Source organism: Scleropages formosus, chromosome 4, assembly GCF_900964775.1.
Source record: "Scleropages formosus chromosome 4, fSclFor1.1, whole genome shotgun sequence".
Taxonomy (NCBI): Eukaryota; Metazoa; Chordata; class Actinopteri; order Osteoglossiformes; family Osteoglossidae; genus Scleropages; species Scleropages formosus.
The window spans coordinates 27,651,138-27,714,585 of record NC_041809.1 but is presented as its reverse complement, the minus strand read 5'-3'; the positions used below and the strand labels follow the sequence as shown (position 1 = coordinate 27,714,585).

Here is a 63,448-nt window from a genome sequence, read left to right as displayed (position 1 = left end):
GTCAATAAAGCACGAAAGAAACTGCTAAATTTCTCCACCGAAGGACAAAAACGAGATTCACCTGAAATATATTTTTCATGCGCTCCTACTGCTATTCCAAACGACAAAAAAATTAATTTAATATTTTAATGAAAACATTAAAAACGAAAACATTGTGAATACTGACATTGTGAAAGCGGACAGTTTTTTCAGCCTGGATAATGGATCAGAAACCGAGAAGGTCTGAACTAAGCGCGCATTTCTGCTTCGTCCGAATTGCTGAGCTGTGCAGAAATGCACAAAGTTGAGGAGGCCAAGAATAAGAGGGGAGATCCGCTTGTCCCTTAGAGGAATGTGTTTGTTCTCCTTGCAGTCCTGCCAATTCCACACTTGCGCTACAACACTCTGCCACCAGGTGTCGCATAAGATCCTCACTCGCTCACTCTCATTAACCGCTTGCCCTTTTCGGGGTCATGGTGGTCCGGAGCCTATCCGGGAATGACTGGGCATAAGGTTTCAGGGGATGCCAATCCATCGCAGGGCAATCGCACATAATTCCAGGTTTCAGTTTACAGTCACATTTATTGATTTGTTTGTTTAAGCAATTTATTACGATTATTTGGATGAATCTTTATGCAGCTACGCATGTGATGTACATTGTTTCATATGATGGAAAGTAACAAATTAACTGTGCTTTAGAATCACGCATCTGCATCTAAGCTGGCAGATGGGTGATTCTAAAACACAGTTCTGGGGGTGGCATGGTGGCACAGCAAGTAGTGCTACTGTCTCACGGTGCCTGGGTGGTGCAAGAGGACATGGGTTCAATCTCCACTCAGTAGGTGTGGAGTTTGCATGTTCTCCCTGTGTCTGGGTGCTCCTGTTTCCTCCCACAGTCCAAAGGCATGCTGTTCAGGTTTGCCTATAGTGTGTGAGTGACAGAGAGGGTGTGTTTCACTGATATATGGATGAGTGACCCAGTGTAAGTAGTGTTTCTAGTAGTGTAAGTCACCATAGTGAATAACGTGTGTGGGCTGATAACGCTACATAGAATTTGTTGGAAGTAATTTGGGAGAAAAGCATCTGCTAAATGTATAACTGTAAATGTAGTGGGTTGACCCACAGTCCTGTTCTCCGGTGGGTCTGGGGTTCGAGTCCCGCTTGGGGTGCCTTGCGACGGACTGGCGTCCCGTCCTGGGTGTGTCCCCTCCCCCTCCGGCCTTACGCCCTGTGTTGCCGGGTAGGCTCCGGTTCCCCGTGACCCCGTATGGGACAAGCGGTTCTGAAAATGTGTGTGTGTGTGTGTGTGTGTGTGTGTGTATTTAACAGATCCTTTTCTCCAAAGCGACATAAATCTCAGAGAACAATACAAAAGAGCATTAGGCCAACAGAAGGAGAGGTATGGATAGAGACACAAATTATTATTCTCAGGTCCAGTAAGTTTGTCACAAAGCACCATATTTATGGCAGTCTTGATTATCTGGCCTAAACAGGAATGAGTGTCAGATAACAAAAAAATCTGGATGATATGGAACCATATGCAATACAACCACAGATGTTTAGACAAACTCAGTAATGAAATAAAAACTTTCAAAAAATATACTTTATTAATTTTAAACACTATCATTTCATCCACCCATCCATCCACCCATTTTCATGAACTGCTGGTCCTGCTCGGCATTGTGGGGAAGGCTGATGGAGGGTACACCCTGGATGTGACAGGAATCATTATTTCAGTGCATTTGAAATAAAAGCTAAAGCTGAACAAAATTAAATCAGTGCAGTCACAACTAAGCATGCAAATAACAAAGGTAAAAAACGAAAAGTCACTGAAGAAATCTGAGTTCAATAAGAAGTTAGAGGGAGGAGACCATCACTACCTGATGCTTGCACACATTTCAAAAGTGGACAGGTTTTCAGTGAATATTTTTGCAAAATTCCCAGCAATAAAAAACACAAATAACGCAGGTAGTCAGATAACAGGGAAACCGATAAAATTGAAACTCTTTATTTTCAGTTCTGCTTTTCTCCAAAGGGACTTACAAGGTCAAGAGTAAATTTTACTGGCTCAACGGAGGGTTGCTCAGGGGTTCCACAGCAGGGGGTGGCTTTAAAACCTTTCCAAAGGTTTGTGTTTATACTACTGACACATTAGTAAATAAAATGCAATGCATTTGGATGTCTGTAAAGCAAAAGTCAATAGTTGTCATATTTCTGTTTCAAAATAAATACTACAAACAGAATAGCACAGACTCATTTTATTATATATATATATTTAATATCATTTGTTTTCAAACACACACATACATTTTTATTCTCTAACTTGGAACAAGAAACACAGGTCATCATTTCAAATATATATACATATATATACTCTATATATATATATATATATATATATGATGTTTATCAGCATAGTAAGACATAGTAAGACAGATTTTCTCTACAATTTGTATGTACTTATGGTTCATCAAATATTTTATTCAGTTACATGTTGATTCATTCTTTTTTTTTTATCTCTCAAAGGAATCGCAAAAGAAATTAAAATAAGCAATAAATAAAAATAAAATGCAGACTACATTACTGCAGATCCACTTGCCTAGTCCCTCCTAAAAGGCAAGAGACTGAGAGTAAGGTGTCTACTTTATTTTCTCTCTATACCCAGGCCTTTTCAAAAAAAAAAAAAAAAAAATTACAGTTAAATGAATAATCACCATGGAAATACACTTTTCAGTACGGCAATCTGGCTCCCTATTTAAACCTTTGGAACTTCCAGAACATTGCTCTGAAGGCCAAGAAATTAACAAAAAATTCAAGAAACTCCAAGCTGCAGTATCACGACACATCATGAGTTTCATTTGCCCTTGTACATTTAGAACAAAATGATCCAATAACCACATTCTAGCCTGTTGTTGTATCCCCCCCCCCCCCCCCCCCCCCATCCTTTTAAGAAATAGGAACAGTGCGGGGAGATAAAGTGAACTGGCATTTCATTTTCTCAGTCACATACACTTGACATTGGTGTACAGCCCAACACTTTTCATATAGGTACAACTATTTTCACTCTCTGTAAGAGCAAAGACACACAGAGCCAGGCAGCTTTACCCAAAAAGGTAAACATATCTAGAACTCTGAAGCACATTAACAGGTGAAAATAAATGCAATTTGCTTGTGTGGGGTGGAGGAGGGCAGATATAGTGGCCTCCACTCTGTCACGGTTCAGTGTCTTCATAGGTTCCCTCCTGTACCGAAGACAAAGGACTGTTTTCACAGGGTGGAGGTTAAACCTGACTGCCTCGTCCAGCCACACACCCACACGTCGACCCCCCTACCTCCCTCCCAACACAACAAAAAAAAGTCACAAGTACATGAAAGGAGAAAGCAAAGTGCTTCCACGATGAAAAAAAATAAATAAAATAATAAATAGACATGCAGCAACGGTTACTTATCGGGTTTGTCAAGCGCTACTGCGACAAGGGAAGCTCCTCGGAAGCGAGCCCACAGGTCCGTAAGCTCCGTTCGGACGTGTGGTCTCGTCACTTGAACCCCCCTGATATGACAAGGACCCTGTTTGAAGCATCATTCCCTTGACCTTTTTTCAAATCCTTCTATTCTAATTGCGAAACAATGCTTGGAAATAATCCATTTTATTTGGGAATATTTCTGTTTCATAGTTTCAAATCTACTGAAAAATAGGAACCCCCGTCCCCCAAAGCACCCCACACAACATCACACATTTTTTGGTTTTTTTAAAACAGCTATACACTTGAAGCTGAATTAAATTTTTTATTATTGTTTTTATCAATCCGATGTAAGCATCACAAAGACACACACACACAGTTCCAAGGAAGAGTTGTGCTATTACAAGTAATCAGAAGCATGTCTTCAGTATCTTGCCATGCATTTAGAGGTGGACTCTGTTGATACTATGGTGATCGCTGCGGATCTTTTCTGAATTTCGGCTGTTCGAGTGAATCTATCAGATTACACCAGCCATCTCTGACAGGGGACGGTGACCTCTATAGCCATTCAACGGCAGATTAAACATCTCAAAAGTTTCAATATGATTTGAGAATTTTCCGCTTCTCTGTTGAATAATTTATGGATTCTGAACAAAAAAAATCCACAGCTTTGATTTTCAGTTTTTTATGTTTGGCCTGGGAGGGTCTTCTAAACATTATTAAAAAATATAGCCAGAAGAGCTCGAGGAAAAATCACAAAGAAACGGTGAAGGCCCACAGACGGAGTACAGCCCCCATCGCTGTGAATTAGGCAAAAGTAAAGCGTGGTTCTTTCGACTCATCTTGGACAGCAACTGGCAGCATAAGGAAAATCAGTGGATCTTTGGTCATTTCAGGATAAAGTAAATTTGAGGGTAGTGGGCAGGGACAGTATGGTCAAAACAGTAAATTGATTTCCTAAGGCATTTCCTAGACATCGAGGCGGGCACTGAGAGTAATGACACTAATAAACAAACAGGTGGGTGTGGCAGTAAAGTATACATATGGTCCCTTAGTCACATTGCCTCTCTAGCAGGAATATTTCAGCCAACCAGTTTGGCAACAAATCCCCTGCTACTTTCAAAAGGAAGCTGGTGATGTTGGGGCTCCGCCTCTGACTCTCTGATCGTTGTCATGGAAACGGTTTGCCCCGCCCTCCTCACTTTAAGCTAGCTAATCTGTTTGGGATAAACTGGAGATATGCCACTTGGAGGTTAAGCCTCACCAACTCTCACAAATGCACACGTACACTTGTAGGGGTTGGGGGTGGGGTAGCCGAGAGAGATTAAAAGAGCTCCGAAGAGCCCAAGGAGGCTCAGAGCACACTCTCAGACACAGCGAGCTGCAGCCACAGGCAGCACACTATGAACAGGTGAAGAAGGGCATTGTGGGACCAAGCGTCAGTGGGCGTGCCTGGAAACCCATACAGGGGAAAGAGAACCACGTGTGTTTTGTCTATGCGATGGTGAACACCTACTGTATGAGCCACACATTACTAAGATGGGCTTAAAGAACGGTGCTTACCCTTGTGCAACACACATTGGAAATCTGATCCTGAATGATGGGCTACAGGCTGAGGGTGCTGGGGGTGGTCACAGAGAAGGAGTTACTAAGAGCAATAATGAAAAGCACCTCTCTCCAGCTGCTTGGCAGTGTAAACTATAGAGCAAGACACACACACGGCCACACACGTAACGGACGGTTGAGCTCAGTACTCACTATCAATGGCAGTAAATTAAGTTGTCACTGAGCTAGCTTCCCCCGATTCTCACAGACAAAAATATAAATATAGTCTATTTCTACACATCAAAAAAGAAAAAAGGCAGCAACTGGAGAGAATAACAGAAAAACAGAAGGAAAAAATAGAGAATCGGCAACACAAGCGTAATGCTTGTTATGTCACGTAAGGGTGCAAAGGAATTTTGGGATTAAAAAAAACAGACATTCCAGTATCGAGTGTGATCTTTGATTGCGAAGGTTAGATGTCAACAAATACTGACCTTCATGCCTCCTGGGCCAGGGAGCTTTGGGAGCACAGCACGGCGTACATCTCTTAGGAAATCGCCATTAAATTTGGAGCTGTTTGGGTTATTAAATCATCCCTTTTCATATGATGATGTGTTCGACTAGTTGCTTAAACGTCCCATATTTCGAAAGAAGCAATGAATGCAGTCCTGAGGGATTGTGATGAAGACCCCCCAAACATATCAGACTTCATCCGCAACAATATGAGCTTTTTCAACCATAGCGTTGGTCATATCTGTGCATCCATAACCAATAATTTCAGGTGTTGTTGCTTCTCCTGCCCCGCTTGTGGCTTCCATCAAAGATGAGCATCATGCGCAAATATCCTCATTTAAAAACCCTTGAGCCCACCAGCCCCTCAAAAACGAAAACACAAAGCTGTGGATAGGAATGTTTTGGTCCCCAATGGACTTGGAAATTTTTCAGCTGGGCCAGTTTTTATTCATTTTCTTCCTAAATACAAGAAGACCACAGCTGTATTCGTTATGCAGCCGCCAAGGTTAAAACGTTTCACCCCCCCCGACCTCAGTGAATTTTTCTTGCATTTGTAAATAACATATAATGTTCCCACCTCATTGAAAGACTGTAGCTACATTACCACATCAATATTTTCAGCATTACTGGGGTTCTGAACACTTATTCAGCTGGAGAAATTTTTCAGAAAAAAAATCTGTTCATCTTTCTTCAAAGGGGACTGTATTTTAGCTATTAAAATAATAAAATATCCTTTTTTTCCCATTTTAAACATACTTACGCAGATATACATTACATGGACAGCATAACACATACACTGCTGTCCGGGAATGTTAAAGAGATAAGACACTAAAGAAATAAGAAAATAAAAAACATCTACATATATTGGTCCATTTCTACTGTGGCAGTTTACAGAAGAGAGCGAGATAGAAAAGGAGCAGAGCGTCTCCCACGGCTTGACACAGTAAGACTGACAGCAATACACACCGCTATATCCGAGAGAGGAGAGTACCGCTCAGGAACCAGGAGTCAGGAGTCAGGAGTCAGGAGCAGGGCAGTGCCTCGCTCAGCTACATCCTCCATACAAGGGAAAGAGAGAACACCAAAACTCCCCCAGAGAGCAGCTGGGAGACCTTCTAATTAACAGGCAGTAGTTAACCTCTGAAGCGAAAAATAAATTAATATAAAATTAAAAAAATACAAATGCACACGCACAAACAACCTACAAAAACATCTCAGATAAAACTCTACAAAGATGTATATATATATGAATCTGATAAATATATATGAATATATTTATCATATGTGGTATATAACAATAGTCTCCTGGCTGTGTCTACATTGTAGTTTGGAAGTAAGAACAATGGGAGAGTGTTACCAATAATTACGGGAGTTATTCACAATGAAGCGCTGGCAGGAACTCACAAGACAAAGGGGTCCGAAGCCGATGGGGTGGTGTGGAGGGTGGGGGGTTCAGGAAGCAGAATTAGGCTCTAGCAGGGGCATTTAATTTGTGAGTCTGGAGGAGGTCTTTTTTTTTCTTGTCTTTTTCTGTGGAGTTGTTGTTGCTGGGAGTTGGGCGGTTGTGAGTGCAAGGAGCTGTCGAACGGCCATTTTAGGTGCTGAAGTACACTGCAAAAGGAAAAGAGGGCGAGAGGACAAAGAGAGAGTGAAAGGGAGACCCAGAGGAAGGGAATCGCACCTGAACCCCATGCGAGATCACAGCGACAGGGAGCAAAAATCACTGCGATGTCTCTCATCGTACGAGACAACATAACTGCAAATAAATGACTCGCATCCAACAGCTGTAGTAAAAAAATCACCGCTCTCTTACCAATGATAACAATGAGGACGATCACGCATATCACCCCCAGGATGATCATCATCTGTGAGAGAGAGAGAGAGAGAGAGAGAGAGAGATGGGGGGAGATGATCACAGTGAGGGAAGGGAAAGGGGGAAAAGAGATAAATAAGTTTCCCAGTGTCTTCACAAAACAGCACAGACTTTTCCCTCTTCACCTTTCCTAAGTTAGGGTCCTAAAGGACAGCAAATTAACTCATTCATATCTATTGACTTCATTCCATTACCTGTCATTCTTTGTTCTTGTCCATCCCATTGAAATAAACAGACAGTTTTGTAGTTTTTCAATCTAGAACAAAGTCCATTTTTAAAAACCAAGTCGCTAGACAAAGAGCAGAAGGGATATGTGTTGCTAACACACACTGACTGAAACTGCTTGTCCCAAGTGAGGTTGCGGCAAACTGGAGCCTAACCCGGCAACACAGGGCACAAGGCTGGAGGAGGAGGGGACACACCCAGGACAGGACACCAGTCCATCACAAGGCACCCCAAGCAGGACTTGAACCCCAGACCCGCTAGAGAGCAGGACCCGGTCACACCCGCTGCACCACCACACCCCTCTTTGTGTTGCTAGCAACAATACTAAAAACCTCCACGTTAGTGATCTGCGAGCACAAAAATGCTCTTAGCTATTTGCTGTGTTGCTAGAACAAAGATGCAGCTGTAACACCAAATAAGCTGCTCTGGGTCTGATTCTCCCTTGTCTTTGTCTGGGACCAGGGCTGCAACCCCAAACCCCTGTGAATCACTACAGCCCTTTGCGCACACACACAGACACACAGACACACACACGTACCTTGGCGTTCTTCCACCAGTACTTGTTCTTAAGCTTGGCAGCGCTGGTCTCAAACTGGGAAGCCCCAGCCTGCAGGGCATCAGCGCGGTCATCCAGCTCTGAAAGCTTCTGGTCCCTCTCCAGAACCTTGTCCACATTCACACGCATGATGTCTACCACCTGTAGAGGAGGAAGGAGCCTGTCATGAGACACGCTGCATCACACAGCATCTCACCTTCAGTTATCAGTTTGTGCACAGGCTTACGTGTGGTGTGTGTGGCGGCGCCTGTTGTAACACTGCTATGATTAGCCTCTGCCAGCATCACTCACCTCATCCACCTGCGCCTGTGTCTGCTGCAGGCGGCGGTTACTGGTGAGGTTGGGAGGGGGCTGGTTTTCTCCAGGGGCAGGAGCAGCGGCAGGGGCCGGGGCAGACCTGTCGGTCAAATACATGGCGACATTTCAATCAACTTACATTCGGTCAACGCTGTCAACAAAGTCCACAAGACACATGAACAATGTTAACATCCTAGGCAGCTGTCAATCACCCACTCCACAAAGAACAGAAGTTCGAGCTCATCCGCTTGCGATGAAAACCCTAAACTGCCATCTCAACGGCTAATGGAGAACATAAGCTCAAGCCTGGACCACACAAGGAGATGGTAAAATGGAATCACAATGAAGAGTAATGTGGGGTAAGTGCCATGACCAGGTTCTTAATCTCATGGCTAAATTCAAAGAGAAAGACACCACTTTTTTGCCAGTGTACAGATCTAAGGTGGATCTCTCAGACTCGGAGTAACTGCTGGAAAATTCCGTCAGGGAGTTAAAAATTAGGCAATATTTTTGCTTAAACGCCATCCTTAAGAAAATGAAGGTCAGCTGTTGATTCTATTGCTGCCTTCTACAGATCTTACTGAAAGTGGCAGTAACAAAGGTAGGTACTGTGAGTTTCAGGCTGCAGGAACCCATGGACAGTCACATGTTACACACCTCTGCGTATCAGCCTGTCTTACACTGGTTGGGTCCAGTTTTGTCAACTCATTTCTTAAGGAGAACATTTCATTGGCGATGGTTTTCCTGGTTTTAGCATCTTCTCTTGTGTCCTGTCACAACCTTTCCCATAGTACCTGACTCACTCGCTTGCTACTGACAAATGCTTGTCCAATGAAGGGTCATGGGGGTCCGGAGCCTATCCCAGAGACAATGGGTGAGAGGGAGGGTTACACCCTCGAGAGGACACCAGTCCATCATAGGGTAACCACACACATACACAACTGGAAATTCACCAGTTTGAGTCACCAATTCAGCAGAAGCACGTGTCCTGAGCACCCAAAGGAAACCATGCCAACAAAAGGAGGACAAACTCCATACAGAGGGAAACAAATGTAGTGTTGTCTCACTGTCTAATATTTCACCTATGTCTGAACACACAGTCCAAGGGCTCTGAGACAGCAGTGCTACCCGCTGTGCCACCTACAGCATCTCATTGTATTTTTTTCAGAAAGACAACTTTGCCTCTCAGCTGCTGCTCTTGCCTTGTAGCACTTTCTTTTGTTACACGATTTTCTGTTGTCTAATCCTAGGCTGATCTTGCGTTAGATACAGCACAACATTTCACCCTCGCCTGTCATCAGCCGACTGTTATCTCGTAACCTCGCTAACGCTTCTGGTTTGAACAAACCTGACACTTCAAGCTGCCTTCCGCACAGCCGTCGGCTACCAGGCTAAATACAAAAATGTCATAGCAGTGTTCAGTGACAGCTCTTTTACATTCATCAATCAACCAAGTCTCACCAGCCCTTGGGAATGGTTTAAAATATTCCCACTCACTGTGCGTCTTTCTTTCTATATGTCTGCTTACTGCGGTGGCACATTAAGAGAAAATTAATTACTGTGGTATCTTTTTTTTGCTGTTGACATGTTAAGGCAACAGGGCAACACTACAACCGGGCTCTGCCTGTTTGCCTCTGTGTTTGGTCCTCCGGCTGGCTGTGACCTCCTCTGGACAAGCAGCAATTTCACTGATCCCTGTTGTGTGGCAACATCAGCCTGCCAGCTGCTTGCACCAAAATCTGTGTCTCTCCTCTCTCTGTGTTGTGTTATTTGACCCACAGGGCATGACATGACTTTGAAGAGAAGCAGAGTGGGGCAAAAACTTCCTTACAACTAATCCTAAGATCCTGTATCTCAAAGAGGGAAGGAACTCTATCTACTTGTGGACAAAGGCGGCTTTATTAGTAGATGGTCCCAGTCCCAGTACCCATGGGAGACAGTTAGATACAGCATCAGGCTGGTGCTTGTGGCAGCGCGGGGGGGGGCATCATCCAATCCCACCTCCCTAACTCTCTCATGGGCCATAAATTCTTGACAACAGATTAGACTTGAAAATTACAAAACTATAGGACAGGGGACTGATAATCTTCACAGCAACGCGATCCCTATGCAGGAATCTGAATATTGAAACATAAAGGCAGACAAAGGCAAAATCCATAAACACCCACCAATATCAATACTCCTATTAAAGACAATTTCATAGTTCACATGAATCAGCCGTAGAGAAATTCTAAATGTTGCCAACTTGGATTCATGTTTATTCGCGCAGGCGAAGACTTTGCTGTAATGACCAACTCTCACCACCAGGGGCCAACAGAACCCCGCAAAAGGTCACCTCTGCTAAATTCCACAATAATCCTTTTGTAGTAGTACAAACCTTTAATATGTTCACATTCATTTCGTAGCCTGCTCTGTTTTACGTGCGTCATGAATGTATACATCTCTGCAAAGCAACAAGACCAATATTTTTTTCTTTGTGGTAACATGGATGATGGTGCTGAATAACTGCCCATCACCGGCCTCGGCTTCATCGCAGATGGAGATGACGTTCAAGGGTTCCCTTCCTGTCTCATTTACAGAAGCTCTATTTTTAGACAGCAAATCCTACCATTTTCCATCTAACCTTCAACAGAGGAACCGGCCATTAATTGCCATGTGAAAAGTAACCGCGTAAAAGAAAAGCAAAGAAAGCGAACATAACGGCTTGTCGACACGTGTTAATATTCATTTGAATGTAACAATCCGTCATCTCCGTGCTTCCCGTTCAACATACATGTTAACAGAGCTATACTGTATCTTAGGTCTGCGCAAACAAACACAGGAAGAGAACGATGAACGGAGAAGAACGTTTTTCACGCACGCGCGCTACCGTGATTGTCGCGCATCACCAAACACGACCGTCTCCCCCACCGACGGCTGACAATCTATGGCACATATGTTCTTAGCCCGTGGTGGATCAGGATCTATATATATATATATATATATATATAGTGAGCGATGGAGGCCTGTGTTCAGGCACACACCTGCTTTATTTAGTCCTTCGTCACTGGGCTGCCCACTACATTTTTTTTTGTATATAATTCGTTTTTTTACTAGGGCTGGATTGTCCAATTAATTTTTTTTATCATTAATTTGATTAGGTATAACGTGTCTATGTATTTTATATTGTTGGTAGATTTCCCCAAGCGAGGGTTAGTGCTGAAGAGAGTGCAAGGAGGAACAGCAAGCGCAAGGAACCAGGTAAAACCATTAAAACCTGGGAAAAATTATGCAGGATGCTGGCCTTTGCCAGTAACATTTTGCCTAGACTTATACGGGCCGATATTATGTGTTAAAAATAATAAGGGAGAAACTTCCATCTAGTCTACGTGCTTGACTGCGCAGAGACAGGAGAGAAGGAGAAAGGTGAGTGGAGGAGGGAGGGCAGGGCGAGGCGATGTGAGGCGATGTGAGGCCTACAGCTGCGTGTGGATTCGACCAGAATGGCGACATTGATGGAGCCGCAGGTCAGCAGCCAGCGGGAAGGACGCGAACACATTCTGCCGCATGACACACTTACACACCTCCGCAGGACTCCATTTCTAGGCCAGCGCCGTGCTATTCTTCTAAAAATGCATTTCATTCCGCGGATGTGCCGCTAAATAATATTTTATCTGAGGCATTCTGGTGGCCTTGCCTCGTGTCATTTTTTGGACCCCCCACCCCGAATTTACAGATCCTTCCTTTTCTCGCATTTTCTCGCGTCTTGTGGCGCCTGGGCTGTGGCACATCGTTTCCCATCCATCTCGCGCCATTTACCACCGATTGTTCCGCCGCTGACGCGAAACACCGATTCACAAACGATAGGATAGCCGCTCATAGCGGGGATGTTTTCGCGAGGAAACTTGGGGAATATGCTGCTGTAACACGACTCGAGCCTGGCGCTTTCAAAGTATTCACGTTTTATTAATGGACCGTTTCAGGTAAAGAGAAACAGTGTTCGTGTGCGCGCTGCTGTGCGGAGAGAAGAGCCAGAGCGCCATCCCGGCCATCTTCTGTCGCCTGAAAACACCTGAAGGCGCGAGCAACGCTCGCGGAAGAGCGCAGCCTCGCGCACCGCAGCTCGTGCTCACGAGGAACGAACGCGCCTCATTTCACACCAAAAGCCCCCCCAAAAAATCTTCTTGCTCCTCAATTCTGATGCATCCACCGCCATACAGGCGAGCGACGCGCACCCCACCCTCGAGGCGTGTTTTTTTTTTTTTTTGGTTATCAATATCACGTAGCAAATTGAGCACACCGTCCATATTCGATTTAGCTAAATATTCTTAACCAACCCATCGCCACTTAGAACCACGGCAAATTTATATTACATATTTTAGTGTACACAACTAAGATAGCAACACAGAGCCACACGATTAATTGTAGTCTTACATAAATGCGCCCTTCTTGACACTGCAAACGTATGTTTCTGGTCCAAATTAGAATAAAAAATGATACATTCATTGGGCGCACGTTGATTTTCAAAAAGATAAATAAACAAGCCCTTCAAATCAAACCAGTCCATAAAATGAGGAAGAGTCTGTGTCTCAATTTCAACATTTATCTCTTTTCGAAATGGAAAAATATCTTTAGGCTATAGGCACATAAATAATTTCAATTAGCATAGAAATCGGTGACATAACATTAAAAAATAACGTTGGCAATTCATTAAAAGACGTGCTGTACCATGGAAACGCAAATTGTAATCTATTTATAGAAAACTGATGCACTTGCGTATTTACCCGTGTATTAAACATCTTCCCTTATGATTGAAAACTGATTTATTAAACAGCAAAATAACTTAGAAAAATAATTTTCAAAACCCGTAAGCTAAGCACTGGCAATTAATTATTAATTTGATTATTTTACTCAATATTTTGCCACAACCTGCTATCTTAGCAACAAACAATATACCGCAAAAGAATATAAACCGTCCTGAAAACATTGACGCATTTAGAAATTGACCCATATTTGTACTCACATCTCGTATTGTTGGTTTTTAGTGTGTGCAAATCCAATAAGAATGTATGTTTAAATGGATGAAGCGTGGACCGCTTTTTCCTCCAGTCTTCTCAGATGCGCTCGCCGGTCCTTTGGGTTTATAAATGGCAATGTCGTTTAAAATTAGAAAAGGCTGCTCTTCGCCTTATTTTCTGTGCTTTTTGGTCTTGCGACTCTGTGTAGATGCCTGGTTTGTACCGCGCCTCGCCTTATGGATATTTATTATAGCGGGACCGCTGCCGCTAGTCTCCGCCGTGTCACTATGTACATATAAAAAATAGACGCCCGGATTAAGGGAACAAAGATGGCTTGTTGACGTCATTCGTCATCCGGGAAGCTTCAGGCTGAGAAGGTGGCAATGAAAAGATGGGGATTTAACGAAGCTATGTGGGATACTAAAATGTGCTTACGCCATAGAAGTATACTAAATATTACGAATTCTGTGCATACTTTAGGAAAATCTCGATTTTCTTACACTGTTACAGTGTAATACGAGATGGACTAAGGCAGGTGCTTGGAACTCAGACAAAATGGCGGACGGGTGGGGGGAGGGCTGTAGTTTCTCAAATCCCTCGAAGCCTTTTTGTGGTTCTGAGTGACAGTTTAGTTGAACGCGCATTTTACGGATGAATATTTGCAAAGTCGTATTTGTTGCTAACGTTTATTTTTTAAACATCTTTATTGAGGTGAGAGGTCATAAACATGATGTAGACATAAATACATCTCAGGTGAGTTATATCGTTTGAAATATATAAAATTTTGTGGGGTAAACTGAATGTCAATGTCATGTTTTAAAAGTGAGTAAAGGACGTTTTGAAAAGTTTCTGGCAGCGGTGGGATTCGAACCCACGCCCCCGAAGAGACTGGAGCCTTAATCCAGCGCCTTAGACCGCTCGGCCACGCTACCGTTGCTTGGAGAGTGTTTTCATCCAGTATACAAAACTGTGTACATGCTTGAGAATTTTAAATATTGTTTTGTCTTGTTTTTGTCTGATTTTTTAATGAAATTCAGCATTTTTATTTAATACGTAGTACGGTTAAAGCAAATCCTTGTTCTCCGAATTATTACATTTACATTATGATTATACACCACGCCATGATTTCTGTCGGCCAGGGAATATCAAAAATATTCACGCTCTACTAGTATCACTCTCAGTGTGTGGAGGTCTAACGACAAATATTTATGTACTTAAAATGCATTCTGTTATCTACCGAAAGCATGTCCATATTTGTGCAGTTACGAAATCGCAGGAAGGGAACCCCGAGGGAAGCTTGGAAAAACAAAAAGCTATGCAAAGCGTGTATAATAATAGATACGAATCATTTCCCTTGAAATATAAAAGAAAACGACCTAACTACATTGTAACTGTCGCACCTCTTTCACGTGCAAAACAGAAGAATAGCGTTTTGTTAGTGAATCATTACATGATCTGGCTATAGGCTCTGGCTGCAATGAAGCAGTTTAGAAAAATGAAAAAATGTGTAAATGTCATGTTGAGTTAAAATTATTTATTGATTTTACACTTCACTAGTCAGGTTTTTGTACTGAGATTCAACGCTGTTCTTCACAGTCTTTTTTTTTTTTTTTACGTTTTTACCGCCCGGTGTTCAACCCTGTAGTCAAAGTAGGGCCTGAAAACCCAATCTGCAATAAAGCTTTTACTTTCTGCCTGAAACATATACAATGCAACATGCCTACCATGTTTTGGATTCTAGAAATTACACTGGCTGAACCTGCTTGTCCCGAGGGGGGTCGCGGCAAACCGGAGCCTAGCCCGGCAACGCAGGGCGCAAGGGACACACCCAGGACGGGATGGCAGTCCATTGCAAGGCACCCCAAGCGGGACTCAAACCCCACACCCACCAAACCCACTGTGCCAGCACCCCCCCAATTAGTTGTTATATGTTCTTTAGAATAAGAACATGACATTTTCACCTTCTGGTCATTGCTCTAGTTTGAAAGATGGTGCCTGAGAGGCTGTGAGGGAAAATTTACCATCAGTGATTTACTGGGTGTGTCCCCTCCCCCTCCGGCCTTACGCCCTGTGTTGCCGGGTAGGCTCCGGTTCCCTATGACCCCGTATGGGACACACGGTTTACCTGTCCTCATACTGATGTCTGTTGAATTGAATCGAATTGAAGACTTTATTGTCATTGTACTGCCGTGCAATACAACGAAATTAAAATGGTATTCCATGAGTTCTTTGTAATGGACTGTGTAATGGAACTTAATGACCATAGTAAAAATGACAGGATTTCCAAGTAGTCCTCAAGAAATTCGGAAATTATCTACATGGGACTCAAAAACATGACACTTCGGGATGCTCAGGATTGTTTTCTTTGGAGATTTTGAGTAGTTTCGATTGTTACATTCTGGGCAGGTGTCTCATAATATCTGTTGCTAAAAATGCTTTGCTCTGTTCCGTCTGTTGTTTTCACATTCATCTTAAAAACTCAGGTTGACGAAAACTCTGTCCAGATATTATCAGGAACACAATTCTTTCAGGTTCAATTGGTAGTGAAAGTTTATCCCCTGGGGTATCTAAAATATGCTTAATAACGAAAAGTAAACAATACCTTGAATACTGAATATAAAGTCTTTAATATAAATAATGTTATTATTAAAATGACTGATGTATGATTTTATCACTAAAACAATCATAGTTTCAAGTACATGTTTTTATTTATAAAACTATTTGACTCAAACTGGCCCAACCTGGAACAACTAAGGAGTTTAACGTACTTCTTCGTAAGGGATAGTGACCGCCCGTATTCCTTAAACAGGAGCTGAAACTCATATTAATGCAAGATGTCTATCTTATTGAAAAATAACAGTGTCTCATATACCGCATGATCATTTTAGTAGGAGCGTTTAAACTAGTGAACGAAATCGTTGCTATAGCAACCACGTAGCTGACGCGTTTGGATCTCTTCCCGCGAGATTAGATAATCTCCGGAAAAGAAATTCTTGTAATATTTTATTTTAGAAAAATTCTTTCCGTCGTGGGAAAGTAAAACAAGATTTTTTTGTCCTTGTTTAACCTCAACCGCAAAGTATTGATATTAAATTGTACCAATAGAAGCTTGGTACAGCCCATAATATGCAAATTAAGTAAGCGCAAAGGCTTTCGGATCCAGTAAAACAGCGCTATAAAATGTACTTGGTAATTGATGCTGTTGTTAAAATGTAGCTTCCTTGTTTGAAAACGGTACGTATGTATATTCAAGAGCTTTGGTGACATATACAGTCGCTAACCAGACGTAACCGTGGTTATGATAGAATGTCACTCGGAATATATAAGTATCCAAAAGTTTTTCATAGTATCGTCAGTGAGGTATATCCTTACCTGTTACTTCAGTAATGAAGTACCAGAAAATGATGAATGGAGCGAAATGAGCTGGTGATTAACCGCTCCTAGTTTAATGGGATTGCAACACCTATTAAACTCCATTCTGATTATCACTGACGATTCTTTTCTTACTGGTTTAAGTAAGAGTTTCTTTTTTCTGAATTATTCTGGTTGTTTCATATATGCTTAAAGTATTATGTACGTTTATTTTGATGTTAAGGTGCAAAAATCTTGTTTTGCACTGCTTTTTAAAAGATACGGAAAGTCTTGTAATGCGTTAAAAATATTTTGCTGTTGTGGCGTATGCATGACGAGGTGGCCGAGTGGTTAAGGCGATGGACTGCTAATCCATTGTGCTCTGCACGCGTGGGTTCGAATCCCATCCTCGTCGGCAAGCTTTACTTATACTAAATGGAAACATCTTTTTAAAGAACCGTAGAACAATATTTATACACATCTTATAAATACACACTCTCTTAAAGTGAAGTAAATTTAACGCAAAAAAGATTTTCTGCACAACTTTACTTGCAATATGAATAAATTTCTATGTGGAATGCAAGCATTTTGAGTATTCCACATATTCATTGTGCGTTTTCATATTTTGGTGTGATTTAACTGCAAAAATCCAATTGATGGCGGTGGAAGCGTCGGCGCCGTGGCTTAGTTGGTTAAAGCGCCTGTCTAGTAAACAGGAGATCCTGGGTTCGAATCCCAGCGGTGCCTTTTCATAAAAACGTGCTTAAATCACTGACTGATAAATCCAGCTGTCTTCATTTAACTCCACCCAGAAAAAGTCAAAAAAGGGAGGAAAATCATTCTAAAACTAAATGAATAGGTACATTTAATCAATGACATTTGAGTTATGTAACTATTGCATGACTGACACTTCGGAGAAATTTAATAGGAGAAAGCCGTTCTTAGCGGGTAACTGAATAATAATTGAGGCTAAGGGCTTCGCTCAGGGGCTACTATAGCAGGAGCGAGGACGACAGCTCGGTTTGCAGTTCCATAGATGGGACACCTCCGTCATGATCGCCTTCGAGCTCCCTATCAGACTCAGCCCTAGATAGATAGATAGATACAACTTTATTGTTATTGCAGCATAGTACAGGCACACAGCAACGAAATGCAGTTTAGAATCTACCAGAAGTGCAAATAGTAGAACTGTGAAAATGAACAAGTGCAGTTAAAATACACACACACACACACACACATTTCAGAACCGCTTGTCCCATACGGGGTCGATAAGAAATATATATGTACAACACGTAAATAAATAGAATATTGCAGAATATGTACAACAGTAGCAAGGATAATGCACCGTGAATGTACAGATAATATACATATTATATATCAGATCTATATTATACATATAGAAATAAAAATATATAAATATATACATTTATCCATACACAAAGATAACTAGGACATTCTATAATTTATCAATTATTTACAATTATAATTATTATTAACAGCTAGTAAAGCTAAGAGTTAGGCCCTGCGGCGGGTTTCCCCCCTCTGGAAACGCACTTTTTGCCGTACGCCGCTCGGGAGAAAAGTGTGTGGTAAATCAATAAACGGAAACGGAAATAGTGTGAGATTCCAGCTAAAAATATGCGCTGTGAAAGGTGAATGAAAGTTAAATGCAGAAGTAGCAGAAATTCACTACAGGAAAGTGTTATAACAACAGTTTCAGAGGCTCGTTCTGTACGTGTTAATAAGGCGTTCAAGATTTTCAAAATATTAACTGTGGCAGCGGTGGGATTCGAACCCACGCCTCCAGAGAGACTGGAGCCTAAATCCAGCGCCTTAGACCGCTCGGCCACGCTACCGTTAGGACACTGCGGTTAGGGTACATTGGTTAAACCAATTTAGCGGCGAATTAACTAGCTTTCACACGACAGATTTTAGTCTTATTGTATTTGTTTTTTCATTTTATATTTGTATTACTAAGGTATGAATAAAATGAACACAAGGGGTTTAATGGATTTCTATTGACAAGACCAAAGTAATCTTCAGTAGAGAGAATTAGTTACATAACTGATGTAGACAAATTAAGATTTTAAAAATATATGTACAGAAAGAGATCTGGCCTGGCTCGCACATACGACCTGCGCTTGAGGAGTTACTCGCGGCGCGTGCGCCTTCGATACAGACGGTGTCGCCCCACTGCGCCTGCGCAGAGTCTCGGTGACAAGATGGCGGCCAGCAACGGCGGAGGAATGGAGGTGGATGGCGATTCAGGTGAAATAATATTTGTTGTTATAATACCAACCGAGGACATCACCTTTGAATTCGGTTTCTCCAGTCCGCATTTCTGTAGGAGGCGGATAAGAGATACCTTGCTCCCGACTTTAAGATGATTGCTTAACGTATGACCCAGGCTGCCGTGCCGTGCCGCGCGCGGTGCACGCGAGCTAGCTAAGAGTTGCACTTTCGGCGCTAAACTTGCAGGGCATGTTGTCAGTATAGTCGTCACACGTACACACTGCCACTTCTTACAGGATACGAAGCAGGGCCGAGTAACAGTCACACAGTGTGATTTTCACTTGTGATGACGGAACCGGCAGCACAAGTTCGCAATTCTGAGTTCTTACACCGCCGGATGAGTCGAGTCATGATCATTTATTTCTCGAGTCGCAGTCGCAGCAGAGCAGGTGCGGTGGAATATTGAATTAGGAACAGTTGTCTCCCTAGTAGGCAAAAACAGCCTAGCTTAAAAAGATTTGTGAACCTTTGGGGTGCAGTTCGCTGTTCTATCCGTCGTCAGAACGCGTATGTCCTGCACACTGCGGCGGTCACTGTAGGACAGCGAGGCTCAGGTGTGTGTGAGCGGTTCTGCTCGCGTGCCGCTCGCTGCACGAGCCTCGAGGCGGGACACGTTTCCAGCGGCGCGGGTCCTCCGTAGTAGTACTGCTACTAGTGGTGCGAGCGGCTGCAGGAGAGTTTCTCATTGACTCGACTGGCTTCCCTGTGAGTGTTCTTCCAGACGAAAAAGCATCACTCACTGTGCTGTGTGTGTAGCCTGAGGCTGTGTGATGAGCCTTTCTCTTTCCCTTCTTGACTCTTGCAGGCAGCGCCGGGGTGATGGCCTCCGGGGTGACGGGCAGCGTGTCGGTGGCTCTTCATCCCCTAGTCATCCTCAACATCTCTGACCACTGGATCCGCATCCGCTCCCAGGAGGGCCGGCCCATGCAAGGTAGGAATGGCCTGAGGGAACCCCCCGGAGGTGCACTAGTAAAGATCGGAATCATCTGTGAGAGGGAGCGCACTTGTTTTTGGTGAGAGCGAAGGTGTGTTGTTAATGGAAGCGTGTTTAACCGTTGTGTTTTTACCCCCCCCCCCAGTGATTGGTGCACTCATAGGCAAGCAAGAAGGCAGGAATATTGAGGTGATGAACTCCTTTGAACTCCTCTCTCATAACGTTGATGACAGGGTACACATTGACAAGGAATACTACTACACCAAGGAAGAGCAGTGTGAGTTTTATTTAACATTCCATGTGTGTGTGTGTGTGTGTGTGTGTGTGTGTGTATGAGTAAGAGAGAGTATCTGTAACTCCATGTTGTATTCAGTCTGCCTTTCACAGTGACTCCCAGGCCCATACCCTTGTCTCTCTCAGTTAAACAGGTCTTTAAAGACATGGAGTTCCTGGGCTGGTACACAACGGGTGGCTCCCCTGACCAATCAGATATCTACATTCATAAGCAGGTAAGCACAAAATTCACTGCTGAGGTCTCTCATTAAGCCCTTGTTGTGTCTGCTGTTATTTGAGAGTTTGCACAGTTCAAATTAGACTGTGACTGTGGGCTCAGATAAGTAGTACAGCGAATGTTCAGGATTGTGTTGTGAGCACGGTTGCTTTTATTTAGCACCTGAAGGATTTTAGCTGTAGGTCATACTGTGGAATGTGTTCAGTATGTTTTTACATTGCAGTCAGACACTTAGCTTTCAGTCCTCTCTCCTTCTGCTTGCGAACAGCTAACTGCAGTAACTTCCCGTGTTCCTTCCCTATTCTCACAGGTGTGTGAGATCATTGAGAGCCCCCTCTTCCTCAAGTTGAACCCAATGACGAAGCACACAGATGTGAGTGCTTCATTTCCCGCTTTCTCTCTTGTTGTCTCTGACAAACGTTACTGGATGAGGAAGAGTTTGGTCAATCTGTATGTTTTGTCAAATAAGAATGTAAAAAAGGCCTGACAATAAATTTTAAAAAACTGTGGACTAAGTTGTTTTAAATAGTAGTAACTTGCAGTGTATACAAATCTCAAACACACTTTTATTGGCCAAGACCTGTTGATGTACTTAGAAGCTGTAAAATGAATCTGCTCATTTCCTCAAAATAGCTGCATTGCATGCTTTACATCACTGGACACCCCATGACAAATAGTGTGGGGTCTTGTGAAGGAAGGGATATCTTTAGACTGCTTCTTGTATTGTTTTACAAAACAAGCAGTCTCATGGCTCCCTGTACACTATCTCTGCTTTCTCTCAAGCTTCCAGTCAGCGTATACGAGTCCGTGATTGACATAATCAACGGAGAGGTAAAATGGCTCTTTTCTGAGGAGAAAAAAAAAAAAAAAAAAGACATTTTTATTTTTGTGTATATTGTGAAAGAAATGACAATGCTGCATTCAAGAAGATCTAATTTCTGGTATTGCATGTGTGCTGACTGTACCCCCACCTCTCCACCTCTCTCTTGCCACGCTAGGCAACAATGCTGTTTGCTGAGCTGACTTACACACTGGCCACAGAGGAGGCGGAGCGTATCGGGGTTGACCATGTGGCCCGCATGACGTCCACTGGCACTGGGGAGAACTCCACAGGTAAAGAGAATCTCTTTCTTCCATTGTTCTCAGTTTGCCCGTCCTCTGTGTTCCTGCTCCTAGTACAACACCCAATTTTGTGTGCGGTAATTGTATCCGTTTTTCATTGCGACTCCTGCATGACACCCAATCTTTTAGAAGCCAATTAAAACTGCTGTTGTAACTCTGGAACTGTTCCCTCCCAATGCCCCCTAGTGGCGGAGCACCTCATAGCCCAGCACAGTGCCATTAAAATGCTGCATAGCAGGGTGAAGGTCATACTGGAATACGTCAAGGCAGTGGAGGCAGGTGAGAGGGGGGTCAGTGTGGTTCGTTTTCTTCTTCAATCATTCTGCTTGTCCTAGTTGTACAAGTGGAGACAGCTGGTAGCATAGTGGTTAGAGCCGTTACCTTTGAGCCCAAAGGTCACAGGTTCGAATTCCACCTCTAGCTGTAGTACCCTTGAGCAAAGTACTTACCTTGAATTTCTCGAGTTAAAAAAAAAAAAAAAAAAAAACTACCCAGCTGTATAAATGGGTAAATAATTGTAAGTAGCTTAACACTGTAAGTTGCTTTGGAGAAAAGCGTCAGGTAAACGTCTTTTCCTTACTCCTCCACACACAACCCACTTGCTTGTCTTGATCAGGTGAGGTCCCCTTCAATCATGAGATCCTGCGAGAGGCAAATGCACTATGTCACAGGCTGCCTGTCCTTAGCACACTGAAGTTCAAGACGGACTTTTACGACGTGAGTCACTCATTGCTACTTGAGATAGGGTTCTGTGCAGTGTACTGGCCCACAGTTGTGTAAACTAAGTTATGAATTTTCAACTATACAAACATTTTTTTTCCGGTTTATTTTTAAATTTTATTTTCTCTGCTAAGCTATTTTGTAGAATTTCTGGGTGCTTTGGAGCCAAAAACTTGTGTTTACATGCTCAGCCATTGAATATCAGTAACATGCACTCACAGAAAAGGGTTGTGGTGCTGCTTTAATTCCATTCACTTCCACCGATTTTACAGCTTTTGTCTGGTGTTCCTGAAGTTGTTTATCAGTTATAAGTTGACAAAGGTTGCATATGTTCATGAAATAAATAGCTGCACAATTTGCATTGAATAAGAGTCTCTGAAGACACCACATTTTAAATTAGTGTCGCTTTAAGTTAACGAGAATATTAAATAAGCCTTACAAAGTATATTTTCAATTTTAATAACTGTTTCTAAGATTTTCTTTTTTTTTTCTTCTATAGTCTGACTTATGAAAATATAGAGGAACATCTGGGTCAATAAACTTTCATTTATTGTGACAATGCCAGTTGTGTTTATAAGCTGAGGAGCCAGTTAATACATTGCTAACCTAAATTCGAGTGGTCTTATTACTTAATCTCTAACACCATACAGACATGTGTAATATTTGACCCTGAGGTTCAGTATTGCTGTGTTTTTAGTAAGGACTGTTCTGGCTGTTGTGTCTCTCACTCACTTCTTCCACTCTCCTCACAGCAATGCAATGATGTGGGCCTCATGGCCTACCTTGGCACCATCACCAAGACCTGCAACAGCATGAACCAGTTCATTAACAAGTTCAACGTGCTGTACGATCGGCAGGGCATCGGCCGGAGGATGAGGGGCTTGTTCTTCTAAAAGGTTGAGTTTGGGTTGCAGTGGGCAGGCTGGCCGCAATGCATATACCTGTGTTATTTATTTTTGCATTCATACGCGTATGCAGGATTTCCTATGTTTTTCTTCACACACTTACACACTGATTTCCTGTATGCACTGATTACATGTTTGTTGCCTGCCTTCAAATGTTGTAATTTAGAAATAAATGTTTGTTCCTTTTTTGGACATGTTGGCATCTGACTTTTTCCTCAGTGTTATATTTAAATAACTTTTCAGCACTATGTTTACTGCGAATGTTAAAAAAAAAAAAAAAAAACAATTGAGGAAAAAACTCGGTTTTCTTTTTTCAGTTATTTTGCAAAGCATCCTCTTGTACACATGGCAATAAACACCCCAAGGTTCCCTAGAAGCAGCCTCTTCCTTATATGTGCCGATAACTAGTATGGTATTTATTTACAGTATTGTCCACTGGTGTGAAAGCAAAATGCAAGCCATACAAAAGCAGTAAAGTTAATGGCTTTGTGGACTAAGTACATGGTTGTCACATTCATGTGTTGGGTGTCGCAGCAAGGGATACCCTGCTGCAGCTGGAGCACCATCTAGTACCTGCCAGAGATGTCACAGGGACCTAAAAAGCTGATGGGTAATCAGGCAGGATTTCTCAAGTTCAAACAAGATTGTTTGCGAGGTTTTGTATGTTTCCAGCCGCCACTAGTTTTTTTTTTTTTTTTTTTTAAATAAATTGTCATAGGTATGTGTTCTTTTTACTCCGAGAATGATAGTCGAGCAGCTGTTGTCTGTGGATTTTGTCAGATGTTTGTGAGCGGGAGGGAGGGAGAGACAGACTTTGCCAGAGGCTGGGTGCCTCTTTGAAGTGAGTCTGTGCATGTGGAGTAGGATAAGCCTTTCCAGACCTGCAGAGAGTCAGGGTCAGAGTTGAAGATGCAAACATGGAGTTTGTCTAAAATGGCACTTGCTAGAACAGCAGGGGATGATGTTTTTAAAGCCGAAATTGCCACGTTTTGGCTTCCACTGCTGTAACCATCAAGCTTCTTGTTAAAGTATTACACTTCCCTTTCCCCCTTTTTATGCGTCTTTTTCCCCAGTATTGTTCTCACAAATGAGCATTAGTCACTTGGTCTGGACACTGGTGTGCTATTTTTCTTTTGTTGATCAGTTCAAGACAGCTTCAGGATTTTAACATATTATTCCATTCATGTTATACACTCAGAATCTGAACTAAAGATAAAACTATTTTAAAACATACATTTCATGAGACCTTTTCATTATTATTGCCATAATCATTATGCTTTCTCTTCAATTTCTTCCTCGCATTATAATGGACTGATTAGCATCCTGAGAAAATAATGTAGAGCAAAGAATATGAGCACACAGAGATCAGGGAAATGATTCCTGTGTTCAGAAACTTTATTGTTGCTTGTTTTTTCTTAAATTCTTCATTTTTTCCTCTAACATTTGTGAAAAGCACACACATTTACATTCAGAAAGCAGGAACCTGAACTGTGCAACTGTTCTTGTTGGTGCATTTCCTGTTCCGTGATGTGTGTACTATATGATAAGAACAAGGCGAGGTTGTTTCCTGTCTGTACCTGCATGAAGCCAATCTCCTGGAACGGTGAATCAGAATGAAGGTGAGTAGTATTTACTGTCCCAACTGCCCCAGGGCTACTGGGGGTCTGGGGCAGGGTTGGAGTACACATACGGGTCAAAGAGATCACGCCGATAGTCATGTGGAAAGAAGACTTTACCCCTGTCGTGAAAGGGCTGTGGCTGGACTGGCAGCCCATCGTCCTCAGCTTCCTCCTCGTCCACTTCATCTTTCTCTATAGTTGCCAGAGGTGCAGGATTCCCCTTGATGGGGCTGTATGGGTGATCAATCAAACAGTCAGGGTCCCAGTAGGGGTCACAGTCATGCTCCATAGATTGATAGACAATTGGGGCTGGGGAAAGCTGCTGATTTGGCCTTGATTTTGGTGGCAGAGGAGGAGGTGGGGTAGATAATGCGTGTGTCTCCTTGCCAGTTTTGGGCTTGCAGGCAGGGTGGTAGCGAGGGTCACAGAGAACAGGGACAGCCCCAGTTGGCAGGTATACAATATGGGGTTTGCACAGCGGGTCTTTGGAATTGCACAGGTAGACTACGTCAGCCTGAGAGAGGGGGGGCGGCGGTGCGGTTGGTGCTGTGTGTGGGGGGGGTGGGGCTTTGCACTTCTTGTCCTTTGACGGGTTGCACTTATTCACCGGACCTCCCAGGCTCTTCAGATAGGGGGACGACTTGGGGCCGTTGACACGTTCGAGGTGTTGCATCTGCTGGTACATCATCCTCATCCGGTCGATCTCATAAAGCTGGGAGAAGAAGTAACTTTAGCGATTTAGAAAACTTTGAACATGACCGCGATGTAAAGGAAAAATGATTAGAACGAACAGACTATTATAACGTCAGCATCATTCATTTGTTGGCATTCGGAACAGCAGAACCCGAAACTCAGGTCCATTCACACAACGACCCACGCGTCAAAATGAGGATTTAATCTGTTAACCGAACCCCCCCCCATTGTATCCGCACCCCCTCCGTATGCCCGATGCTGTTATAGTAGCGGTAGTAGGCCTGGAAGTCGGGGGCATTGTGGTTCCAGCCGGGATCGGCGTTCCTTCTGGGTCGGGACTGAGGCAGAATGGTGTGGGCCCGGGCAGGGTCGATGCTCACTGCGCTCGCTGCACTCCCCGCTCCCGCAAGCCCGGATGCTGAGGGGCGTCAGGGAGAGAAAGAAAAGGGTTGCCTGCGGTATCTCTTACGAACACAGCACCAGAAGCACAGCCTAGGCACTGACGCAGGCACACGTTGTTCAGGCCACTGTCAGTAAGCATCCTTGCGTCAGTGAGACAACGGTGACGTCGCTACCTTCATTCCGTATTATTTTCATGAGCGAGGTGGCCTGCGGGAAACCTGCAAACATGCACAAAGGGCACGGTCAGCGTGGTCAGAATCATACTGGTAGTTTATGCATAGCACACAGACTCAATAAGGAAAAAAAAAGAGAAAAAAAACAGGATAGTGGAGACAGGCAACTCACCCGGAAACACGGTCAGGCAGCACAGCGCTCCAACCAGGTACATCTGAGAAATCATTCTTTCCACCTTCCCACCCGGCAGCTAGAAATAAATGAGCTCATACACACCAGGAAAGATCTAGACAGGCTTCGTGCTCCTTTCCGCATGCAAGTAATTTACAAAATTAGTGAGTAGCCAACAATTCTAGGTTTGAAAAACCATCTCACTGTTGTGGGTAAAATACTGGGCTGCATGGAAAATCTGAACGAATTTTCAGTCCACTTTCTTCTTCATCAGTTCATTCGAAATCTCATTTCATTTCAGATATTAGCAATAACGGGTAATAACTATTAAATCTTCCAAAACACTTTTAAGCACTTGGCTGTTTCTGGGCTGCTTATTGACATGTTGGGTAAACATTCACGGCAAACGTTTCAAAACGTTAGAGCGTCACTCACCGATCCGACTAAAAAGGTGTGTCCTACAGAGCAGTCCCTCAAAAGAAAACACTGATTAAAAGTGCACCTTTTAATTACGTGATGCATCTGCAAAAAAGCTATTTTAATTTTTTTTAAACTAAATATTAAAGAGAAGGGGGTGCAGTAGCACAGCGGATTTGACTGGGTCCTGCTCTCTGGTAGGTCTGCGGTTCGAGTCCCGCTTGGGGTGCCTTGCGATGGACTGGCGTCCCGTCCTGGGTGTGTCCCCTCCCCTCCGGCCTTGCGCCCTGTGTTGCCGGGTAGGCTCCGGTTCCCCACGACCCCGTATGGGATAAGCGGTTTCAGTAGTGTGTGTGTATCAATATTGAATTTTACATGCCATGTGAAACACTGCTGGAAACAGAAGTAACAGACTCTATTTAGTAACGTAAGCACGTAATTGTTTTCGGAAGGACTGCCCCTGATAAAAGAGATAGGATGCAGCTCTTCAGGAGAAGCCTCTGAGACTGATCTTTATATAGGAACATTTGCTTGACTTCAACAGTATCTCCTGTGCTCCTAAAGCATCCATTCTCTGTCTGTCCAGCACTGCAGTTAAACAGTGTTCATTAAAATAAAAAAAAAAACCCACAAAGCTGAAAAAAGTGTATGTCTGCATTTTCATCTGTAATAAATAAACATGAGCTATTAAAATGCACAAAACACTGAAATGCCACTGACCGGTGTACAGACATGGGTATATTTCCTAAACATGTGGACGATTACTAAACTATGAACTAGTGTACAGTATATCAGCCATACAGTAAATGTACCAAACGTCTGAAGATTCATTTCCATTACACAGTCCAGATACAAGAGCATCGCTTTGTAGAAGAGAGTCTGGCAAATGTAAATGTTAATAACATTAAGAGTGTGTGTATTCCACTGATGTATGAATGAGTGACCCAGTGTAAGCAGTGTGTCTAGCGGTGTAAGTCTTTGGGTGCTCTGGTTTCCTCCCACAGTCCAAAGACAAGCTGTTCAGGTTCCCCCATAGTCTGTGAGTGTGACAGAGAGAGTGTGTTCCACTGATGTATGGATGAGTGACCCATTGTAAGTAGTGTATCTAGCAGTGTAAGTCACCGTGGTGAATAACGTGTGTGGGCTGATAACACTAGGTAGAGTTCATTGGAAGTCGCTTTGGAGAAAAGTGTCTGCTAAATAAAAAAGTGTAAATGTAATAAAGCAGGAGGCACATATAGAAAGTGCTACTCACCGATACCCGGACAACGTTCTTCCGACACATCGCGATTAAAGCCGAATCCTGAAATAAATACAAAAGCTTCATGTCACTCAACACGCAGCCGATTCTTCACTGGCTCCAGTGTCAGTGGCTCCACCCCCAAAATCCATGTTCATTCTTCCCAGAGCTGAGTTTAAAACCAAGTCCTTAGTTAACAGCAGTATCCTTCACCCCTCGGGGGTGGGGGGAATAACTTAAAAGGCCCAGCAAACACAGTAAAACCAGGAAGAAAGGAGCCATAAGAAGCACAGGGCGAAGACGGTACAGTACCTAAAACAGACATTTCTTATTTGTTGAAAAAACACTCCTTTCTTTGAACACCATTTCTGAGTTAGACCTCTGCAGTGTTCATTTTTGTCAAACTACGTGCCAGTAAAAATGTTTGCACGTAAATGTTTGTGTATCTCAAAAAAAAAAAAAAAAAAATTGTCGGAAGGTGATCAGGATTCGTCTCTTCTAGGTTTTTTGCAGCTACTCATGTGATGAACACTGGTACTTAAGAATTACTAACTTTACTTCCATGCGCTCCTTTTGTAGTCTCGGGGTACCAATGATGGGGTGTGGAGGTGTTGGGCCTAAGAGGTGATGGATGTTTTGCTTTGAAGCTCGCAAATTAGCATATTGCATTTGCATGCATTTCCCAAGTAGTTGTAATCCTTACCTCAATTATTGTGGCAAACATAAACCATGGCAATAGTTACTCCGTTGACCAGTCTAGGCAGCTAGATGATTCTCGCTAACAAAAAGGGTTTCGTTTTTATGGCTCTCACTCCACAGGCAGTCTGCAGTCTGCATGAGGGCCTGGACAACAAAAGTGGGTCTCAGCAGTTACATTTCCTCAGTTAGCTGGACTTCAGTACATTTTTGGAGAAGTTGCACTTTTCGGATTTTATTTTGAAACTGTTATTTTACTTTTATAAGACTAGTTTGAAAAGCACATCGAAGCCACAACCCGGTGTTGCAGATACATCCTGCGTAATATTCGCAGGATCCATCCCTACCGCACAACTGACTCTGCCCAACTACTTGTCCAGGCCATGGTGACTTCCCATCTGGACTACTACAACTCTGTCCTGTGTGGCCTTCCTGCTACTGCCATTAAACCTCTGCAGCTGATACGGAACGCGGCTGCACGAGTTGTTTGATTTGCCGAAGCGTTCCCACGTATCTCCTCTACTCATTTCTCTGCACTGGCTTCCTATAGATCCGGGTCAAATTCAAGACCCAGATTCTTGTCTACAAATGCATCAATAGAACTGCTCACCGCTATTTACAGGACTTGATTAAGTGCTACACCCCAGCCAGATTCCTTCGCTCATATACTTTTGTTCGCTTGGTGGTCCCACGGACGAACAGTAAAGCACGGAGGTTCTCAGTTCTGGCTCCACTGTGGTGGAATGACCTCCCCCTGTCACTCAGAACTGCTGAAACTCTGTCTCTTGAATAGAGGGTCTGAAAACTCACCTTTTCCGGACCCATTTCGTCCAAGATCTCTCCAGCTCATTTATGGCATAAATGTTCATGCCCCATAACTTCATGAGCATCACCAGACAAAAGCCTTTACACAGCCGCTACCCCTGTATTATATGTGAATGTTTTTTTTATAATAAGGTACACAAGCAAACTAATACATAATTTTGTAGGAAGGTTATCAGGATTCATCTATCCTGCATTTCATGCACCTACTCGAGCGATGAACATCGGTGCATCAAGTGGAAAGAAAACTAGGTTTACCGAAGAGTCACATGTCTGCAGCCATGTCTCTTTCTCTTAATGTAAAGCACAAATTGTATTTCTGCTGAAATGTATGTCACTTCGGACAAAAGCATCTGCTAAATGAATACATGTAAATGCAAAAGAAAAATATACAAGGCAATATGTATGCATACAGACAATCCAGTACATTGGTATCCCCTTCCCCCAGCCGGGTCCCGACGCAGCACACGCTCAAGTCTCCGGCTGGAACCACAATGCTAGCGCACAGCATGATGGCGAGCACAGCGGGTAGCGCCTCGCTGGCGCCTCGCAGAGCCCGGGCTCCACGTTTCAATCCCACCTTCAAGAATTCGCATGTTTTCCCAAGCGTTCGTACGGGTTTCTTCCGGGTGCTTTGGTTCCCTAACGCAGCCTAAAGGTGTTTCAGATTAACGGTTCAGTCTAAACGGCCCTTAACGTGTAACTCTACGTTACACTGCTCTGTTGTGTTTATGGGCTGATGATTTTCAGGATCTTAGTCCATTGTTTTAAACATTTCATCTTTGCGAGAAATTATGAATCGCCTTGCACAATGGCATCTGCTAAACATGAATTCATACTAATACACCACCACCTACTCAAATTTTTTCCAAACTTAAATACAAGTAGACACTGGAACCTACTGAATCTTTTGGGCATGGAGCGGATCACGTAACAACACTTGAACGGTATGACAGATTGAAACACAGTAGAACTTTAAATTTTACCTTTTTTTACTTACATTATACGTTATCCATTTATACAGTGTCAAACTTAGTCCAAGTGGTGCTGGAGGAAAGGAGAGGAATGGGAGATGTGCTTACAGCAGCAGGAGGTGGATGCCACCTCCACCTGGGTGACAGTGTTGACAATGACGGTACTGGAAAAAACACTAATCTGGGGTTATTTCTAGTCTGTTAACACCATCCTAAGGCTGGAAACCAGAAGTTACCAGCACTCGGGTAGGGAAAATCCACCAATGATCATTTCTTCAGGCCTACAGGAATGTGAAGTATCCACGTAAGGCCTTTGGCTGAGAGTTTAAAACTTTTATTTTGACAAATAGTACAGATCATACAGTAGATCCAGAAATATGAAGAGAAACAAAGACATACTGTCAAAGGCATACCGATACACATTTTATCATTGTATTACTGGCAAAACATTTAAAATGGTGGAGGAAAAATTCTTTAAATTTAAGCAAAGTGTCACAACAAAGTGCAAAGTGTACAATTGCCCCACAGTCCTATAGGATTCTGCAAATCTCTAAGAATTCTTAGGCCTACTGGAATTTACCAACTTCCTGCGAATCCTAAATTACTGCAGTGTGGCATAATGGATTCTATGTGACCATATTTGATTTTGTTTTATTGAAAAACCAACTTTTTTTACCTGTAATTTTCAAAATATATCCAAATAGTAGTTTGGTACCCTTTGAATCACAATGAATTCTGGTGTTTCCCGCTGGCTACTGGGAAATCACGCAGATCGCCTCCAGTTGTCAAAAAGTTCCCGAATCAAACAAAACTATGAAATCCACGTAAAACTCCATCAGATCCTGTTGTTTTTTTCTCTCCAAAATCCAACAGGAACTTCAGTAAGTTTAGAAATCATTCTAAAATCCCTTTAACTGCAATAATATATTTACATATGTAAATAATAACATTTAATCTGGAAACCCAACTTGTGCTTAACTAAGATGTTTACAATCAACAGCAGCCTAACCCTTTCAAGCACACAGTTATAAAAAAAAAAAAAAAAAAAAAAAAAAAAAAAAAAAAAAAAATTTATAAGCTTCTTTACCGCTGTGCTGCTTGCATTTGAAGGTGAGCTTCCCGGAAACCACCGGCAACGCTCCTAATAAGCACCTCCTGCTGAGCTCTGCACAGTAACACAGATGTGGACCAAAGACCTGACAGCCCAGCCTAAAAAAGTAAAGCAAAGTAAAAACATACCCCTTCTAACCAGCAGGATGAAGGAAAAGTGCAAGCAGGAGAATCAGGCTTCATTAACTGCTGCCACACCTCCCGTTTTATTAGAGCGCCAACCATAACGTACGTGGTCTCAGCCTGAGATGGCACATTATTGATCTGTTCATCATTAAGGGTGTGAGAATAGCCCCTGCCTGCGTCCTGGCCTGTACGTGCTGTCGTGGCCTCCACTGAACCACCTCCCCCGACAGGTGAACGGGACCCTAGCGTGGACCTCGCTGACCCGGTACACCTTCAGCTCTCCGCATTTGTCTTGAGTTGTCTAGAACTGGGTGCGAGTGAAGCCACGGGACACACACATCTTGTGTGCCTCAGACAGTTCAGGATCTGCGAGGTGTCAGCATCGCTCACCGCGCCGCTCGGCCACCCACCTAAAACAAAACGTTTGGTAGGTTATTCTTCTTTTGTACGAAAGTCTTGCTAGGATACAGTCTTTTTCCCAAAATAAAAGTTAACATTCCTGGGTTCACCTTCACCATTTCTTATGGCACACCGTAACACACTGTTCACGCTGCTCAGATGGGTTATGTGGCAAATTTAATTACTGATGTTTTTTAAATCTCAGAACTGTTTGTCTTCTTTGCGTTATTAGACCGTTGCACACATCTGTAAGGCCACAGAATGGAAATATAATGTTTATTATACAGGGACCCTCCAAAACTCAGCAAGCATGTTTTGAATGATCTTTTAAAGGTCTTTTTCAAATGAAGTCACCCAGCTAGCCTCAAATTACCCGAAAAAACCGAAAACCAGCATTTACTCAACAAGTTAATTGTTTGCATAGCTAAAATAGAAAGCAACATAGCTAGTTCCTCAAGGCTGTTCGAAGCATTTAGCCAGTCATCATCAACCACAATGACTGCAATTTAATCACAATAAAAATCGTAAATGTAGCAACCTATTCGTATCCATCTGACATTCTCCATGTAGAGATCACAGCTTAATTCTTTCCTTGTGCAACTACATGTTTCTTTGTTGCTCTTGCCCCAATATTACACAGCTATGGTCATTCAGTAATGAGGACAATCTTTCCCACCACTTCTGTTTTCACTTATGTGATCCATATAAACCATTATTCAGTTCTTTCGTTAGAGTTTTTTTTTAGCTTTGCAATACATGTTATAAATGCTAAATTTTACAAGTACATTCATCATCTCAACTACCGGCTGAATTAAAATCTGTAATTTATTTAGCTGCAACCTGAAAACATTCTCATGACAAGAAGCTGAATTGAATGAGTTTCCTTAACTAGACAGGAACATCTAAAATTTGCCTGGAAACCTCTGAATGGATCATTTGCTCATCACCATTATGTTAATATGACCCAAACCCACATTTTATGTGCATTTCCCTTCTTACCAACCCTTGAGAAGCTGCGTTGTACCGGCACTGTCAGACCGAGACAAGTGCAATGCCCTCAGAGGTAGTCGGCAATTGCTCAGGTCTCCGCCTCCCAACACCAGCTACCCGTCACCAGGCATCAATAAGGCCCAGGGTGGTGGTTGAAGATCTACTGGTTTAAAAACTCACGGTCACAGTGTTTGGCATTTCGTTAACACATACCTGGCCACACAGCAACAAGTTGCAGTCTGTTTATGGAAGTGGGAGACAAAGTAGAAACGGCTGCGGATGACTGGTTCACAGCCACAGTCAGTTTTGCATGGGTTTGCACAGCGGCTCTGATGTCCATAAGCTGACTGCCCACCCTGCAAAGCTAACTGGAACTAGCAGATGACGGGCGGTGAGAAACACAGCAGAAACATTCGCATTAATTTAACAGACGCTTTTGTCCAAAGCAACTTCAAATGAACTCTGTGTAGTGTTATCAGCCCACACACCTTATTCACCAAGGTGACTTACACTGCTAGAGGCAGTACTTACACTGGGTCACTGATCCATACATCAGTGGAACACACTTACTCTGTCACTCACACACTGTGGGGGGGACCCGAACAGTATGTTTTTGGACTGGGGGAGGAAATCCACAAAGGCATTAGGTGAACACACAGACCGAGCGGGGATCGAACCCGCGTCCTTTCGCACCACCCAGGCGCTGTAAAACAACAGCACTACTCGCCGTGCCACTCAGAATACAGAAGTACACTTTGCTGATGAAAGTAGCATTAAACACACAAAGAAGAGAGAAAAGAAACAAGTGATGTGGACTGATAGAAAAACAGGGCCCTTTGTACAGCTCTCAAAAGGTGGGACTGCTGCGCCCCCTTGTGGGCAGAAGGGTAGAGCGCAGCAGTAGCGCTCACAACTGTCAGGCAGTGAGGGGTCCCTCTAGCGGACAGAGAGAGAAGTGCACCGAGCGCGTCTCAAGTGCTGCTTTTGCAGTAGGGTCAGTTAGCAGCTACCTGCACAAACAGCACTTTGGACACCCACAGGCTTCAGGTGTACTTGAAGTGGCGTAACACAGACAAGTAGCACTGGAGAAGTGTAGAAATAGTAGCAGTCATATAAAAGACTATATAATGTGCACGGGCCAGCGTTCCGCGTGTGAAAGAAGTGCTCCCACTGCAGTAGGTTTGGATTCACCACTACCTGCACTGTAAGCACTTTAGCACAAGCAGGACCATGCGATTGTTTCTGAGCAACACCTGAGCCGTTCATCTTCTGCTGCGGTCAACAGCCACGGAACCAGAAACATTTCTTCCGTCTGAAAGTGCCACTTAAATAAAGGTTGACCGACGGCACGGATTGCCTTTTGCCCGACTTAATAGCGAACTCATCTCACAGAGAGCAGGACCAGGTGGACCAGATGTCCCCAGGCGAGGCAACGCAATCTCACCAGGGCCGTGGAGAAAAGCAGGATGAAGGACAGCCTGGAGGCAGAGGTGACGGTGATGTCCTTGCTGACATGGGCCTCCATCATCTGCACGCAGGTGGCCATGATGTAGTTGACAAGTGACTCGGGCATCATGGGCCGCAGCAGCTGGCATGGCAAGATGTAGCATCTGCAGGGGGTTGCAGGGAAAATTAAACCAAGTACAGGAACCCCATACAGCTTTCTGGGGGCTAAGCACCTCCACCCATCCCCTGGCAACCTGCACTACCCCACAAGCCCCCTCACACAACAAACTTCATTTCAGTAGGTGTGTTCAGTGGCAGTACAGGTGCAGATAAGAGACATGCTGCTGAAGCTGCAAGTTACTGTCCAGACCAGCTCAGTCTTGACTTCACCCCCACAATGCAGCTGACAGGTGGGCATTCTGCTATATGTTCTTTTCAGGGGTTGCGAGCAGGAACATCTATATATGTAATGCACACACGCACACACACGCACACGCGCGCACACACACATATATATTTTCAGAACCACTTGTCCCATACGGGGTCACAGGGAACCGGAGCCTACCCGGCAACACAGGGCGTAAGGCCGGAGGGGGAGGGGACAAACCCAGGACGGGACACCAGTCCGTCGCAAGGCACCCCAAGCGGGACTCAAACCCCAGACCCACTGGACAGTAGGACCCGGTCCAACCCACTGCGCCACTGCGCCACCGCACCCCCTATATGTAATGCATTTTACCTCAAAGTAGTTAATGAACATTGAAATCCTTCTGCACTGGGGAATGTTTTTGAGGAAACACAAATTTATGAACTGTGCATGTAATTTTATTGTTATTTGAACATCTGGGGTAAAGGAATTAGTTGGAATTGAGTTTTCGGCAGTCTTTCTCTCCGCCTGTCCCCAAGCCTCTGAAAGGCAGATTCCTACACCTTGCAAGAGGTCTGAAGAGTCACAAGTTCTGATGGTCTCACTGAGAATATTACCTCGAGGGCTGCTATACGAAGTGTTATATAATCAGTACTGGCATGATGAGGAACCTGTGGCCAATTCAGAGACAACTTCTCAGTATGAAGCTGCGCCACAAGAGGAACTGGGAGCAAAACACCCCAGGGAGGGTAGACTAGCAGACATAGCTACTGCAGTTACATGTGCCAACAGAGGCTCTGCTGATCCATACGTCAACATCCGCCGATTTGTCATGGCCACTGAGGGGGCAACAGAACCTCCGACTCCCTTACTAAAGTCATCCTCTGCTCCAGGACAGGGATGGAGAAGATGACAGACAGACAGACAGCCCCACAGGCACCAAAGAACAAAGCTGAAGGTCACGAGAGATGGCAAATATAAGGCCGAAGGACACGAAAGCGTAGGTGTCTAGATGAACCAACCTGCAAGGCCAGGCGCAATTCCATGGAAATCTCATGGCTACATAACCTCCAGGTCAGGGAACTCAAAATTTCTCTCCCGGAAAGTAGACTGCCTGCCATGCTGTGCAGTGTTATCTCTCGGAACTTGGACACTTCGAAGGAGCAGATGAGGACAAGAATGAGCTACTAAACAAATTCAAAAGCATGGACCTCAGTATAGAAAAGAGCCACATGAACAGACCTACCAAGAGCATTTGCTTACATGTCCCTGTGTGCACAGCCCCTGGAAACAAGATGACCTTTGAATCTTGCATGTGCAAGCACAGCTGGCCCACAAGACTTGTGGTCAACACGCTGCTGACTTGTGCAGAGGATGAGGAGCTTGAAGAAGGGTGACCAGACCTGCAAAACCAAGGGAAGAACTTAACACACCAAGCAGGAAAATTAACATATGATTGTCTTGCAAAGAATTTACCACTATTTCACCACATCCTGCTGAATTCCATTACTGTGATTCCCACCCTGTTCTTAAGAGTGAACTGGCTGGTGTAAAACAATAACCTAGGTGACACTGCTGAGCAGCATTAAAGTATTCAAAGTTCACTGTTCTGCTCGATTTGGACTCAGGTTCAAAAAAAAAGTGTGGAACCAGGCATAACGAAGGGACAATAATGCAATTTAAGTAATTCAGTAAGTGAATGTGGCCTGGATCCCTAAACATTCCTACTAGATTTAAAGCCAATAATTGATTCATTCCAATTTCTCTTTGACATTATTTTGTGTCTTACAAAATGACCATTTTAGACATAATTGTTCAATTCACAGAGCAGTGACGTTTGACAAAATAAACATACTGTGTTGTGCTCTTCCACTGTACTATGTAAAACAACCATCCAACCATCTGTGGGAATAACCAGTCTGTATTCTTACAAAGAATATGCATTTGGATATTCCATTTTTTTTTGATGTTCCAACTTTTTCTCCCCACAATAAATAATTTATATATTGTTGCTTGGCTGTATTGTTTGGGTGTCGAGCAGCAACTGTGTTTTGTTTACAAAGCTTTCTGTTTGTTATTCCTTTCCAGTTAAAAAAAAATTAACAGGCTAGCACGTTTCAAAAAAAAAAAAAAAAAAAATCCCACACACACACACACACACACACACACACACACACACACACACACTGTCTGAACCTCTTGTCCCATTTGGGGTCATGGGGAGGCAGAGCCTAACCTGACAACACAGGGCATAAGGATGGAGGGGGAGGGGACACACCCAAGACAGGACTCTGGTCTGTCGCAAGGCACCCCAAACAGGACTCGAACCCCAGACCCACTGGAGAGCAGGACCCGGTCCAAACCACTGTGCCACTGCACCCCCCTACATGTAAATAAAGTGAATTTTTAATACAGATTACTGGATACTGTAGAGCATTATGTACAGTACTCCATTTCATAATTACTGTACTTAATTATATAATATTGTTACTCAGCATGAGAAATTTGTAAAAATTTATGTAAAAATGAAGATCTATTATACAATACAGCATTCATGCATGTCAACTGTATTTCCTTACGGTTTATATAATGATGGGGATGAACTGATTTTTTTTTTTTTTATAAAGTTTGGACTGGGATGAACTGATGGGGTTGTCAGACTGAAACCCTGCTGTAAATGTAGAGTATTAAAAACTCTACAAAATACATGTCTGAGGGTACTGTTATTAAGGCCTTTTCAAAGTGGCTAACATTGTGTTGTGCTACAGTAGTAGCTGAAGCCAAGATCAAAAAAGGCCATTAGTTATATTTTCTTTTTTTAAGATTATTGAAGAATATATGTTCCATAAATTTTCAAATTGGATTTTCTGACAATGTTTGAACCAGAAAGCTTTTTACTGCTGCAGGAACAGATGTACACCTCACTTAGGGGAGAGGGGTCAGAGGTCAGATACCATTTCAACCACAGATGGTCCAGCTTTCAATAAAACCCTGGGGAACCCTGTCACCTCATTAAATCACAAGAAGTACTTCTTCCCAAGAAGTATTGGAGTCATGAGTTCTCTGGCCCTTCACAATATGCATCTAGAGCATCCATCACTGCAGCCTGGAGCAATTTACATACACAGCCATAAAAACAGACATCATTCACAGTGTGCTGTGCGTGTTCCTGTGTGCAACTCACAGCTCTGCTCTGACCTCCTTCTCCCTGCATTTGGCAGCAGGTTGTGCACAACATCAAAGAAGAGGATGATGTAGCATTTGTCATTTTCACACACGCGCTCCAGCAGCTCGGGGTCCTCCGCAGCCACGTGATCCAGGACCACCTGCAGGGCCACTTGTTTTCAGTAAGCAAGCACCACCTGTAAACAACGGCATCACAACATCAACCTGGGCCACCACTGGCCAAGCGCACAGGAAACATCACAATAAAGCCACATTTCAAAGAAAAGATCCAAACTGAGGACATATTTTGGATGCCACTGCTACCAGCAACAGTATTTTGTCATAACATTAATATATCGTTATCCCAAAATAGTGATAATTGCGCAACTCTACAGACATGTAAAATATAAGCTTTCAGGTTCAAGCAAATACAAAATCGTCAATTTGGCATTTGCAAAAAGATGTGTATGAGGCTAAGGCTGTTTTAACAAGCAGTACAGTGTCTAATTAGCCAAATACGGACATAAGGGTTTTCAGTTTCAAGAAAATTTCTTACAATCTCTGAAAAGCTGCCTACCGGTAACAACAAATTGGCTCCAAAAGAACATGAAATCACATCTGAAGCATCAGTTCGATATTCATTTAGCACAGAGTCCAGGGGGATGCTGCAAACAGCCAAGTCTATAGAGCAAAGGCATGGAAAAGAAATAAAACTCACAAGTTCTCTTCACTCGCCTGCTGGGCACCATTTTTAAAGGAATAATTTGAGACTCATTCTCTTTGTAGAACTGCTGCAGGAACCTGACCCTTTTCTGATGGAGGAAAAAAAAAAAAAGAACATTAAAATCCCAGAACAAATAGGAAACATGAGAAAAACATCTGACCAAAATATTACATGAAAGAATGAATAAAGGTTCCAGAAAGAATTAGCACATAGAGTGACAGACCTTGAACACAAGAATTACTGTAATACTGCAGACCCAGGTAACATGAGGTGGACAGCTGACTTCTTGTTCCCAAAAACAACACCGAAAATAAATGTGGACACAAAGACACAAAAACTAAATGCTTTTGAATACACTTTAGCATCGACTGTTCAGATAAAGACAACGAAATCAGAGTCCAGGTAAAGTGTGAGTCACTACGGCACTGGTGAATTCTGATTCTCTTGTATGAGAACGGAACACAAACCGCCAGAATTCAGCCAAAACACGGCACACGTCAACGCAGCACATTAATTAGACACGAATGGAACGCACGCAAAAATAAGAGGCAGGGAAGCACAGTCTACGAAGAAATTTAATCCAATACAGACATTCAGTTTGTGGCTTCACGGTCAACACTGAAGGATCCACTTGGGAGGTTTGGTTCAACTCAGAAAGAACCTATAAATACAACAACAATTTTCTGCAAAAAAAGTGGCGCCAAAAAAAAAAAAAAAAAAAAAAAAATCCTTTATTTTTGGACTGTAAGCCAGGAGGAGACGCTAAAGACCATGACTGGATGCTTTCCCTTGACTTGTTCAGATGTGGCCCTTGGCTCAGCTTGTAAACAAACCTCCACCCACGTGACCTCCCCCCTCCCCCCCCACCCCAAGTGGAGGGCCACTGCTGTTTTGTCTGGGAGGGCGTACAGGCAATATACTACTTCAGTAAAATTCACAGGCGCCAAACGCAAACCACTAATGAAGTTGAGAGGCGCCGATGCGCTGCGATGCGCTGCGATGCGCTGCTGGTGGGCGCTCGAGCACAGCGCCGCTCCCCGGAAACGCACGTTCACGTCAACTGTTTACAGAAACGACGTGAAAACGGTCTCCCTGAGAGCGCGGGCTCGGACCTACAGTACGGATCAGTAACCGGAGAACAAACACGGCTCTCCGGACACGGATCAGCGGCAGTTAACAGCCCTTTTCCTCCCTCTCTGGGAACAGACGACATGTTTTTTATCTGCTTTATTTCTGTCCGCCTTTATTCTCTTGATTTGATTTCACTTTCGGTTCTGATTTAAAAAAAAAAAAAAAACGCCCAACAGTATTGGTGAAAATAAGAGTTGTACTGATCGTCAAAGCGCACGAAAAGGGAGGGACAGAGAGCGCGCCCCCCACCCCCCGCGAGGGGCAGTTAAACACAATACCCCCCCCCCCCCCCCCCCGGTGCGCTTCACAGCTCTTTGTTGGACACAGCGCGTCCCGCAGACGGACCCTCTCCGCACCGCTACCATTCAGTCACCGCACGCACTAGTCCCACCTGTCCTGTCCACACACCTCGGAGGGGACCCACTCCGGGGTCCCGACTCACCCCTCAGTCCGCCAGAAACAGAGAAGCAGCCCCGATATCCAGAGGCTGACAGCGGAGGACCAGCTCGCCTCGAGTCGCGCCGCGGTGCCCACTTTTCTCCACATCCCCTTCTTCGGCGGGCTAATAAATCACTCTCCTTCTTTTCGTTTGATCGCGAATCTCCTCAGCCAGACGCCTGCTCGGCCATATCCAACTCTGCTTTCGCGTTACGAGTATTACTCTCACATTTCTGTCAGAAATATGAGAGTAAAATCACGCAGAGCCGTTAGTGGAATCTGCGCTCTGCGCTGTTTTTGTAAACAAAGAAGCACATGGCTTTTCAACCCCGTCACCCCCCGCGAAGGTCCTATTATCCCTCCGCCCGTCAAATAGTCCCTCCGCTCTCTTTCCAGGACGAATACAGGGGTAAACCTCCGTGGGACAAACGAACCGACTTGCGCTTCTCGGGACCCCTTTATTTTGTTGCAGATTGTAGAGACGGCCGCGGGGCTCGATGGAGTAGGAAGCTCGGGCTCTCCGCACGCAGTTGTAGCCACGCTTCGCACACGGGCGCCACTCCGCAGCGGCAAGGAGCGCGAGCGACTCGGACGAGTGCGTCACCGTCGCCCCCTTGCGGTCATTCCCCGCGTCTAGGGCGTATCTGCGGCCTGGAAGATATTCAGTTCTTATCGACTTTATTCATTTCAAACTTACTCATTCCGCCTTTGTGCTGAATCTGACCGTTAGTAATCAAATTTTAGATACAGTACCACAGTAAAATGGTCGAATTGTTTTGGTTTTAACACCGACCGCGCTGGGGTATTAAATGCACAATAACTTTTTAATAACTCCTAAATTATGACGAGATAGTACTATTACTGATATCCACATAAACTGCCCATGGACAACTTTAGGTTGCATTTAGAACCATCATCACTGTAATAACACTCATACAACTTGTCCGATGCGAAAGGAAAGGCCGGGTAATAACTAAATTACCATGTAAATCCCCTAACGAAGTATAACGATTTAACTCGGTTTACTACCCATAATATCTATGGATCTGTTTTAAGTATCTCTTAGTTTGCGAAATACGTCTTGAAGCTTCAGCGCTTTAACTGCGTCACCTGTAGATACAACTGAAGATTAATTTGCTCTAGCGCAAACGATCTGAGATGTTTGTATTAACTAAAATTGTGCAAGACGAATTCGATGTAGGGTTTTACTACGTGATTTTGCGTCCACCACCCCGAGATTCCTGCAATAGCTTATCCAGACCACTAGGTGGCTCTTCAGCACGGTTTGCCAATAGAAACAACAGCACAAGCATTTAATATAAAAAATATTATAGAAGTCTTAATAATGCTTAATCGTGATCTGTCTCTTACACATGTTCTGGTGCCATCTTTTGAATAAAGCAAGAAAAGGCTGAATATGCATTTTACATTTAAGGTACACAAATTCGATTGTGTTCTTCGACCACCATGTCTCTGTACGCAAGTAAGAATGTATATTCCTTAAGTTAACTGCAGCACGTGGGGTGGTGTTGAAAGGGCCGTATACTAAGGTGCCCCAGGCCGGAATTCAGGAAGAAGCAGTTAAAAACTTGAAACTGTTCCCACGCACACAGGCGGTTCGCCCCTCCCCCTCGGACCATGTGCTCTCGGCCGTCTTTTGTCTCTGCAGTCCAGCCGAGTCCGACACGAGGACAAATGAGTAGCTCAGTCTGATAAAGAACAGAATAAACTAAAAACAGGCAACGGTAGAATAGCCAAATGTTCTTGGAAGTGAAATTTCTAAGAAAGAAATCGGATTGCGTCTTTACCAAAACACTAATGCCTAGTAATGCCAGAAAATTACATTTAATTTGTGCACTATATTTCTCGTTCGGGGTTGCAGATGTCAGTACTCAAGAGATTCCTGGTGAACCAAGGTAGTGGTTTTACCTCGAAAAAAATCATGTAACTTAGACATCAGGACAAGTTTTCTCTCTGTAATAAATCCTACAAAACGTGTAGTATAAAAGAAGCAACAGTCTCATGTGTTCTTCTAACTACTGTATGTTTATCTACTCAGTGAAATGAAACTCCTATACTAGTAGTATATTGACTGCATCACAAAAGTGAAAATAATAATTACGTGAGGACAGGGGAGAAAATGAGTTTCTAGCCCCGATCTTAGTAACATGATGATGATGAATAATACAAGTGAGTTTCAGAACCGGCCTTACTTAACCGTACGCTAACCAGCCGAAGCGGAGAATACTTACCCGTCTCAGCAACATAGTCCACACATCTAATTTTCTTTAGGATACTTTAAAATATGGCTCCACCAGCTAAAAGTTAATTATTCGAGCATTTACTCCCCACTGTTGCAAGTGGCTCAAGTGTCACGCGCACACAGCAAAACTCCTCTGCGAAAACTGGCGCGAGTCGTATTTCATACTGGACCAATAGAAATCGGAATTGGTGCTCCAAGAGGAGGGGCTTGATGGTGGCGGGAAAACTTGGGTAATGGGAGTGGCACGTGGTTCTCGATAGCCAGTGGCTGGGGGCAGATCCGCTGCGTCGGAAAGAAATTAACAACCGTCATGTGCTGCTCTTCTCAAATCTGTGTCGTTCAGGTATTTAGTTAGCTAAACATGTGCTTAAGTGACACGCAAAGAGGGGCTCCATTGGTATTTTTCAAATGTGTCCTAATATCTTTCTAATAATTGTATAATAAACAAGGAATAATAATTCAGCCATAACGTAAGACCAAAAGGTTCAGTGTATTTCCTGGAAAGAAATTTAATGGTAACATAAATAGATATGACATGCATTAACCAGATATAAATAAACACATAGATTCTATGGCCACAGTGAATAAGCAAACCATTTTAACAAGTCAAAGTTCCCTGCAATATTAAGGTATATGAGCATCATACAAAGTATAAATTCAGTACAGCTTTGACGCTATACTGATGTATATTCCATCATGTAGCTTTCACAAAGGACCATCTTGCGTATCTTAGAATTCTTACAGCTTGTTTATGCATGTACACATCTACTCATGTGATGCAGATTAATTGGCCTTCCAAAAAGCATAACACCAAGAACTTAGGCATTAACCTCCTTTGGTCAAAATCTTATCTTTTTTACTTAAAAGTTCATTTGGTATGACTGACATACACCATCTTGTATAATGTGTAATGTAGCAGTATGTGACAATCTTCCCAAGACAGATTCTCCACCTCCCAGCAGTCCATCTATCTGTGGGGAGCGCTGTCAAATCAAGCCAATTTTCTCATTTCACCTGTCTCATCAGTCAAGCACCTAGGGGTATAACTATCAACTCAAGTAACTGCTTCTCACAGCATTTTCAACCCTGCAGATATACACACATGCAACATCTACAACTGCTTGTCCCGAGTGGGGTCATGGCAAGCCGGAGCCTAACCCAGCGACAGAGGGCACACCCCAGGCAGAATACCAGTCCATTGCAAGGCACTCCAAGCAGGAATCGAACCCCAGACCCACCACCGAGCAGGCCCTGGCCAAACCTGCTGCACCACCACACCCCCTCCCCCCAAGTCACCCTGTAGAAAACTTTTTTATAATATTTTCCGGATCTCCCATATCTCACAGAACACTCTTCAGGTGTTCAGATTGAGGTCATAGTGGTATGTAGCTTGCTCTACTGTAGCTCCCTCCTCTATGGTGTTTACCCTCTGCAATCAATAAAATAAAAAAACAGTTTGAACTCAGTAATAATTCAAATGCACAGAATTATTAGTGAGTTCAAACTATTTAATAACATTAGCCAGGATAATAATGATTTTCAACAAATCACGTCGAAACACAGTAGAGGAAAAAAAAAAAAAAAAGAAAAGAAAAATTGTGGGACATAGTTGCGCAGCAACTATGCAGCGGCTGAGGAATCGAACATTAACCTTCCTGAACACCCGCCTTAAAAGCCTTTGTAGCGTTTTCATTGGTTGGTTGTCGACGAACGTGATCGGTGTTATGTTGAGAATGTCTATATCTTAGACTGACTGCATTTAGGTTTATGTTACGTGTTTATGTTCAGTGTTTTTATTCTTGGTTAATATCGCTATGAATATTCACCGTGCTCCTAGTTTTGAGGCTTAATTTTTTAAAATCAAATTTGGAGCTGAACAGCATTATAAGGTGCCAGTCAGAAGTAATCGATTTTACCGGAAGTAATTATACGTTGACAGTCTGTGTTTACTTAGGGGCGATGTGTGACACGGATAACTGTTCCAGTACAGAAAGGGAATATCGGACCTGCTGACTGCTGCGACTGCACTGTTGTACAATGCGCAATGGAAACTTTTGTTGTGTTTGTGTTGTTTTCTGGCTTTTTAATACTCAACACAGCACAAGGCAAGGCAGTTTGTGAAAGGTTTGCTGTTCGAAAGAGGAACGAGCTAGCCTAGTACTAGTAGTTCGTTCGTCCGCAATAAATAATAATAATAATAACAACAAAATAGGCAGAATGATTTCCCAGGTGTTTATCTTGTCATCAAAAGGCGATCACCTAATCTATAAAGACTGTATCCTTTTCGTCCCTGCCTGGACGAAGCTAGTCATGCATGGCCAAACGTAGCTCAGGCTCAGCTGTGTGCCCTGGCCTGGCTGGCTATTTCTCTCCTTAACCCGAGCTGTTAGTTCGTGGAGAGGCTAAAAGTGATGTTGTCAACGTGTTCTATCAGATGGTAACCGATTTACCTGCAGATCAGCCTCCTGTTCTCATGGTGAGTGCAGCAGTGGCTTATTTCAGCATTTTAAAGCAACACTCCATTCGTGTACGATCAAGGCAAGGGGTAACGTTCAGTGCGCAGGATGTCATGTGTTGTTCTGTCAGTGTATCAGTACCTCCGTGCAGACACTGCTCTTAAAAAAGTGGGACCTCAGCTGACTTTGTGTGTGTGTTCGTTCGTTCGTGTTTGTTATCTCTGTCATTTTCATTTCCTGGACCGACTGGTTTGTGGGTTTTGAAGACGCATGAGGGTCTACACTTCATTCACGTGCGACAGGGAGGACTGTACTGCGTCGCTACAACCACCGCCAATGTCTCCCCCTTCACCATCATAGAGTTCCTCAACAGGCAAGTGTTCCTTCCAGAATGTGACATGTAACACCGAATTGGTGCCCGAGGCTTTAATCCAAAGAGATGTGAATATCCTGCATTTTTGCACTTTTTAACCAGTTACATATACAGTTGGAAACACACACACACACAGGCCAAAGCCACTTGTCCCAAGCGGGGTCGCGGCGAGCCGGAGCCTAACCCAGCAACGCAGGGTGCAAGGCTGGAGGGGGAGGGGACACACCCAGGATGGGATGCCAGTCCATCACAAGGCAACCCAAGCAGGACTTGAACCCCAGATCCCACAGAGAGCAGGACCCGGCCAAGCCCACTGTGCCACCGCATCCCCCCAGATGGATATATTCAGTTGAAATAAAGAGAGAGTTATCACAAAACTTAGGAACCTTGTGTAATGGTGCTAGCTCTTAAACATTACAGCTACTAGAGATGTATAAATTGAAAGAGCTGTGCATCTGAATATGTAGTTTGAAAAATTAATGTTAGAAGCAAGTCATTTATTAACTTGTCCAAATCTGTTTGTGTGCTCAAAGAGCTGCTGGTGATTTATTGGTTTTTCTCATTTTGAGCAAGAGATGCAGTCTGAATTGTAAAAGGTTACACTTCTACATACAAATAAATGCATTAAACCATGCTTGGTTATTTTGTGTGAAAATTTAAACTAAGCACATTGTTAACGAAAGAATTAGTTTGTACTGGCTTTGTGTCCGCAGGCTGACAGCTCTCATTAAGGACTACTGTGGCAGCCTCTCCGAGAAGTCAGTCAGGATGAACTTTGCCCTTATATATGAGATGCTGGATGAAATGCTAGTGAGTCTACTGCAGTAATGTCTAAAGTCACCACAGTCTCCCTGCATATTTATTTGTTCATGTTATTGGCCTGGCCTCATGCATCCTAATCTTTCATTTTACTTCCTGAACCCTCACTTGTCCTCTCCCCTCCCAGGACTATGGCTATATCCAGACCACTTCCACAGACATTCTAAAGAACTTCATCCAGACGGAGGCAGTCAGCTCTAAACCCTTCAGCCTGTTTGACCTCAGAAGTGTGGGGCTGGTGCGACAGGATGCTTTCACTGTTCTCCCTTCTTCCACTGTTTTCTTTCTTTCTTGCTCTCTAACCCTCTGATTCTGTCATTCCAACCTTCTTTATTCTAGAGAGTCTCATGGCATTTGTTGACAACTCTGTCACACTCTTTCTCTTAACATTTTTCTCACCCTGTATCTTTGTTTCTGTCAATCTAGTTTGGTGCAGAAACCCAGCAGAGTAAAGTAGCCCCAAGTGCAGCTGCCAGCCGCCCTATAATGTCCAGCCGTGGAGATCAGGTTAGTGATACTGGCTATTAGATTAGTGCGATTGATGACCAGCAGTAGTGAATAAATCTATCAAACTTGGATTGTCAGTAGAGTTTGTGTAAGGATCAATGGAGAAATGTACAACAATTTGAAATTAGTTGTGAATGTTGGTCTTCCTGTGCCTGGCCAAGGGTAGAACATGCTGGTTAACCTGATTGTTCCACTGAAGCAGGGTGCTATTCTGAATCATCCTGCACTAGGAAATAGCTTTGACTGTCTCTGTCTCTCTCTTTCTAAATCTAGGAAGGCAAGAACGAGATATTTGTAGATGTGGTCGAGTGCCTGACGGTGGTCATCGGCTCTAATGTGAGTCTGTGCGTTGTTCTTTGTGGTGATGCTTCACTTGCTTTAGTGAGGAGATTATGCTCAATCAGTAACCTCATGCTTCTCTGCTTTTCATGTATTTTTGCTTTCTGTACTCCCATCTTCAAATTGCTTTTATTCTGGTTCAGGGAGTGTTGATGAAGGCAGATATTCAGGGGGAGATCAGGGTCAAGTGCTACTTGCCTAGCTGTTCAGGTAAGGAGAGTCTGAGGTCCATGCCATACAGGCAGCAAATTGCTTGATCATGAAGGATACAGCTTGAATGATGCTAGTTGCCATAGTTCCCTGAGGAAGAGTTAAAGCGTATTACTCCATGAAAATACACCACTGTATACATTGGTGGAAGTTTATGTCACCTCATTTGATTAATGTGTACAATAATTGTGAATGTAGCATTGAGCTTAGGCCTCAAAATTTTGCTTATTTTTAAAATCTCTCCACCCCAAACCCTTTCTGCAGAGATGAGAATTGGGCTGAACGAGGAGCTCAGCATAGGGAAATCCCAGCTACGAGGTCAGTGTGCTGCTGCCATTTCTCCACAAGATACCTGCTGTTTTAGTCTAGATATGCATTACACTTTTTCAGCAAAACTGTATGGATGCATAAGAGTTAGTAACACAAACTTGGTTCCAAGATGTCATAATCATCTCCTGCATTTCTGTATACTAAGATTGTGTAGTGAGATGGAAAACAAAATGTGTTAAAACTGTGAGCTGAAAAAGAAGACAAATATTTTTGGGGTCTCTAAGATATGTGGTACTGAAGGCTTGAATTATGCAAGGAATTTCGTTGCTGAATTGAGGTGTCTTCAACACTGCCACAACAGGGTATGAAAATAAAACGTTGGTCAGACAGCACCACCACCCTTTACATTCACATTACACTATTCTTTTAATTTTCTGTGCCTCTCCAGCTCACACACTCCTTCATTTTTTCAATTCCTATACTGTCAGTATGCACTTTATGGAGTAGCTAGCAAGTTACATTTCTTTGGGATCGTTCATTGGTATCATGCAACTGCTCTTTAGATGGTGAGACAAATTTGTGGGAATTGATAACTCTAAATTTCTTGTAATGCATTTGTGTGGTTGCCCTCTGATACACTGATGTCCTCTCCAAGGTGTACCTGCCTCATCTGGTTCTTCTAGGATACATCGAACCACTGTGAACCTGTGCTGGACATGCAGTTTTGATAATAGATGGATAGACAGAAGTCTTGCAGAGTATTTTTATTTATCATAATTTTATTTGAGATTTTTACAGAGGCTAAATTGTTAGTAAGTGGTGAGACATGTTTCATTCAGCTTTTATTGATTGCAATTTAATTATAATAGTGACTTTGGAGCTATCGATGAATTGAGTTACGAATAGACTTCTGGTCCCAGTTGTGTTTGTAAATTGAGTACCCAGTATATTCTCCAGCAGTGATTCTGTTTTTGAGACCGTGGATTTTTCACAACTACCAGTTCATTGTCAATCAACAACGTACATCTCTGAGATGTATGTCACTTTGGAGAAAAGCGTCTGCTCGATGAATAAATGTAAATGTAAATCTGCCTTTCTAACTCCCTTCATCTCTTTTCATCCTCTCTCTCTTATCTCCATCATTTGTTTCATTCAGGCTATGGGGCTGCAGTGCGTATAGATGAGTGCAGTTTTCACCAGGCTGTCCGTCTTGACGAGTTTGAGAGTTACAGGATCCTGAAAATCTGTCCCAGTCAGGGGGAGGTAAATATGCCAACTATTTGGGAGCATCACATATAACTAGCTCCTCATCCTCTGTTATTGCTATGTATACACATTTTCAGTACAAACACACTGCATAGAATTCATTTCAATTTTGAAGCACTGGAAACTTAAAGTAACTTTGGTTATGTCACTTCCACATTGTATACAATTATTTTAAGTATTTTTAATTTTGTTTGATAAGTCCTGTTAAAAAAAATCAAAACATAATTTTAAGATGTCTTTTATTCAAAACCCTTTCATTGCTCACAGACAGATTAGCTCTGGTGTATTGTTATGGAAGCAACAACAGCAAAGCCCCTCTTCTGTACCTGTGGTTCCACTTCTGTCTTATTAGCAAACAGTGATGCAGTACCAGCTGTGTGATGACCTCCCCTCTGCCCCACCCTTCCGTCTCTTTCCCACTGTTGAGAGGGACAGTGGTGACAGGTATAGTTGCCACATGTTCCTTTTCATTAATAGGATGAATATAATATATTTTCCTAGACTTTGTACTCTTGAATCTAATGGCACTCCTTAGATCTAGCATCACAATGCTGATTTGTGTTCAGGAAGTTAGAACAGAGATATGTATGTGCTGTTATAAGCATTTTAGTGTGTGCTTAGTATTTGGGTATCAGTTATTCACTTTTGAACAGTAACACATAGGGTCTGTTTTTTGTCTTTTTTTTGACTCTTTTTACAAAGGCTGTTAATTTACCTGAAAATGAGGTGTGATCTCCCACCAAAAAGGTGAGATGTGTGTAGCTATTTGCTTGACTGTCATACATAATCAGTGTGCTAAAGTGTGTCATCTAGCTATTTGATTTTCTGGGAAGGAGAAACTGAAAACAATGAATAATAGGGCTGCATTGAGCATCCACACATCTCCTTCTGCAGGATCCTATTTTTCCAGTAGAACTAGAACTCTGTGTGATCTTCATAGATAATAATCCATAAGCTTTGGCTGTTTTGGTTCGTGAATACAGGTGAAAGCACTTTGCATGGGCTTATGTTGTCAGTTTTTTCTTAGGATTTTGTATCCATATCAATGTCCATATATCCAGAGCCTGTGTCTGAGTATGTTTTGCTTTAATTGGAGGCTGATGCTGACTGCCACTTCTTGCTGTGTTGCAGTTATGCTGTAAATGTCTCAGTGACCATACCGGTACCAAAGGGCTCAGTAAGGTAGAAGAAGTTTCCCTATCACCCTTTACCTCTTTCTTACTCTTCCAATAACATCTTACTTCCCTGACTCATTCTGTCCTTCTCAGTGTTGTTTCTTACTGTCCCTTGTTCATTATTACCCCTGCCCATCTTCAATTCAGTGTCGTACCTTCAGACTTCACAACTAATCTTGTTCTGGCATGCATTTTAAAACCCACCACCAGCCTGTCTCAAGAGCTGAGTAGTCCGGACCAGAGTGCAGAGCTACAGCCCAGTTGCAAGGTGATTCAATGGGAGATCCCTCGCTTCCCTGGTGGTGCCCAACTCTCTGCCCTGTTCAAGGTAAGAAATCATGCATACTCCCCCCTGTAATCTGGACTTTGCAGAAGGCCTTGACTACAAAATATTTAGATTCAAGGATAAAGTAATGGTCATAGTAGGAGTGGCAGGTATTGTAGTGATTAGAACTGTCATCTTGGAAGCAGTTGGACCTGTGTCAGAATCCCCACACCTGCTTTATTTCCCCGAAGCAAAGAACATACCCTGAATAGCTCCATTAAAAATTACACAACTGTTAAAATGTGTAAATAATTGTAAGAAGCTTAGTATCCAGACCTAAGAGGTTGTCAGGTAAATGAATAAATGTAAATGTAATAACATATGTCATCTAGTCATCTTTCCCTGTGATCCCCAGGTGGAGGTCCCTGGTTTGAGTGCTGCCTCACTGCTAGAAGTAGGCCCAGTCTGTATGTCCTTTGAGCTGCCAAAACACACCTGTACAGGCCTACAGATTCGTTTCCTTCGCCTTTCTCCAGCTCAGCCTGGTCCATCACAGCGTTGGGTTCGCTACTTGACCCACTCAGACTCATATACCATACGCATCTGATAACGCATAGACGCTACTGTATAGTCCTGTGTCTGACACTTTAAAAGATTCTGTAATGCAGATATATATAGGGACAGCAGGTAGTGTATACATAGACATAGACCTGTAACCTGAGGTTTGCTGTTACAAGTCCCACATCCCTATATTGATATAGCACCTTTGAGCAAAGTAAAGTGAAAATACCCAGCTGCATAGATGGCTGAAACACTGCTGACATGTTGGATTAAAGTGTACTCTAAGCAGTAATCGCTGATGGTGATGAGGAAGAATATCTGAACCTTTTTACTCCCTGTTGATTGAGAGGGAAATTATCGAACTCCTGATGGAGTCTTTAGAGTTCAGTTTCCTGTCCTTTGAGGGAAGTTTACCTGATTTGAACTATGGACTCATTACCTTCCACTTGTCGATTCAGTTTTGTTCCTCTACTCAAGGGCCAGTTTTAACACCCTCTCAGCCAAATGAGTTTGTGCACTGACTCCAAAGACAATGCCTGATCCCCATGGACCCACTGAAGCTTTTCTCCACAACTGTTAACTTGGTTCTAATATATTATGTACTTTAATCAATGAGATGAAAATTATACATTGTTACCTGCTGTCCTAAATAAAATATGAATTTGTTAAAATAAAAAAAAAAAAAAAAAAAAAAGAAAGTACCAAACTGAATGCTGCTGTGTACAAATGGTAGTTTCTGTTCTGATGCCATACTGCCCTCACATCATGTTCTAGTACTACTCAGGGTATCTTCTGAAGCACACAGTGAATGCATTGTGTAAAACTGAGCTTGTGGGTTTGAGGCACCTCGGGTATTATTCAGGAGAATGGTTGAAATGCACTGCTGGCCCGTGATACACACTTCCACTGTGAGTCATCTGCCTTCTCAGTTTGTTTTATAGTAGCTGGTGTTTACACCATACCACAGTTTTTCTGCTACTGATACTTTGGCCACTGACAGGCATCTATTAAGGATATAGAAAACTAAAGATTTAGCACTATTTTGGTCAGAAAGAAGTCAGTGTAGTGTTTAAGGCTGCATTTCAATTCTCAGGACGGGAGAACTGAACTTGCATTTTACTACAACCGTGTGAAATTAAGAAAAACTCCCACATGAAATTACTTTTTTAATGCAGCTGATTTGCTCTTCCTCTGAATTAAAAATTCTATCAAAGTGTCTACAACATGGCTGAATAATTTAGTGATTTTACATAGAAAACGAGGTTCTGATAATGCTGGCGTGATGAAATCCTAATTTACAACCTCTACGTTAAACCTTCAGGCAACTTCCTTCCACTCAGCTGCTCCAGAGCACAGCTTTACAGAACTCCACCTTTCAGAACCATAAGTTTTACTTGTCATCCTGAAGGGCAGGAAACTGCTGAGAGCATGAGAACCAACAGACATTTGTTGATTACATCTGCCACTCCATGCCCTTGGATTACAAGTTTTCCTTAGTCTCTCTCTCTCTCTCTCTCTCTCTCTCTCTCTCTCTCTCTCTCTCTCTCTCTCTCTCTCTCTCTCTCACACACACACACACACACACACACACACACACACACACACACTTGTTGAAACCTCTTGTCCCAAGTGGGGTCGTAGCAAGCCGGAGCCTAACCCGGCAATACAGGGCGCAAAGCTGAAGGGGGCGGGGACACACCCAGGATGGGACGCCAGTCCATCGCAAGGCACCCCAAGCAGGACTTGAACCCCAGACCCACCGGAGAGCATCATCATCATTTTCAAACCTAGACACCAGCCTCACAAAATCATTGACTTTTAGCGATACTGTATAAAATACCGTATCTACAGAATCCGACAAACACGGGAAAAAAAATCACATAATGTCTGAAAAACTACATACACAGCCATCAGAATCAAACTATCAGCTCAGAATTCCATACACGTCTTATGTCGAATTCTCACTAAGCACCCATTAAACACTGTCAGGAAATTAAAAACATCTTGTCAAAATTGTAAATGCATGAGGGAACACAATAAACAGAAAAAAACCATTTGGTAAGAAAACCTCATCGTGATAAATGTTCAGATAGTTTATTTTTCATCCAAATACAGTAAAAAACAGCATGCTTTCTATAAATGAACAAAAACACAGTAAACTGCTAAGCGTAACTAAAGCAAACAAATCAGGAACTGTTCTGTCTTGTGGATTTGGCCGCAGGTTTTCGTCTATCTCACAGTTGATATTTGGCAAAGCAGCAGGAGAAAAAAAATCTCCTAACATTGCACATCCATGCTTTATAAGCATCTGTGCTAATAAGCCTCTTCCATTGCCTGGAGTAGACTGAATCACAAAGTAAACTGAAGCAAGTAGGATGTGTGTTCAGTTCTGCAGAACGGCTTTATTCTTATGGGAGTTTATTACTGAGATTACATCTCTTTGTGTGAACATTTGGTCGCAGTGCGTAAGAAACTTGGGAAAACTAATATAGCTGGCAGGGCAGGGGTAGAATAATATTTGGACAACCTTTTGTCAACTGCATACATCATAACAGTTGAACCACCCAGTGTCATTTTTCTTTATATTTTCTATGCTAGACAGCAACAGTTCACAATGGTGGATTTTGTGTTTCTTAGAGGCTACGGAGTATAGCTGGAGATGCACATTATCTTAAACATTGTCATCTTTGATAAAAAGTACGGTACAGCCGATCTGGTAGGGATTATTATTTTTGAAATTTTGCATGGATAAATTCAGCCTTTAAACTATTTTTCCAGTGTTAATCACCTTCTGTCTACATTGATCAAATGGTGTACACTTACATTTACATTTATTCCTTTAGTAGACACTTTTCTCCAAAGTGAGGTACATCTCAGAGAACAATACAAAGAGTGCATTACATCAACAGAAGGAGAGATTTGGATTTCCTTATAGGAATAGTGGATGAGTGACCCATTGTAAGTAGTGTATCTAGCAGTGTAAGTCACCTTGGTGAGTAAGGTGTGTGGGCTGGTAACACTACATAGAGTTCATTGGAAGTCGCTTTGGAGAAAAAGCATCTGCCAAATAAATCAATGTAAATGTAAATGCATAAATAATGAAGTTCCTTCAAGTGAGTAAAATCAATAATGTAGGCGTCATTTTTTCTGTTATAGACAGAATGTGCTTGCATCTCTTACAAGTTGTGGAATCACAGATTTTATTTATGGAAGGGATGTTAACGAATTTTAGGAGACAACTGCAGAAAGGGAGCACAAGGACTCAATTTAAATGAGTCACTTGGAGGAGTATAATACTAATCTATTATATAAGTAATTACATTCTCCGCCTCCTAAAATAGGATTTTAATTGGTTTTCTCGGAAGTTGGGCGGGGAAACCTTTGAACGCCTGTTGACGCATTTGAGGCGTCAAATTTGCTCCCCACGAGAAATTGTATTGTGGGGAGCCGTGATTGGCCACAGTTGCACGTGCAGGTGGTATCGGTTGGATAGGAGACCTGTCAGTCACTTGCAAGGGGGCGGGTCCTGAAGCTGTCACATTCTGTCAGGCGGGTGGCTCAGAGGTCCGGCCGCAGAAAACAAGGGAGCGCGGGGGAAGTACTTGCAGCGAGGGTGACGGTACTGCGTGGAATAACGAAATTTACTTAGTCTATAGTGGCACTTTGATTAGCAGACGTACGAGCCTACGGTGATGGGGGATAAGGGTGGAACCAGGTAAATACTCCCGTTCATGATCATCATGTTCTTTCTAAATATCATAACAGAGGTAGACGCGTAGTTACAACGAGATTCTAGCTAATTAATCATGATTGTCTTGTTTGGTCGTAGCTGTGGCTTTGGGATCAGTCGATCTGACCCAACATTGACCTCAGATTCACCAGAAAATGGGGAACTGATCCAGAGACAGTGGTTGTCGCGCTGTTTCAATAAACGTGGGTGTTTCTGTGAGGATCTGGTGCTGTGTGAGTGACGGCAGCGATTGGGCTTTAAACGTGTCGTTTCTGGAGATCTGGCTGTGTGTGTGTGTCCCTTTACTAGCAGCACGTTGCAGGCTGTGTTTGATGCTGAAAGTTCTAGATGAACATACAGTTTTATGGCCACTTGCTGGCCGACGTGTGGGCCGCCCTTCCTTTGTCTCTCGTCTCGCTCGGTGCCTTTAGCTGTTGGAGAAGATGCCGACAGCCGAGTGCGATCGGACCCACTGTGTTCAACGCTGCTTTCACCTGGTGAAACGACACATTTTCGACGTATTTCTACTAGGCTGGTTTGAGGTGCGTTGTACCAAATTATCCACGTGAAATGACACTTGAAAAAAATCCTGCGAGTTTGCGCTTTCCCACATCTTCCAGGAAGCACGCACTCGAGTCGCTGGCTCACCATCCACTTGCATTTAAACAAGAGTGTAACACGTTTACGAGCTCCGATCCCTGGAATATGAATCATGCGTGCAGACACCGCTCTCATTTGATTTATGTACGTCTCGCCAAGTTAATCAGATAGAGCGGAAAAGTCTTAAAATAGGAAAATTTCAGTGAGAGAAATGTATGCAGTCTGAGTGGCAAATAAAGCTGGTTGTTGTGGCGTCCGCGCGCTGATCATGTGTCCCACGAGCTCCTCCACGCCGTAAACATGGACATGTGAAGTCGTACAGCTGAGCTCCGCTGTGATCTCGACCTAATGTTTTGTGCTTGTCCTTCCTGATAGGGCACAACAGGCTCCGCAAAATGTGTGGTTACCTTGGCGTGGCCACTGGAAGCCCTGTTCCTGGAAGGCCATGGATATTATGGGGTTTTTTTCCCTTCCCCTCCCCCTCCCCTTCCCCTTCCCGACTTAACATCATCAGTTTGTGCCCAGTAACAGAGGAAGCGGGGTAGTGCCCTGGGTCAACCCTGTTCTTGATCGATTGAGCCAATGCAAGGTCAGAGGTGGCTCCTTCCCCCACACCCTGTGGATGCCAGCTGAAAGACAGCTGAGTAGTTGTGCTGACCTCAAGGCCTTATAACTCTCCCGTCATTAAATCTGCGGCGTACTGTCAGCGGCATTGCTTTTCTCTCTGGGTTTGGGATCGAACACTAATAGGAGGAATTGCCTCTCGACATGTTGGAAAGAAAGAAGCGGCATCCCTGCGAGTGATCCTGCTCAGTGTTCTACCAGAGGTTGATCTTTGGTCTGCCGTCTGGATATACGGTATTTGCATTTGCATGGTGGTCATTAACTGCCCAGTCTGACCATGCGGGCAACATTGGGGCTGTGGTTTAATGGATGTGTGCTTCATTAAATCAAAAAAAAGGTTGCTTATTCTCAAGCGTGTACAGTCATCCTTGTCTGCTGATATTGCAGAAAACTCCTTTATCTTCCTACTTTTGGGTTAACACTAATGATCAGCTTTTGGATAATCAGCACTACGGTATTTTTCAGATGGTAGACTGGCTGTTATGTCCTGTATTTGTTTGACACATTCACTCCAGAGTAATGTACATTGTTTTTATATGTCCTTATCGTTCTGTTGCAGGGTTGCAACACATTTTTTATTTTTGCCAGTTCATGTGAGAACTTTTCCACTACAGGTTAAAAGGGAAGATCACCAGTCACCGAAATAAAGCCAAGTATGAGACTATGTACAAAATCTTTTTTGCAGCTTAAAACAAAAATTGCAAGGGAGCACAGATGGATATGCCTTAAAATCAATCAAATAAATAAAAAATCTGACTGAAATATCACAGTCAATTCAGTCAGTTACCCTATTTATGTAGAACTGAAATACATTTCCACTTTCTCAATCATTTAATGGCATTAACTACTTTTTTAGTCAGGGCCACACTGGTCTTGAACCTATTCTGGATACATGTGACACCAGGCTAGTCAGGGTACACCTTGGATGGGGCGAGAGTATATTGCAGGGTTGCCGCTCACGCCAATGTTCACTCACCGTCACACGCAAAGGGACATTTGGAGTCACCAGTTCACCTGACACACATGTCTTTGGGAGGAAACCCACGCGAACATGGGGAGAACATGAAAACTCTACACAGACTGAGGTGGAGTCAAAACTATATCCAGCCAGGGACAGGACAGCCCAGCTGTGCTACCTGCTGCACCACTGTGCCGTCCTTTTGCAATTGTTTGATCTTAAATGGCATCATCATGTCTATCGAGTGAACTGTGGCTTGAAAAAATCTGTCAGATGAATAATACAAATGACTTCAGTCTGTAACAGTGTGTTAAGTGGTCCTGGTTAAGATTTTGTGTAGTACCTTGCTCAAGGGTACCACAGCAGAAACTGAGATTTGAATCCGTGTCCTTTGATTGTAGGCCAGTGGCTTGAGCCACTACGCTACCCGCTGCCCCATATACGCAGATTAAGCCACTCTGATGTTGCTTGTAGTTAGGCAGTAATTCCTTCTGATGTGGAAATGTTCACTTTCCGTTTGAACCTTATAATTGGCTTTGCAGGGAGAAGGGCTTTTCAAAAGCGCATTAAAAGTAGGGATTTACAGCCTATGTCTTTGTGAGATCTCATGAAAGCTAATTGTTGACCTAAAATTAAAAAATCAGTTTCCTCACTCAATGTTGACATATTTGGATTTAATTTACGAACACCACTAAAACCAGAAGTCTGTTAGTAACTTGCTTAGTTAGCAAATATAAAGTGACTTCTGTGACTGACAATCAATAAACATTCAGTCATACTAACATACCTCCATTTATTCACAAGTTCTTTTAAATAGCTCTGATAAAGCTGTAACAAGTAAAACGTACTCTTTAAGACATTTTTAAAATTAAAATTAAAATGACTGAATTACAGTGTAATCTCCGCCACCTCCTATTCAATCGTGATTGTCAAGATTCTGACCGCTTTCAACTTTTATACGCTGTCTCAGATACCTGTAATAAAATAGAAAATCTTTGTAATACTTTTTAGCATTATTAATTTTAAGCTGCATTAAAACTAACTGACTGAAAATTAAAATATCCTTTCTAGCTGTGAACACAGTGTGGAACATGTTTGAATTCAGTCTCAGGCCTGTTCTCTTTGAGTATGTTTCACTGCCAATGAACAGCTGGAGTCAGAAACACAGGTTGCTTTTTCTCATCAAGAGACAAGAATTTGAAAAAAGAAAAAAAAAAAAAAAAACATATGACAAAAAATATCTAAGATTTTTAACTTGACCATCTGTAATATGAACAGCTGGTGTATAATGACATCAGTATATGATGTGATACTACTGCTTAGTATGGGAACTGTGCTGTCAATTGTCTGAGCTTCATTTGTGGGATTATTGATTATCGGTAGAAGTGACAAATGAGTAGAGTCATATGATTCAAATATAACGTCATCAAAGCTCTATGATCTTCTTGCTGAGGGATGACTGTGCAGGTGAGCAAAGTACTTTGGAGAAAAAAAATTGTCAGTGTTGTGCATTACAGTTTAGAAGTGACTACTTGTTACTGAAAATTAGTAGTTTTGCATTGTAAGGACTTTGCATGTATTGCATGTAGAATTCCTTTGTCTTTGTAGAAGACTCTCTTTCAGCCTTTTTGGATGGAGATTTTAAATTAAATGGCACAAGATGTTGAAATATTTCCAAAAGTATTAAGTTATTAGAGAAGCAAGATACTGATTACAAACACACCCAAGTTTGCATATGTATATACACTTAACATGTCTGTGTTTTATTCTGAAAAGTACAAGGCTTGAAATTCATCCATCTTTAGTTTTGTTCTACTCAAACTGCGAGATAGCAGCTTTTTCTCATACTTTCAGTAACAGAGCCACATCTTAGCAATTTCAAAAGCGAGCTTTTCAGAACATCACAAGCCCAGGAGTTTTACTGCTATACTGCTTAATACACTACTTTACCAGACTTAGTTGCCTCAGCTGGTTTTATGCATGTATTGATGGAATATTCCTTACACTATTCCATTGCCTGTAGCCAGCTGGAACAGGATAAATATCAGTTGTGATCATGTTTTATTTTCTTACTGCCTTTTCCAGTTGCCATAGAAACTGAATGCTCCAGCTGGAAGCTATAGCAACTAAATGGAACCTTGTTCATTTTGTCTAAATTATGTGTGAACCATAAGAGCTAGAAGCTGTGTCAAAATACAGTGAATGATAGTGTGTGTGTGCGTGGGGGGGGGGGGGGGGGGGGGGTGGATGTTGTAGCAAGATATATTGAGGAGGTCTCTTGGGTGACGAATTTTGTATTGGGACGCAGCATCACATCGTGCCCCTTCGGCACCATTACATGAGGTCCTCCCTTGTTGGTTAGATTATTTTGTTAAACCACTGAGTTGATACAGGGTAAAATTAGCAATGGAGCAGGGATTTAGGGATTTAAGTGGATCCTTTGAGTGCTGTTATGACTGGATAACAACAACTGGAGCCTAAAGAGTCTCTTTTGGTTTGCACAATTTCTCCAAAGTGATACAATCAGAAGTTGTAAACAGCATTCAAACTTTCTCTCCTGGGACACAACTGTGTCACTTGGGTGCAGTATGCAGCGATCTGGGGGTAATCCACAGTAAAATTACAAAAACGGAATAAGCTTTTGGTGCTCACATGTAGGCACTGAATTTTAGTGCACTTTTCTTCAGTTTTTCTCCTTCTCTTTTAGAGTTTTCAAGAAGTCAAGCCCCAACTGTAAGGTGAGTTAAGTGAGTTAAGGTGAGTTTTTTTTTTTTGTTTTCTAGTTGCATCATGTTGTGATGTTGTGGGGTTTTGTTACTTTGTCATCCTCCCTTTTCAGCTAACGGTGTATCTGGGAAAGAGAGATTTTGTGGACCACCTTGACCATGTGGACCCAGTGGGTGAGTGGCTGATCTCTTCAAATCGAAGTGCTCAGTTATGAACTGTGAAAATGCATAAACCAACCAGTGGATAAATAGTGCCTTTAAAAATTATTAACCCTCCCCCTTGGATTTTTGCATAGTTCATTGTGTGACAGCATCCAACCACAAGGTATTTAACTTAAAATTTTTGCTACTTATCACCACAAGGTGATGTATGATGCGTGATATTTCATAATGTATGAAAAAACCACACATTTTACTAAATTAATTAAAAATAAATTATACTCCATGCTTTCATATACAAAAGAAATGCAAATATAATCATTCAGGAGTATCATTTTACTTGCAAATACAGGGCCTGACCAACATACTGTTGGTTTCTCATGTTGCTGCAGTAAGCAGTAAAGGGGCTGAGGAACTTGTGGCATCTCATAAGTGATGTATGAAAAGCGTAAGAAAAAAAATCCAAAGATTTGTTTCCTTTTCTTTGAGTGATATGAAAATAGTAGAATGTGGTATGTCTGAAGAAGGTGTATGTCTGGACAGGGGCTCTTTTGTTTTTTGTTTTGTTACAATCTAGTCTTAATTTACCCCCCACCCCACACTAGATGGAGTGATCCTGGTTGATCCAGAATACCTGAAAGACAGAAAAGGTAATGCAGCACCTGGCTTTGTTTACATTTACATTACATTTCCATTTACACTTTGCTACAGCTACTTTCTTACCTCTCCTGGGTGCTTGTCTTAAATATATACAATGCAGGCCGTTTAGGGGAAAAAAGCGTTATTAGTTTTGTAAAGGTGGTACATTTTTGCAGGAAAAGAATTTTTATTTCTATGGGTTGGATGATTTGGTAGGAATTTGTTAAGAGTTAAGGTGTCAGAGCATTGTAAAATGTTTTTGAAATAATAATGAGTAATCCAGAGGTGTGTCTGTGTATGCTTGCGTAGCGTACCTTCCACCTATCTGGTCACTGACTCACTGGTTGTGCCGATTGCTCTTAGACATACTAACCCAGCTGTCATCCGCCCAGTGTTTGTGACACTGACGTGCGCATTCCGGTACGGGCGCGAAGACCTGGATGTCTTGGGGCTGTCCTTCAGGAAAGACCTATACATCTCAACCTTCCAGGCCTACCCGCCCCTACCCGAAGAGCGCAAGCCCTACAGCCGCCTTCAGGAGAGGCTACTGAAGAAACTGGGCCAGCACGCACACCCTTTCTACTTCACTGTGAGTCTCTACTGATATAGCGCTCGCAAATTACACCTATTTACTTACCGAATCTCATTATACATACCTCCCACCTCCCCCTGAGTCTCTGCTCAAAGGACATGCCATTCAAAGACCGTTCCTCTTTTATATGCGTATTGGTGGCGTTTCTCTTTTGTGCATAACGCACTATTTGTTTTTGTCCCAGATTCCTCAGAACCTGCCATGCTCAGTCACACTGCAGCCAGGTCCAGAAGACACAGGGAAGGTGCGGCCCGGCACGTTCACGCCACAATGATCGTCACACTGCCTGTCACAGCGATCAACTTGCAGCCACCCTTACTCTGCCTTTCACTCTCCTACACATGCCCACATATACACACAGCTTTTTATTGCATTTTTCTCTCCAGGCATGTGGGGTAGATTTTGAGATCAGGGCTTTCTGTGCCAAATCGGTGGAGGAGAAGATTCACAAACGGTAGTGCTTGTTTTTCCTGCTTTGTGTCTTTCACTTCTTGAAGTGAGCATGTACATTTTGGCTCACATCTGTATGTAATATGTGTAGCATATATGCATGGTCTCCATCTGTGACAATCTGTAAACATATCCCTGTTGGTGCACTGTATGTGTGTTTCGGGGGCGTGCAGGAATTCAGTGCGGCTGATCATCAGGAAGGTGCAATATGCCCCAGAGACACCCGGCCCCCAGCCCATGGTGGAGACCACCCGCAGCTTCCTCATGTCTGACCGCTCTTTACACCTGGAGGCCTCCCTAGATAGGGAGGTAAATTGCACACACATACACTCAAACATACAATCTCAAAAACATGGTAATGTGCCAGGATGCACACATATCTGTAAACGTGTCAAGACAGAGTTGTAACCTGTTTCTCTTCCTTCCTCTAGTTGTATTACCATGGAGAACCCATCAGTGTAAATGTCCACATCACCAATAACTCCACCAAAACTGTCAAGAAAATCAAAATATCTGGTAGGATACAGACTAAGACGGGGCTCCTTCCACATCTTCGCCCTCCCTCCTTCCTCTCCTTTGTCTCTTCTCAACCTCAGTCATCTAGAAGAATTTTTTTTTTTTTTTCCTAGATTATTTTACCCTCAGCTCTCTCTCCCTATGTGCATGGGCATCAAAGTTTGTCTCTGTGTGAATTCAAATAATCCTGTATCTCCCCACCTCTCCCCAGTGCGGCAGTATGCTGATATCTGCCTTTTCAGCACTGCACAATACAAATGTCCAGTGGCTCAAGTCGAGGCAGAGTGAGTACTACTCTCTACGCAAGTCCCCTGCTGTCTGTTCCTCCATACCTCTGTTCTTCCCCTTGCCCTCCTGCTTTCCTCTTCATCTCCTAAACCCCCGTCCTTCCTGCTCACCTTCCTTTCCACTGTTCCATCATTTTCCCATCTATCTACTTAATTCCCTTTGCTCTTAATTCTAGTAGTCCTCCTCTGCTGCCCTCCCGATGTCTCCTCACGCCCCCATCTTGGGTTCCTTTCATTATTCTTCTAAATAATTTACATAATAACAAAGTATGGCAGTACATTTTCTTCTTAAAACAGCTTTGCCCTAATCTGCCATCATAGAGCTGCAGCCGTTCAACCCGGTTGCAGGTTTGAATCCCACTCTGACTGTAGTACCCCTTGAGCAAGGTACATATTCTAAATTAGTCACCTTGGTGAACAAGGTGTGTGGGCTGATAACGCTACATAGAGTTCATTTGAAGTCCCTTTGGAGAAAAGCATCAGCTAAATGAATACATGTAAACCTCTATTCTGCCACTGGTTGATCTGGCAGGAGACCAGTTTTCTTCCTTGGAAAACGGCCAAAGAACCTACTATGCTTCTTGAAATTTATATCATTATGTTGTTGAAATATTATGAAAGAAGTGATCTGTTACTCAGCATAAGTCTGATGTTTACAAAAGAGCTTTGAGGTGTACATTTTCTCTGCACTCCCACCTGCCCTGTCCATAGTGACCAGGTGTCCCCCAGCTCTACCTTCTGCAAAGTGTACACTCTTATCCCTACGCTGAGCAACAACCAGGAAAAGAGGGGTCTTGCACTGGATGGCAAGCTAAAGCATGAGGACACCAACCTTGCTTCTAGCACAATGTGAGAAGTACATCTTATTAGGCTACACATTGTACCCTTTACATCACTGGTATTATACACAAGCATGTGTATACTGTGACTATAAATGTGTTTGTACATCCCATTTTGGGCAGGTCACTAACAAAACATGCAGGTATCATTCCTGCAAATGGCTCTCTATACTGCACAGTGCAGCTAAGGTACCTGAACACACTACATAACAGGACTTGCAGATGCTATATGTGTAGTCTTACACAACGTTTGTTTATATACTGAATGAGTCTGTAGAATATATATATGGACAGCATGGTGGCTCAGCGAGTAGTGCTGCTGTCTCACAGCCCCTGGGTGGGGCAAGAGGACATGGGTTTGATCCCCACCCAGTCTGTGTGGAGTTTGCATGTTCCCCCTGTGTCTGTGTGGGTTTCCTCTAGGTGTGCTGGTTTCCTC

The 63,448-nt window shown here is 43.0% G+C and overlaps 5 protein-coding genes and 5 non-coding genes across 17 annotated transcripts in view; 6 read left to right on the top strand and 4 right to left on the bottom strand.

Annotated features, from left to right (window-relative positions):
* Positions 1–2,905: 2,905 nt before the first annotated feature.
* vamp2 (vesicle-associated membrane protein 2) lies at positions 2,906–13,772 on the bottom strand. The gene is made up of 5 exons (XM_018752356.2): positions 13,452–13,772; positions 8,444–8,549; positions 8,135–8,293; positions 7,312–7,363; positions 2,906–7,109 (listed from the first exon to the last, which is right to left on the bottom strand). Coding segments are annotated over exons 1-5 (336 nt in total). The 5' UTR covers positions 13,454–13,772; the 3' UTR covers positions 2,906–7,092.
* A 524-nt stretch (positions 13,773–14,296) lies between these two features.
* Positions 14,297–14,378, bottom strand: trnal-aag (transfer RNA leucine (anticodon AAG)). Its single transcript has one exon. It is a non-coding gene; the product is annotated as a tRNA-Leu (tRNA).
* Positions 14,379–16,795: 2,417 nt separating this feature from the next.
* LOC114910453 (U8 small nucleolar RNA) lies at positions 16,796–16,929 on the top strand. Its single transcript, XR_003797645.1, has one exon. It is a non-coding gene; the product is annotated as a U8 small nucleolar RNA (small nucleolar RNA).
* Positions 16,930–17,130: 201 nt separating this feature from the next.
* On the top strand, positions 17,131–17,212 carry trnas-gcu (transfer RNA serine (anticodon GCU)). The gene has a single exon. It is a non-coding gene; the product is annotated as a tRNA-Ser (tRNA).
* Positions 17,213–17,470: 258 nt separating this feature from the next.
* trnat-agu (transfer RNA threonine (anticodon AGU)) lies at positions 17,471–17,544 on the top strand. Its single transcript has one exon. It is a non-coding gene; the product is annotated as a tRNA-Thr (tRNA).
* A 1,027-nt stretch (positions 17,545–18,571) lies between these two features.
* trnal-uag (transfer RNA leucine (anticodon UAG)) lies at positions 18,572–18,653 on the bottom strand. Its single transcript has one exon. It is a non-coding gene; the product is annotated as a tRNA-Leu (tRNA).
* Positions 18,654–18,999: 346 nt separating this feature from the next.
* cops6 (COP9 signalosome subunit 6) lies at positions 19,000–23,657 on the top strand. The gene is made up of 10 exons (XM_018751784.2): positions 19,000–19,065; positions 19,895–20,020; positions 20,169–20,300; positions 20,444–20,532; positions 20,845–20,907; positions 21,318–21,365; positions 21,533–21,647; positions 21,843–21,935; positions 22,273–22,373; positions 23,129–23,657. Exons 1-10 carry the CDS (start codon positions 19,020–19,022, stop codon positions 23,267–23,269), a joined length of 954 nt encoding a protein of 317 aa, XP_018607300.1. The 5' UTR covers positions 19,000–19,019; the 3' UTR covers positions 23,270–23,657.
* Positions 23,658–24,666: 1,009 nt separating this feature from the next.
* and3 (actinodin3) lies at positions 24,667–42,657 on the bottom strand. Of its 7 annotated transcripts, none has more exons than XM_018752310.2 (14): positions 42,638–42,657; positions 38,811–38,904; positions 38,112–38,289; positions 36,174–36,330; positions 35,950–36,080; positions 34,559–34,724; positions 31,577–32,135; positions 30,516–30,562; positions 28,701–28,840; positions 28,013–28,060; positions 26,341–26,419; positions 26,169–26,213; positions 25,833–26,011; positions 24,667–25,612 (listed from the first exon to the last, which is right to left on the bottom strand). In XM_018752310.2, the coding sequence occupies exons 9-14, from the start codon at positions 28,719–28,721 to the stop codon at positions 24,935–24,937; spliced, it is 1,050 nt and encodes a 349-aa protein (XP_018607826.1). In that variant the 5' UTR covers positions 28,722–28,840; positions 30,516–30,562; positions 31,577–32,135; positions 34,559–34,724; positions 35,950–36,080; positions 36,174–36,330; positions 38,112–38,289; positions 38,811–38,904; positions 42,638–42,657; the 3' UTR covers positions 24,667–24,934. The 7 variants fall into 7 exon arrangements, with proteins under 7 accessions (XP_018607826.1, XP_018607824.1, XP_018607829.1 ...); XM_018752308.2 differs by lacking the exon at positions 42,638–42,657 and adding an exon at positions 40,390–40,691; XM_018752313.2 differs by lacking the exon at positions 42,638–42,657 and adding an exon at positions 40,390–40,691 and having other exon boundaries at positions 36,191–36,330.
* Positions 42,658–44,366: 1,709 nt separating this feature from the next.
* Positions 44,367–51,851, top strand: ap4m1 (adaptor related protein complex 4 subunit mu 1). The gene is made up of 15 exons (XM_018751626.2): positions 44,367–44,923; positions 45,039–45,124; positions 45,371–45,477; positions 46,191–46,287; positions 46,424–46,534; positions 46,723–46,803; positions 47,077–47,139; positions 47,286–47,352; positions 47,617–47,670; positions 48,779–48,885; positions 49,241–49,332; positions 49,591–49,635; positions 50,020–50,070; positions 50,274–50,391; positions 50,744–51,851. The coding sequence occupies exons 1-15, from the start codon at positions 44,866–44,868 to the stop codon at positions 50,933–50,935; spliced, it is 1,329 nt and encodes a 442-aa protein (XP_018607142.2). The 5' UTR covers positions 44,367–44,865; the 3' UTR covers positions 50,936–51,851.
* Positions 51,852–54,412: 2,561 nt separating this feature from the next.
* LOC108934373 (arrestin red cell-like) overlaps positions 54,413–63,448 on the top strand; it is a 14,229-nt gene continuing 5,193 nt past the window's right edge. The window contains exons 1-11 of one of the 2 annotated variants that reach the window (XM_018752078.2): positions 54,413–54,604; positions 59,509–59,539; positions 59,641–59,701; positions 60,292–60,336; positions 60,718–60,914; positions 61,102–61,161; positions 61,304–61,371; positions 61,541–61,676; positions 61,799–61,883; positions 62,095–62,167; positions 62,882–63,019. In XM_018752078.2, coding sequence (XP_018607594.1) covers positions 54,582–54,604; positions 59,509–59,539; positions 59,641–59,701; positions 60,292–60,336; positions 60,718–60,914; positions 61,102–61,161; positions 61,304–61,371; positions 61,541–61,676; positions 61,799–61,883; positions 62,095–62,167; positions 62,882–63,019 — 917 coding nt within the window. In that variant the 5' untranslated portion in view covers positions 54,413–54,581. The remainder of the gene's footprint in view (positions 54,605–59,508; positions 59,540–59,640; positions 59,702–60,291; positions 60,337–60,717; positions 60,915–61,101; positions 61,162–61,303; positions 61,372–61,540; positions 61,677–61,798; positions 61,884–62,094; positions 62,168–62,881; positions 63,020–63,448) is intronic. The other variant, XM_029251079.1, reaches the window with a different exon arrangement.

Bases quoted from the DNA above. Each gene is read 5' to 3' on its own strand.
- ap4m1 (XM_018751626.2), top strand. From the start codon at position 44,866: ATGATTTCCCAGGTGTTTATCTTGTCATCAAAAGGCGATCACCTAATC. The intron at 45,125-45,370 runs GTGAGTGCAGCA...TGGGTTTTGAAG, and splicing joins ATCAGCCTCCTGTTCTCATG to ACGCATGAGGGTCTACACTT. The intron at 48,886-49,240 runs GTAAATATGCCA...CTGTCTTATTAG, and splicing joins TCTGTCCCAGTCAGGGGGAG to CAAACAGTGATGCAGTACCA.
- and3 (XM_018752307.1), bottom strand. From the start codon at position 28,084: ATGAAGCTTTTGTATTTATTTCAGGATTCGGCTTTAATCGCGATGTGT. The intron at 26,420-28,012 runs GTGAGTAGCACT...ATTTATTTCTAG, and splicing joins AGAACGTTGTCCGGGTATCG to CTGCCGGGTGGGAAGGTGGA. The intron at 25,613-25,832 runs GTGCGGATACAA...TTCTTCTCCCAG, and splicing joins GCATCGGGCATACGGAGGGG to CTTTATGAGATCGACCGGAT.
- cops6 (XM_018751784.2), top strand. From the start codon at position 19,020: ATGGCGGCCAGCAACGGCGGAGGAATGGAGGTGGATGGCGATTCAG. The intron at 19,066-19,894 runs GTGAAATAATAT...TGACTCTTGCAG, and splicing joins GGAGGTGGATGGCGATTCAG to GCAGCGCCGGGGTGATGGCC. The intron at 21,648-21,842 runs GTAAAGAGAATC...AATGCCCCCTAG, and splicing joins CACTGGGGAGAACTCCACAG to TGGCGGAGCACCTCATAGCC.
- vamp2 (XM_018752356.2), bottom strand. The intron at 8,294-8,443 runs GTGAGTGATGCT...CCTCCTCTACAG, and splicing joins CACAGGCGCAGGTGGATGAG to GTGGTAGACATCATGCGTGT. The intron at 7,364-8,134 runs GTACGTGTGTGT...TCTCTCTCACAG, and splicing joins ACTGGTGGAAGAACGCCAAG to ATGATGATCATCCTGGGGGT.